General features: G+C 55.6%; 3 protein-coding genes across 3 annotated transcripts; all 3 read left to right on the forward strand.

The window, feature by feature from the left end:
• Window positions 1–22342: 22342 nt before the first annotated feature.
• CSK (C-terminal Src kinase) lies at window positions 22343–39691 on the forward strand. Its single transcript, XM_079700858.1, has 13 exons — window positions 22343–22386; window positions 34689–34768; window positions 35123–35236; window positions 35341–35453; window positions 35803–36022; window positions 36833–36926; window positions 37121–37186; window positions 37270–37369; window positions 37459–37549; window positions 38037–38110; window positions 38193–38388; window positions 38497–38583; window positions 38831–39691. Exons 2-13 carry the CDS (start codon window positions 34754–34756, stop codon window positions 39011–39013), a joined length of 1353 nt encoding a protein of 450 aa, XP_079556984.1. The 5' UTR covers window positions 22343–22386; window positions 34689–34753; the 3' UTR covers window positions 39014–39691.
• Window positions 39692–44954: 5263 nt separating this feature from the next.
• Window positions 44955–56255, forward strand: LMAN1L (lectin, mannose binding 1 like; the record flags this gene model as incomplete). The annotated part of the gene is given in 17 exon segments (XM_079699091.1): window positions 44955–44990; window positions 44993–45134; window positions 47677–47831; window positions 47945–48052; window positions 48144–48202; window positions 49620–49741; window positions 50089–50196; window positions 50765–50820; window positions 51446–51507; window positions 51509–51564; window positions 51873–51934; window positions 51938–52012; window positions 52016–52024; window positions 53132–53199; window positions 54160–54295; window positions 54946–55073; window positions 56123–56255. Coding segments are annotated over 17 exon segments (1515 nt in total).
• Window positions 56256–57326: 1071 nt separating this feature from the next.
• On the forward strand, window positions 57327–60691 carry CPLX3 (complexin 3; the record flags this gene model as incomplete). The annotated part of the gene is made up of 3 exons (XM_079700719.1): window positions 57327–57490; window positions 58665–58752; window positions 60467–60691. The coding sequence occupies 3 exons, from the start codon at window positions 57327–57329 to the stop codon at window positions 60689–60691; spliced, it is 477 nt and encodes a 158-aa protein (XP_079556845.1).
• Between the last annotated feature and the right edge of the window lie 257 nt (window positions 60692–60948).

Below are 60948 nucleotides of genomic sequence, written 5' to 3' on the forward strand. Positions count from 1 at the left end.
CTCACTGTGCTCCCTTCCATAGTGCCAGAGCCCCCTTTGCTGCTCCGAAGCTCCCTAATTTCACCTCCAGTGTTTCCACCTGCAAAATGGAGGCAAAGAGTTGAATTAGTTTACCTCATAAGAGCCCTCGATTCTAAGTGCATAATAAGTTTGCTTTGGTCTTCGCAAAATGAAAGACATGTTCATTATGTTTTATATGCATGAGCAAGGCCCTCCACCACTGAAAAAAATGGATACAGAAAAACAGAGCTTGAGGACGCTGAGATTTGGGCTTTGTCCCTTCCCACACACACCTGAACTGACCACTGCTTCCTTATTACCCCTCCAGCCCAAGGCTCTTTCCAAGGACATACCTTTATGCCTGGAGGGATCAACTGGGTATAGTGTGACTCCACAGTACCCACCCTGCGGGTTGGGGATGAAGGAAGGAAAATGATGGAGGAATTCTCAGGGAGGGTCCTAGAAGGAGATAGAAGAGAATGACACAGAAAGAATGGCTGTGCCTGCACATCTATCCTGATGCCCTGTTTTCTGGAATAGCCTCATCCAGCCACATGGGCAGTAGAGCAGATCTCTGCAAAGTGAATCTTATTTTCCTACTGCCTTTTTTTTTTTTTTTTTTTTTTGCAGTACGTGGGCCTCTCACTGTTGTGACCTCTCCCGTTGCGGCTCACAGGCTCCGGACGCACAGGGTCAGCGGCCATGGCTCACGGGCCCAGCCGCTCCGCGGCATGTGGGATCCTCTCAGACCAGGGCACGAGCCCGCGTCCCCTGCATCGGCAGGCGGACTCTCAACCACTGCGCCACCAGGGAAGCCCTCCTATTGCCTTTTATTACTGCATTAGAGATGTGTTCTGTAGGGAAAATAGCCACTAATAGTTCAAAATGAGAATTTAGTAAGAAGATGGTTCAAATAGTGACCAACCCCTAGCTGTTGTGGTCCTAGGAGTGAGTTTACAGGGTTTTGACCCTGCCAGCACTCCTTTCCAAGTAGCCCATATACACGGCTGCTGGACCTCACTTCCTACCACTTCTGAGCAGTAACCACAAGGACTAATAGGGCTAAGCTGTAATGCCACCCGACCAACAGGAGCTGCTACCTAATATATGCCATCTGCACTCTTGCTGAAGCGTTCCTTCAGTTTGTTCGTTTTTGTTTTTTTAAAGGGAACTTTATTATTTGTTTCTTTTTTTATTTTTGGCTGTGTTGGGTCTTCATTGCTGCACGCAGGCTTTTTTTAGTTGCGGCGAGCGGGGGCTGCTCTTTGCTGTCGTGTGCGGGCTTCTCACTGTGGTGACTTCTCTTGTTGCAGAGCATGGGCTCTAGGCATGCGGGCTCAGTAGCTGTGGCTCACGGGCTCTAGAGCACAGGCTCAGTAGTTGTGATGCACAGGCTTAGTTGCCCTGCGGCATGTGGGATCTTCTGGGACCAGGGCTCGAACCCGTGTCCCCTGCTTTGGCAGGCGGATTCTTAACCACTGTGCCACCAGGGAAGCCCCATCAGTTTGTTTTTGCCTTCTCTATTACTAATCAAGACTCGGCCTTATCTGTCCTACAAATTATGATTTTCTGAAATGAGATGAAAATGAGCCAGACCTCATTTTCAAAGTGTTCATCCAGTGGCAGAATTGCCTCAACATTCTGGAAATAATCATGGCTGTCTGTGGCTTTGAAGAAAATAATAAATTTAAGAATAAAATCAGCCGGATTCTGTGCTAAAATCCTGGAGGGAGGAAGCACCTCACCTGAGCTCCACTTGTCTGTCCTCAAACCCAAAGCAAACTCCTCAAGGAACCCCTTGAGGAAACTCAGCTCACCTGTCAGACAAAGGAGGCTCAGCTCTGCCCTAGGGAACTCCAGTCTGAGGGGGAAGATAGTCCTGTCCTGGGAACCTGAGGGTGAGCAGGACGTGACCCTGTCCTGCACATCACAAGCAGAGGGAGGAGACACAGGCCTACCTGGGGGCTCCAGTCTGAGGGGGAAATGAACCTGCTCTAAAAGTCCCAGTCTGATGACGGAGATGCAGCTCATCCCCCGGAATCTCAGGAAACACGGCCCTGTCTGAGGAAGGAGACAAACCCTTGTTCTGGGAGCTCCAGTCTGTCGGGGACATGGTCCTATCCTTCAGAGCCCCTAACTAGTGGAAAATTCCACTGAAGCACCCTAGTGGCACACATAAAGACCCTCAACAAGCAACAAACAGACATTGCCATACTTCGTCAATCCAAGACTCAGCAGAGGCCCAGCTCCCTGGGGAATTTCAGGCCCAGTGGTCACTCAGGGTCACTGCCCTGTCTGGCTCCCTGTGGTCAGGAACTGGCCTGAGCTTCTCACGCACACCTGGCCAATCTTTAACTCACTTGGGCTGGCTTAGGGCTCCCCTCTGGCCAGAGCGAAAGGAGGAGAAATTGGACATGGAGACTTTGCCCCCCACAGCAGGCTGGAGGTAGACTGCAATGGTTCTGTCCTGGCCCTCCCTGGGCAGGTCCTGGACACACACCATCCCAGGCTGTTCTCACAACAACCCCAGGAGGCAGACACCATTATAACCCCCTTTTTTTTTTTTTTTTTTTTTTTTTTTGCGGTACGTGGGCCTCTCACTCTCCCGTCGTGGAGCGCAGGCTCCGGACACACAGGCTCAGCGGCCATGGCTCACGGGCCCAGCCGCTCCGCGGCATGTGGGATCCTCTCAGACCAGGGCACGAACCTGCGTCCCCTGCATCATCAGGCGGACTCTCAACCGCTGCGCCACCAGGGAAGCCCCATTATAGCCCCTTTTGAGATAAGGAGCACAAGGCTTGGAAAGCCTGAGCTGGGAAATGGTTGGGGCAGGACTCAGGGCTGTGTCTCTTACACCCTGTGCAGAGTCTCTTCCCCTGCCTCACCCACGTAGCCAGGACTGTTCAGATAGAACAGGGCAGCTCAGAAAGGCAACACGATCATTGAACCGTGTGCAGAGTTGGAAAGAACACTGGGCTGGAGGATTAGGAACCCTAAGCTCAGGTGTTACCTGTGGGTGACCTTGGGCAAGTCCCTCCCCCTCTCTGGGTCTCAGATCCCCCATCTTCAGCCACCTCTGAGGTCTTCTCCAGCACCATAAACCTGAAGATCAGGCCACTGGCAATGACCCCTGGTCTGCCAGCCTCACTTAAGGCTGTGGGAGAAATCCCATGAGAATCTGGCAAACTGTGGGGTGCAGTGCACTGGGGAGGGGTGATTTGGTTAAGATGAAATGATGGGAAAAGCCCTGGGTTGGGAGTCCCATGAAATGGTGGGAAAAGCCCTGGGCTGAGAATCCCACGTCAGCCTCAGAGGGAAAATTAAGTGATTTCCCTAAGTCTTCCAGCTTGTTCAGTTCAGTCTCTCAACTCCTTTTATCTCAAGCATCCACCACTAACCAGCTCTTTGCTTTACTTAACTCAGTTCAGGTTCTTGAGAAATGAGTTTGATTGAACCAGGCCATGTGTCAGTCAGTGTTGAGTCCCCTTGGAGCAACATCTGTCTCTGGTCCAAGTAGTCACAGCACACATGCCACCTTGGCAGGTGGACCCTGCACACCAGGCCCAGGAAAGACAGTGGCACAGGAGAAAGCTTACAGAGCCACACAAAAGACTCCATTTGTTATTTTCTCCTGCCCTGCCCACCCCTCCCCACCTTCAGTACAAAGCAATCTTGCCCTCACTCTCAGTCCTCCCTGAGACTCCAAAAGGTTAGGTTTCTTGACAAATTACCGAGAAAAACATCACTATTCTTATTTTGGCCCAGCTCATCCTTTTTCTGATAGGGACTGTGACACTGGGGTAGGTGGTCCTGCCTGGCTCCTTTTTTCCTCAGGGTGACCTCCTCCCAGGATCCCCTTGGTCCCTATGCAAATGAACCCAGTCACTGGGGACACCCCCCAGATCTGCCCAGATAAGTCTTAGTCCAAAGGCAACTTGCTCCCTAAGGAAGGATTTTCCAAGTGACAAAGGACTCTGAGGAGGGAGCGGACTTCTGAAAGAAGGGTGGTGAGTGCACCATCTGGGTGGGGGAAACCAGAGGCTGGATTTTCCTAGTCCAAAGTTTATATGGTGCAAATACGCAATCCATGAGTCAGCCCTCCACCTTATCCCTGTCATTGGCTCCTGTCCCTGAGGGGGGGCTGCCACCAGAGGTCATCACACCCTGAGCCAAGTTCCCCATCCCTTAATGATCCCCTCTCTCAAAATTTGCCCCCCAAGATCCTGCACTCTGGTTACCCCTGTACCACGACATAACACCAGGTTTGCAGGATGCCCCTTGAATTGGGGCCGTGATTCAAGGTTGTGCAACTGTAGCAGCAGCTCTCAGGTTGTGCAGGGGAGGGGGAATTTTTGGATAGGGAGCCTACCCAACAGCCCTCAACCTGCACTGATGAGGGAGGCAGCCTCTGGTCTCCACTGAGGCCACCTGTGCTCTCCCTGCCAGCCCTGTGTGCCAGCAGATGTTTCTAGTATTAGAAGGACGACATGGTGATACTTGATATGCTTCCCCAAACCACCCCCTCACCTGTGCACCCTCTGTGCTATCCTGGGCCAGTAATTAATGATAAGAGTCTAATCCCCAGCAGGGCCTGGGAAAGGGAAAAGGGATAAGGTAGGAGGCTGGCTCACAAAGAGAGGTCTAAATCCCAGCTCGCCCACTAACGCTGGGCCAGTTGCATAGCCTTCCTGAGTCTAGATTTTCTCAGCTTGCAACTGGGGATGATAATCCTCACCCACAGGGTTGGGGAGGGCCTAATGAGATGGAGTGTGTAAAGTGTCAGGTATTAAATCAATGCTACATACACACACACACACACACACATACACATGCACGCACACCAGGAATGCTGGGAAAGGTGGTCTGGGGGCAGGACTGAACCCGGGACATGGGCATGGCATGTGCAGCTGTGCATATACCAGGTCCATGTGTGTGAGCCAGCATTCCCGGGACCCCACACCCTCTCACTGGGGTCTTGCCAGGGCCTGGGCTCAGCCTACTTCCTTCCACTGCTCCCCCCACCCAGCAACTGGGGAGGGCTGGGGGTGCTGGCGTGACAGGGAACAATGGGCCCCCAACCCCTTCCGGCCCATTGCGTGAGAAGGAGCTGCCGGAAGGAAACTCACCTCCCAGTGGGACAGGCCACCGCCCCCCTGATGACTGCCCCAGGGAAGACTGGAGACCCCCCATGCTGCTCAAGGGGAGGGCCTGTGCACTCTAGGACTCTCATTCTTGGTACATTCTGTCCTTGAACCTAGACTGGCCTCCCCCACCTCCTTTCAGAGGCATCCCTGACCCCCTCCCCAGGGGCTGGGCTGGGTCCTCCTGCAAGAGTCCAGGGCCCTGTTCTCATTCACCTCTGTGGCCCCAGAGTGGCCTGGCTAGAGCAGTCCCAATTGATGAGTGTTGACCAACTGAGTCAGTAACTGAGTGCAAGAAGCCAGTCCAGGGATGGTCAGGGCCCAGGGGCTGAGCCAGAAAAGATGAGAGAGAGGGAAGCATCCATCTCAGGGCTCAGCCAAAACTCCTACATTGCAGATAGGGATGAGGTCAGAGCCCCAGAAATCCCCCCAGAGAGCACAAGGCACACTGCTGGGGGACAAAGGATGTTCTCCCCCCCAGAAGTCCTTCCGGTACTCAGGGTTTCACTTATGTAGCAGCATCTTCACCTACACCCCCAACTTCCTCTCTCATGCACAATCACCCTCACTCCAGGTGGGTCCAGCGCCTCCACCCTCAGACAGGGAGCCCTCTGATGTGGGGGGAGGGGGCTCTTCCACTGTGCCTGTCCACACCCAGCAGGATGTCTCGGAGGGTTCACCCCTGGTGGGCTGCTGACCAGAGGCTCTGGACAAGATGCACCCTGTCTGGGCCTCAGTTTCCCCACGTGGCAGCCTATGTGGGGAGTGGACTGGGTGGGAACATCCACGTAGCTGGGCCCGACCATCCACGTAGCTGGGCCCTCCTGGCCTGGCTGCCCAGCGCACAGCTCTGTCTGATCTGCATCTCTCTCCACTACTCTTTTTCAACACCACAACCCCCCAAAGCTCTGGGCAGGGTCTCGGCTCGCCCTGTCCAGGCAGATGGTGTCAACAGGTCCAGGTCTCCAGGCTCCCAGGCGTGACCATCGTCAGCGAGAGGGAGGAGCAGAAACATGCTCCGCAAACCTGACTGGTTATCCCACCGGCCGCCTCCCCACCTCCACCCCCACCTCGGAGGACGTGCTAACCTGGGGCCTGAGAGATTCCTCAATTCCCACGGCAAGAAGGACTCTCAGGCACGCGAGCAAGCAGCTCCCGTGGCCCTGAGGGCACAGGAGACAGCAGGCACACCTGCAAACACACGCCTGGCTGCAAGCACGCACATACCTGGCTGGCATGCTGATGCACCTGAATGCACACCTGGCAGGCTCACGCACAGGTATACACCTGACCACACCAGGCTCGTGCTTGCCCATGTGCACGCACACACAGAGAGAGGGTGCCCCACATCTGCGGGCTTATCCACTCCCCAGGACTAGCCTTGACATGCATGCCCACCCCCACCCCACTCCCCACCAGCCCACTGGTACTCTTGGCTGGGCCACCCCGCAGGAACGGCACCTTCCTTTTTTTAAAACTTTTATTTATCTATTTATTTTATTATTATTTTTTTTTATGGCTGCGTTGGGTCTTCATTGCTGCACGCGGGCTTTCTCTAGTTGCGGCGAGTGGGAGCTACTCTTCGATGTCGTGCACAGGCTTCTCATCGCGGTGGCTTCTCTTGTTGCGGAGCACGGGCCCTAGGCACGCAGGCTTCGGTAGTTGTGGCTCACGGGCTCTAGAGCGCAGGTTCAGTAGTTGTGGCGCACGGGCTCAGCTGCTCCGCGGCATGTGGGATCTTCCCAGACCAGAGCTCGAACCCGTGTCCCCTGCATTAGCAGGCAGATTCTTAACCACTGCGCCACCAGGGAAGCCCTCCATCTTCTTATGGACCCACACCATGTCCACTTTGGCAGTTCAGAGGATACTAGGGGTATGGCAGGGCTTTGGACATGAACCCCAGGCAGGGCCCACGGGTAACAATGGGGTCTAGTGCTGTGTAACAAATGATACAGCAGTGAGTTTTTGTGCCCAGAAATTCTACCGATTCATTCATTCATTCATTCATATAAGTTTTTACTAAAAGGTAACATTTCAAATCAATGGGGCAAAGATATGTTACTGAATAAATCATGTTAAAAAAATTGAAAAGATCGATCCTACTAAATAAAAGTAAATCATTTCTACATTTAAAAGAATCGTAAAGTCAAAAGACATACAACAAATGTGTGCTGGATCTCTTCCATTTTGCCCCTCCAGATACCCTCTCTACCCTTGTCTACCCTGCTCTCTGTCTTGTGAAGCTGGCCTGCAGGGGCCTCAGCCACAGGCACCCTTGCCCTCTGGTTTCTAGTTGGTTTCCTGGAACCAAATCTCTAATGGGAGATGGGAAAAGTGACCTCTCAGGCATCCCTCCGCGTGCAGCTCTTTCCCTGGGGGTCTAGTAACAGCTCCCTCTAGTGGCATCCTTCAGGCAACTGAACTACCCCGAGAGCCCCCACTATTCCCTGCCTATGTACCCTTGTAAATAATCCCTTATTAACGCTTCCCCAAATTAACCTGAATTGAGAATTCCATCTGTTTCCTGCTGGAACGCTGCGTGATACACAGATAAAAGAATAATGTCCTTAATATGCAAAGAGGTCCAACCAAAAAACAGCAATCCAATAAAAACGCACAAAAACATGATTAACAGAAGAGTAAAATACAAATAAATTTTAAACTATAAAGAGATACTTATACAATATTGTACATCAACTATACCTTAACAAAAAACAAGAGAGATGCTTGACCTCGCTTATAATAAAAGAAATGTAAACAATATACAATTTTTCACCAATCAGATCAGCAAAGATGAAATGTCTGCTAACACACTGTGCTGGAAAGGGTGTTGAAAACAGGCACTCATATTCTGGTGAAGGTGCATTTAAGTTAAAAAGTAAACCTCTAAAAAATGAATCTGACAGTATTCATCAAAATTTTCAAAGTACATACTCTGACCCAGCAATTCCACTTCTAGAAATTGATCCTTCAGTTAAGCTTACACAAATGACAATAATATGTTCAAGTATCTTTGCTGCAGCATTCCATTATTTCCAATAATCTGGAAATGATTAAGTAAATTATGATAGATCCATACAAAATAATATGCATGATATGGAAGATTCTCCAGAACAAAGTATCTAGTTTTGTTACCATTTATGTTTTTAAACACACTATACTAATACATGCAGAGAAGATCCTGCAAGGATGTATAAGAAAAAGTAAAAGTCTCTAAAGAAAGTAACGGATGTCCAGAGGACACGTGTTTGAGAGAGATTTTATCCTTTTGTAACTTTTGAATTTTGTATCATGTGTATAGATTTCCTATGCCAAAAAAGGAATTTACATCATATTGATTGAATATCTACTATGTACGAGGTTCTGTGCTGGCTGGTGGAGACATAGCTGTGAATAAGATTAGCATATGGTTATTTCTGCTCTCATAGAGCTTAAAGTCTAGTGAAGAAACAGACTAAAAAAAGTAAACATACAAGTAAATACCCAATTACAAATTGTAATGAGATTTCTGAAGAAGAAGCAAGTGTAATAAAGAGACAAACAAGGACGATGGCTTTAGATGGGTGGATCAAGGCAGGCTTCTCGCAGGAGGTAGAATTAAATAAGAAGGGAAGAGGATAAAAGAGTTCTGGGCAGAGGGAGCAATATGTGCAAAGGTCCTGAGGCAGGAAGGGGCTTACTGTGTGCCCAGGGCAAATCACCACCCTTCTCAGGGAAGGCACAGCCTCACAAGTGAAATAACTCCATTTAAGAGATGGACAGACAGAGCCTCAGACAGGGAAGACGGCTTCCCCAGGAAAGTTGACGAGGCAGGACCAACACCTGTATCTTTTGAGTCCATGAACTCAGAGCTATTTTCAGTTCATTTGGGGACTTTTTTGCAGGATCACAGAGACCAGGAGCAGAGGTAAAGAGGGGAAAAGTTGGCCATTCCCCTGGCTCTTTCCACCATCTCAGGGCCTGAGGGAGGGGGAAATCAGAGAGACTTCGTGCACCTGCAAGTGTATACACACACACCATGAGCACCAACCACACACCAGACAGCTGAGCTGCTAACCTACCATGGTCATCTCAGGCCTGAAGTCAGATACCCCCTCTACTTTGCCCCAGACTTTGAAATGTGTCTCTTTAAAAAAATTTTTTTTAAATATTTATTTATTTATTTGGCTATGCTGGGTCTTAGTTGCAGCACATGGGATCTTTTTTAGTTGCGGCATGCAGGATCTTTAGCTGCAGCACGCAGACTCTTAGTTGCAGCATGTGGGATCTAGTTCTCTGACCAGGGATCGAACCCGGGCCCCCTGCATTGGGAGCACGGAGTCTTAGCCACTGGCCCACCAGGGAAGTCTCAAAAGGTGCCTCTTTTAGAATGCTGCTTCTTTTGTGTACAGACCTCAGGGCACGCAAGTATGTGTGTCCTTGTGTATCTGCAAGCTTATGTGTGAGTATTCTCAGTGTGTTTACACTGAGCGCTCCCAAAGAACAGCATCCAGTTCCCATTTTCCTCGTTGTGTAATAAAAATTTAATCAACAATCCTTGGGGCACACACTATTATTCACCCCTTTTTACAGATGAGGAAACTGAAGCCCAGATCATCACATAAGTTGTCCAAGCAAGTAAGTGGCAAAGACTCAGACCCAGGGGTGTGGGATGGCAAAGCCCCTGCCGGGCTTCCCTGGTGGCGCAGTGGTTGAGAGTCCGCCTGCCGATGCAGGGGACATGGGTTCGTGCCCCGGTCCGGGAAGATCCCACATGCCGTGGAGCGGCTGGGCCTGTGAGCCATGGCCGCTGGGCCTGCACGTCCGGAGCCTGTGCCCCGCAATGGGAGAGGCCACAACAGTGAGAGGCCCGCGTACCACACACACACACAAAAAAAGCCCCTGCCCTTACCTCAACACTAGATAAACATGCAATGAATAAATGAATAAGTGAGCCTCGTGGCATAGATGGGGAAACTGAGATCTAGATAGGCACCTAGCAAGCTGATGTAGGCAAGGCTAAAACCCTAGCCTTCATTCTTCCCAGGCGGGCCCCCTCCCAGGAGCCACCCTCCTCAGGACTACAAGATCCTGTCCTCCTCCTGCCAGGCTCCCACACAGCTGGGCAGGCAGGCAGTAGATAGGAACGGGCAGGATATCCTCTTTGCCATCCTGGGATGTAGCTGAACTCTCTGGCCCCTGCCCTGTACCCCCAACTTGCAGCCCGAGAGAGTCCTGGCCTTCTCTGCCCTGCACCCCCAAGGATGCACCAGATGATGAGTGTGACAAGGGGCTGCCTTCTCCCTAGGCTACTCCCTCACCCTACCTCCTCACCCAGAGAGGGCCCCAGGCCCCACTCTGAGGGCAGGTGGAAGTCCTTTGCTTACCCACAGCTGTGCCTGTGCTAAGCCCATGCAGAGCCCAGGGGAGCAGCTGACCTGGGAGGAAGCCAGGAGCTCTGAAATGAGCATACTCATTACACACAGGCCTGCTCCCTCCCACATCAGAGCCCCCCTTTAGCCTCCTTTCCCTGCAAGGTCTGTTTCCCTGGAGGGGTGTGCAAGCCCAGGATACTGGAAAGCCTGCACCACGGTCTGCCCTCCCAGGGGACGATGAGAGGTACTCCAGGAAGGGCTATAGCCCACAGCTCGCCACCCGCCATGCCTCCCACCTGGGGTCAGCACTGCCCTCCGGGCTCCTCTCCTCCCGTGCTTTAGTCCCCCTCCTCCCTCCTCTCAGCAGCCATATGCTTACATTCTCCTTGCCCCAGAGGAGGGAGAATCTGTCCCTAGAGTGCCCCGCCCCTGCAGCTGTTCAATTCTGTGCCCCTCTTCCTGCCCCCAGATCTCAGATCAGGATCTGCCCCCATCCTCCTTCCTCCTGCTTGGAGCTGGAGCAGCGATAATGCAGTCTGGGCTGCCCCCTGGTGACCACTCAGAGAAGCACATGCTTCCCGAAGCCACTGACCCATCACCTGCAGCCCTGGGAACCCCATGCCAAATAAACAGACAATCTAAGGAAAAGTGAGTTTATTTCGCAAATGCAGCTTCAAGACAACTCTCAAGTCCTTCCTTCCCAGAAATTGTGGAGAAGCCACCAAGAATGGTCAGAGGACTCTCTTCCCAAACCCTTCCCCATCACTCCTTGGCCTGGTCTTCAGAGACACACCTAAAGTAGAAATTCCCTGTCCAGCTTCCTGATAGGCGTTCACTTCCATTCTCTCACTTCCAGAGACAGGGAACTCGCCCAAGGGTGACCCATCATCTTTTCTGTTCTGGGGCACCAGGAACACTGACAATGTAGACCCACCCCTGATGTCCTAGGACTCACACTGCTCAGGTAAGCAAACAAGGGTCTCAGGTGCACTGATCAGCACAGAGATGGGCGTGGCCAGTGCTACAAGGACCTACACATTCACCTACCTCTTCTCAGGCGTCTTTTTGGGTTTTTTTTGGCTGCGTTGGGTCTTCGTTGCTGCGCACGGGCTTTCTCTAGTTGCAGCGAGCGGGGGCTACTCTTCGTTGTGGTGCTCGGGCTTCTCATTCCAGTGGCTTCTCTTGCAGCGGAGCACGGGCTCCAGGCACGCAGGCTTCAGCAGTTGTGGCGTGCAGGTTCAGTAGTTGTGGCTCACGGGGGCCTAGCCGCTCCGCGCCATGTGGGATCCTCCCGGACCAGGGCTCAAACCCGTGTCCCCTGCATTGGCAGGCGGATTCTTAACCACTACGCCACCAGGGAAGCCCTTCTCAGGGGTCTTGTAGTCAAAGGAATTTAGCCCTGGAATCTTGAAGATATCTGGAGGCTGACTGCCCCGTTAATTCTGCTTGAGAATCAGCCACAGTCCCCTGAGCACTTGCTCTCTGCCAGGTCCCTCCTGGTACTTTGCCCCACTTAGTCCTCACAACACTGTGAGGGCAGTGCACTCGTGTCTGCTGGGCAGATGGGGATGGGGTGCAGAGTGGGAGGTCACCCACCCAGGATGTCATGGCTAGTCATTTGCAGAGTTGGACTTGACCTCAGCCTTGCTGGTGGCTCCTGCGGCTCATGCAGACTACCCTGCCCCAACGCATGACATCTGGGCCCAAGCCAGACCTGCTGAGAAGGCTCAGGGTGGACTCTGAAGCCAGAAGTTTGATCCCAGCCTGCCCCCTCATGCCCCTCCCTTCCAGCTCTGCCTCCACCAGTGCCCCCACCTTGAGGCCCAGGGCCATTCCAACCAGACCCTCCTGCCCTGCACCAGCAGCTCCTCTATACCTCGAGGGAGGACTGGCAGGCGGGATGTAAACATCCTCCCCACAGCTCACTGCCCCTTCACTGCCAAGCAAACCTATGGCCTGGGGACTCTGGAACTGCCGTCTGAGACCAACCTCATGGGGCAGGAGAGAGAGCCCAGGCTTCGAGGTGGTTCTGCAAATCACCTTCTGTGGGCCTCACTGGCCATACAGGTAAGATCTAGATGCTACTGTTTTCCTTGAAGGATAGTGATCAAATGAAATCCAATGTACAAACACCCAGCACACAGTAGGTGTTCAACAAAGCATGCCTTCCTTCTCGACCTTGCCTTGTCTTGTTATTCAGAAGAATACCAGGAGCATCAGCAATGCTCAGGCCAGTCCAGGCACCTGGGACCAGTGTGGTAATGGCCTTGGAATCAGAGAACAGTCCAAGGTGGGGGACCCTGGGGAATTCTGACAGCCAGGACAGATCTGGCTGTCCCCCACCAGCATCCCATGTGGAAAAGCCCTTCCAGAGCCAGACAACAGCCACTGGGGGTGGTTTCTGGAACAGCTGGATTCTGCCCCTCTGTGAAGGGATGACCAACCCACCCATGCTTTCCAGAAGTGGTCTTATCTCCTCCCCTTCTAGCTGCCCTGGGTTCTCTGTCCTCACCTACCCTGGCCAGCCCTGCTCAGAACCCGCCCTGTGGCACTCTCAGTTGGTGAGGGTCAGCTCTGGCTCTGGCCCTCGTTGAGCCCTGGACAGGGTCGTGCCCAGGCTTCTAGAAGCCAACTTTTTCAGAGCAGACACCTGCTCTACAGGTGAGGCCCTGGGGCTGCTGGCCAGGACCTTGAGACTGCCTTGCTTCCAGCCCCATCACTTTCCCTTCCCCTTGGGATCTGCACTCTGGCCACCAGGAGGCGCTGTTCCCCCTCAGACCCGATGAGACCACAGGCCTCATCGTTAAATGAGACCAAACTCTTAAGAGACAGCAAAAGGCAAGTCATAGCGGAGACTGCAAGGGGAAGACAATGGCCTTTGTCTGATGCTGCTATGAATCTGGCACTTCCCACACAGGACCGTACCTCATCCTCCAGCCGCCACAATGGGGGTGGGGTCGGGGGCACGGGGTGGGGTTCTGAGTCACGAACAACAGAAACCGACCTCTGGCTAACAAGCAAAAAATAAACGTGCTGTTCACCAAAACAACAGAAAAGATAGTCACTCAAAGAAGACAGCCAACATCAGGCCTCCAGTGCGGTTTGAACAGGATGCTGCTCCCAGCTGCAACTGAAAATAATCAAGGGTCCCTAGAGTTCGTGGCACTGCTTTCCTCTGTTACACACCCTCACCCTCGCGGACTTGAAGCTTCATGTTCCCTTTGCACCACGAGCTCAGGGAAGCAACCAGCTCCTCCCAAGTTTTGGTCCTATCACCCCAACCTTCATCCTTCACTCACTCATATCAACACCAGGCACCTAGGACCCAGTCTCCCAGACTCAGGCAGGCCCGCCTTTCCTCTGAGGCTGCCGCCCTCACTGTTGACTGGCCACACGGTTGAGGGCCAGGGGGAAGGGGGGAAGGCCGGCTGCACTAGGTGTACCTGAAACTGGAGTTGCTTGGCCCCAGGGATGGGGGGGGCGGGCCTTTGGAGATAAGAGGACCACCTCTACAACCAGAACTGGCTTTGGCTGGAGAGAGGTGTGACCTGGACCTCTATGTCAGGAGAGCACTCCTGGAGACCCAGCAGTTAAGAGCAGGGGTCTAAGAAGATGGGCTGGGGGGAAGGACAACAGGGAGGCAGGCAAGGCCCTTTTCCTTGGGATGGGAGCCCTGAGACCTATGGCAAGAATGGCAGCCAGAGACCCCAAGGAGAATTCGGTTGCTCACTTATTCACTCAATACACATTTACTGCTACAGGCTCTGTTTGCCCCATGGAGAGACAGTCCCTCTCCTCTCCACCCAGGTACCCGCTCTTCAGAGCTAAACTCTGAGGGCCTTAAAAACATGTCCCTCCAGGTGCCCATCCCTGTCTCAGGCAGCTTCTAAAACTTCCTCAGCTCACGGAGGACCTCCTCCCTGCACAGTTTCACCCCACTCTTCCAAAAGCTCCCCTGATCTCAGACACAGACACACAAGTTTATTCACAGGTACAACACCTGGGCAAGAGGATTTGCATGTGATTTGCAAAAGCTTGGCCTGAGGCTCAGCAGCACCCAGCTGTTCTCCCTTTGCAGCCCAAGCCAGGCAAACCTCCTGCTTCTTCTCCTTGCCCACCCCCATCCTAGGCCAAGTTTCCAACTTTTGTACCGTGAAGAACCCAGAACCCCTTTTCGGCTTTCCCCCAAACAGTTCCCATGAGAAAGGCAGAACAACACCAACTGGGTTTCCAATCTGTGCAGTTGAGCCTGGGGACTTCTGGGTGGAGGCTTGTCCTGCTCAAAAATGACACGCGGCAGGAGAAGGTCTCCAGGCAGCCTCGAGGGGGAAGCATCAACCTTTCAGAAGCTTTCTGAGCCCAGGACTCCGGGTACCAAGAACCAAGGAAGCTCTGGCCCTGCCTGACCCCAGGGGCTCTAGTGCCTGGGTAGTAGTACACATGCCCTCAATATTTGGGGAATGGATGGAGGAGGGTTACTGTTCACAAGCCATTGTGAAACTGTAGGCTCAGGAACAGACAAAAGCCTCAGGAAGCTGGACTTAGAGGACAGCAGGGGAGAGCCAGTACTACACAGCCTGTTTCAGGAGTCAGAGAAAAAATATTCATCTCACTGCCAGTGAGTGCAAGTGTGCCTGGGGCCAAAGCACTGTGCTAAGTGATTAGCTTTTCTTCTTCTCTGTTTAGCAACACAAGTGAGGTGAGCCTCTCATTTCAGAGGTCAGGAAACTGAGGCTTAGAAAGTTATATGACTTTTACTTAAGGTCACACAGCTGGGCAGGAGTGAGGCCAGGACTCTAAACCAGAAGCTTTTAAATTAAATTGGGTGAGAATGATACAATGGCATCCTGAATCCTTCCTCTCCTACGCAGGGTCTGGTGGCTGAGTTCCCTCATGGAATCCCCTTCAGTTCCTTTTCTGCAAAATGGAGAGAATAATGATACATACCTTGGAAATATATTACAAGGATTAAATGACACTTAAGACATGTAAAATGCTTAGGACAGTGTCTGGCATATGGTAAAGCCTATATCAGTGTTAACTATTGTTATTATTATTATTAATTAAAATCCACATCATTCAGTCATTCAACCAACATCCTGAGCACCATGTTTCAGCCTCCAGTGGCAGACCAGGAAACTTGCACAAAGCAGGTAGTCAATGCTACAAAGCTGAGAAGAGGGCCCACTGAGGGGCACAGCAGAGGGGAGTGATCTAGCCTGGGGATTTGGGAAAGGCCATTGCAGCTTCCTGGAGGACAAAAAGCCAGTCAATTCTCCATCAACAGGAAGAAGTGATCTTTTAAAAATGCAAACACAGGGACTTCCATGGTGGCGCAGTGGTTAAGAATCTGCCTGCCAACGCAGGGGACACAGGTTTGATCCCTGGTCCGGGAAGATTCCACATGCACAGAGCAACTAAACCCGTGCACCACAGCTACTGAGCCTGCGCTCTAGAGCCCACAAGCCGCAACTACTGAGCCTGTGCGCCACAACTACTGATGCCCGTGCACCTTGAGCCTGTGCTCCACAACAAGAGAAGCCACTGCAACGCAAAGCCTGTGCACCGCAATGAAGAGTAGCCCCTGCTCGCCGCCAACTAGAGAAGGCCTGCGTGCAGCAGCGAAGACCCATCGCAGCCAAAAAATAAAATAAATGATTTTTTAAAAATGCAAACACACAGCTGAGGCATTGGCGAAACCCTCAAAGAGCAGGGTTCCTCTGCCCTGAGGTGGACACAGGAGGCCCTGCAGGCTCTGGCCACTGACCTCTCCTCCCAAGACTGCCCCCCATGCCCGGCACCTCAGCCCATCCTGGCCTCTTTCTGTTTCTCCCAAAGCTCAACCCCTTCCAGCTCCAGGGCCTCTGCTCCTATTATCCCAGGCATCTCTCCTCCTGCAGGGTCTCAGCACTCAGGTGAGGAGGGCTCCTCTGCTGTGCACCTGCATCACACCTGCACATCTCTCCTAGTAACTCTCATCATGCTGTTTAACATCTGTGCCCCACCAGACAGAACATTCCAAAACCAAGGACCAAGGAGGAAAGAAATATGTGCCATGAGGAAGGCACCAGATAGTTTGCAGGGATCCCAGATTCCTTGACCAATACATGTCATGAACTTGGCTCTGCATCTGCCTGCTCCAGAGAGATTCTGAATTGGGAAGCCCAGACCCATGACCTTCAAGGTCAGGAGACCAGCCAATTAACCCCTGTGGTGTGGTCGAGGAAGCCCTACGTACCAGCTGCCTCAAGCCACAAGAGTGAGGTCCTCCAGCTCTCAATGGCCTCTCAGTTGGGTCACCACCACTGCTAACACCACAAAAGCCAAAAAGCCACCAAGCCATCAGCACCAAAACTTCTGCCACCATCATGGCGGAAACAAACAAACAAGCTTCCTTAGAAATCCCCTTAGAGCAAACTGTTGCGGTAAAGAGAAGAGACTTTAATCTCACATTAAAAATGTTTGTGCAGGGCTTCCCTGGTGGCGCAGTGGTTGAGAGTCCACCTGCCGATGCAGGGGACACAGGTTCGTGCCGCGGTCTGGGAGGATCCCACATGCCGTGGAGCGGCTGGGCCCGTGAGCCATGGCCACTGAGCCTGCACGTCCAGAGCCTGTGCTCCGCAATGGGAGAGGCCACAACAGTGAGAGGCCCGTATACCGCAAAAAAAAAAAAATGTTTGTGCATAGTAAGTGTCCAGTAAATATCAGTATCATCATCAATAATAATAATAAAGTATCAGGCACATAGCAGGTGCTCAGTAAATGGTAGTTCCCTGGTCCCAGGGGGACAGAAGTTAGAGTCCGTTGGCAGCTGCCCACCCTCCCCATGCCCAGGGCCTCCACCTGTGCACAAGGAGTCAGAGCTGCAGGAGATCACCAGATGCAACCCTTCAGGACACAGGAGGGGAAACTGAGGCCTGGATGGGGAGGACTTGCCCAAAATCAGAAGCCAGTCTGTCCCTAGAACCTGGGTCTCCCAGGCCAATGCCTTGTCCTCGTGATAAACTCAGCCAGCCCAAGGAGGGAGGTTTTCAATGAGTGATGCCTCTGGATGCAGGTGGGCAATGCTTACTCCCAAGGACAGCTTTGTGAGGGTGGGGTCTCAGGCCCCTTGAGGAGAGCACAGGGTTTATCTGGAAGGTCAAGTCTTTGCCTCTGCATGAAGCAGGCATAGCTTCTTGCCTTGACGGAGCCCATGGAAGCCAGCTCTCCTGCGGGTCAGGAAGGGAAAGAGGTCACAGGGGAGGCCCATGCTGGCTCCTGGTTCCCTGAGCCTTTAGCAGCTGTGGCTATCAGCTTGGCCACCCTGCCGAGTGGTCCCTGATGTTGAGATGGCCACTGTGGCCACTTGCTTTCTCCTGCTTCTGCCCTTCCCTAGGCCTCTCAGGCCCCAGCATTGGTCCAGTCTCCCCGGCTACCCTCCCTGAAGCCCCCCTTTGCATTGCTTCGACCCACTCCCACAGGTCAGTGAGACCCTACAGCAAGAAGTGGCATTCACACCAGGCCTGAATGATCCCAAAGCCCATGCCCTCTCCGTCTGGTCTCACTGCCTCCTAGGTGTCCCCAGGTGCTGTTTCCCGTTGGTGCCTCCTTCCACCTTCCACAGCCTCTTTCTGGAGAAGGCTCATTCCCCCAAGGGCCTGGCAGGAGCTTCCTGTGGGGGTGGTGATGACGAGGTTGAAGAACAGCTCCTAAAGCAGGAGAGCCGGCCTCTGCAGAGCCACCCAGAGGTGCTGTCAGCGAGGGAAGCTGCCCACAGTCAGCTCAGCCTGAGCACCTGCTCTGCAGGAAGTAGAAGGGGACTTTGCTGGAAATCTGCCTTTAATCTTGGCTTCCTGTTTTCTGCCCTGAGAGACTGCCCAGACATCTGAGTTTCAAACTATTTCACACCAGTTTCTCTAAACTGTCATTTCAGAGCAAAGAGGCTGGGGGAGAGGAGGAGGCAGCGTGGCAGGAAGTCCTTTCCTTCCCAGGGGACCCTGGGATCAGAGCTCAGTCCACCCATAAAGGTGCTTAAGCTCTGGACTTCTGGCTACCAACCCAACTTTGCATCGAGCTACTGCGGTGGCATTGTGTCATCAAATGCAGCCAGAAGTCCTAAGCCCTGTTCCCACATTCAGGGGTCTCAAGCCTCCCCTCTTTTCTCCATTCCCCCAAGGTGGGGACAACAGCTCAGCCTGGGAAAGCTAGCACTTGAGCCTACCTGGCAGGGAAGGGCTCCTCTTAAATTTCCTCCCCTATCCTAGAACCCGAAGACCCTCCTCTGAAAGGAAAGTTCCTTTCCTAGGGTCTGCTGAGAGGGGAGGCTGTTTGGTGCCCCAGGCTTTGGAGGTCTCAGATTGGAACCCCAATTCTGGGAGTGGGACTCTGGGAAAGTTCTGAGTTCTTCAAGCCTCAGTGGCCTTGTCCGTAAAACGTGGCTCCAAACGCCATCTTGACATCTCCCTGTCTCACGGGTGTCTTAACCTTAGCTTGTCCAAAGTACAGCTCCTGAGCGCTACCCCCAGCCTGCCCCTCTCCCAGGTCCTCCCTACCTCAGCAAAAAGCACCAGCATTTCCCCATGTTCCAGCTGTACCTGAGGATCAGGCCCCCTTTCTCCTGGGGCCTCACTCCCCCAAACAGCCCATCACCCAGAGCTGCCACGTGGCTCCCCTTTGTCCACTGGGGTCCATGCCCATCATCACTGGCTGTAATATGCAAAGTCTGCTCACTGGTCTCTTGACCTCTGCTCAATCGTGTCACTCCCCTGCTTAAAAATCCTTCAGCGGCTCCCCATCACTCATGTAATAAAATCCAAACTCACGTAATAAAACCCCCGCCCCATAACACCCTACCAGATCCAGCCCCTTCCTCTCATACTACTCCCCTTCGCTTGCTGGTCTTGTCACCTTGGCCTTCTGGCTGTCCCTTAAGCTGCTGGGCCCTCTGTGTCTGTTTCCCTGCCCCGTGCTCTCCTCCATCAAGCATTCATTGCCCTCATGCCACAGTGTCTGATTGTCCTGCTTATTTATTTATCCCATGAGGCAACAACCACGGTGGTCTTTCTCGCCCCTTCAACTCCTGCATCCAGGATAGTGCCAGGCACCTAGTAGGTGCTCAGTAAGTATTTGAGTGAGGGAATGAATGAATGAATGAATGAATGGTGGTGAGGTTGGAAGTTCATTGGCTCTTCCACTGGAGGATAGCTCTGTGGGGCAGGACCCTTTATTGATTTGTCCCCTGTGCCTGGCGTTCAGGGAAGTTAAAAAATTTATTGCATTCTACAGTGAAGAGGTGGAACCAGGATGCATATACAAGTCTATTTGACTCCAAAGTTCACACTTAGGCCACAGCAAACCCAGGGGAAAATGTCAAACATGTTTGGGGGTAAAGGAAAATGGATTGGTGAAAAACTGGGACAGGGATTAGAGCATTTTCCACATATCCCCACAGCCCTTTCCCATTTTGCCAGCTGATTCAGTCAGGGGAGGGGAGATATCAATTTGGCCCTTCCAGAAGCCTTCGCAGAGCTGCTGAAGTGCTTTCCTTTAGGCTGATAGGTGGCCCCATCCGGTCCCACTTTATCATTCCATCTTGACCTCAGAGGAAAGAAAGGGAAACCAGCCAAGCTGAGCACCCTCCCCACCTCCCCCACCCCTAGGCCATTATCTTGCTGCATCTGCACCATCTCTTGTGAGAGAGTTGCCTTTTGAACTTGATCTTACAGAGGAGGAAACTGAGCTCAGAGATGTTAAGTAACTAGCCCAAGATCACACAACTAGGAAGTGGCCCAGCTGAAATTTAACTTTACAATTTGAACCCCAAATCCATGTTTTTTCCTGTTACACCGTAGCTATCTCTGAGCTTACTGGATGTCTCCTCAAAGGGCAGTGGTGTGACTACCACTTCCCTCCTTGAAGGGCTGGCTCCTTTCTGGAAACTGGCCAAGGGGTGCATTGGGTCAGAGGGCCATCCTGCAGTTTGTCTGGGGAGGCACACCCAACTCCTGCTCTTTGCAATGCACAGCCACACTGCCTTCCCAACTCACTCTCCTCCAGGACCCTAGTCCCTCACTTATTTTGAATTTCAACACTTTGCCTGTACACCTCATTTTCCCCACCACAGAATGCCCCTCCCCTCTGCCCCGCCAATCCTGACCCTTCCTTCAGGGCCCAGTCCCTAGGGAGTAGCCTGCCTCCTTGTACCCACACTGGAGTCTCTGGTCTCTCCTCCATCATTGCCCCCGCCCCCAACTCTATGCTCCCCGACCCCCCCACACACACACGCTGTCTGCTCCTGAGCTCAGAGCAGATCACGCCCTGTTCCTCGTTAACAGTAATATATAATAACAGACGATACTTAGCTAAGGGCTGACCATGTGGCAGCCACTGCACGCTAAGCACTTTAAGCGTATTAACTCATTTCCTCCCCACAAAACCTTAAGAAGTTGGTGCTATTACTTTCCCCAGTTGGTAAACTAGAGCACAGAGAGGTTAAGTAACTTTCCCAAAATCACATAGCTACTGACAACTTCCTCACTGCTGCCAGGCTGAAAACAAAGTCCAGGAAAGTTCCATAAGGCCCTTTGGATCTCTCTTGCCTCTGGGGCTTGCAGGGACCCCATCTCCCACTACTTTCCTGGACCCACACTGCAAACTGCAGCCGTACTGAGCTATTTACAGTTCCCAGAGCCATCAAGTGCTCTCACCTCTCCCTACCTTTGTCCATGCTGTTCCTTCTGCCTAAGGTCCCAGCTCTGTGAAGTCTCATTAGGCCTTCCCTCTTTTCTGCTTCCTGTGGACCTTGTACACCACTTCTTCACTTTTATCAGTTATTTCTTAGCGCTTGTCTGTTGGCCTGTCAGTACTGGGAACTCCTGGACGGTAACGAAGCGGTCCTACTAGTAGACTCCTGAATAGTCACATTGTCAGCGCCAGGAAATGCTTGTGAATCTATGAATGCTGCTGTGAGTGAGGCCCACTCTCCACAGCCAGATCCGAGGAGAGGGGACCAGGCCTGGCCTCAATCGCTTCTACATCGGGGGAGCTGCGCCCGGGGAAGGCTTGGAGGTTGCTCCAAGGCGGGCTGGTCGGCCCTCGGTGAGGGACCTTCAGGATCCTTCAGCGCCAGTGGGCAGGTGGGGGCAGGGCGTGGGTGCGGACACACCCCCCCGCAGCGCCCCCGGCGCCCGGCAGGGGGCGCCGCCCCGCCGGCCCACGCCCCGCGGCGCGCCGGGCCGGCTCCCTCGCGCAGGCGCGCTGCCGCGGGCGGAGGATCCGGGCCGCGCTTCCTCTCGCCAGGCCTGCGAGCTTCCTCCCAGCGGAGCCCAGGGCGAGCCGAGCTTGGCCGCCGCCACTGGGACCGCCGTCGCCCTCTCGCTCTCGCCCCACCCCGCACCCTGCCCGTAGGTCTTGCCGGGGTGGGGTCCGAGCGGGGCGATCGCCCTGCCGCGCCGCCGTCGGGGCCGTCCCCCGGCCAGCGGTCCCTCCCGCCCCAGTCAGCCTGTGGCCGCCGGAGCCTCCGGGACGTGGAACGCGGGGACCCCCTGCGGCCCCTATCCAGTGTCCGGGGCAGCCCCGGGCAGCCGGCGCGACTTCCCAAAATCGAACCTCTGTGGCGGCGTTCGGAAGCGGAACTCTACCGGGGCCGCGCCGGCTACATTGTTTCCTCCCCCCTACTCCCTCCCGCCCCCCTTCCCCCGCCTTTCTTCCCTCCCCGACCCGGGCCGCGAGGCCATCCCCCTGCCTGTCTGGCCGTCCCTCCTCCCCCTCCTTTCGCACCCAGACCTCTTTGTACCGCACCACCCGGGGACCCCTGCGCCCCTCCCCTCCCCCCTGGCCGCATGGACTGCCCCGCAGGCCGCTGATGCTGCCCGCAGCGAGGTGGCCCGGACCGCAGTGCCCCGAGAGAGGTGAGTGCCTGGCAGACCTGGAGGAGGTGGGCGTCCGAGTGCTTCCTAGCGGGAGGCGGGTGGAGGTCGCTCGTCCCGCTTCTGTTGCTTCTGTTGCAGCTGCCGTGGCGCCCACACCCATCCCCCACCTCCCTTACCCCCTCCTTCCCGGGTTCGAAATCTCCCGGGAGTCACTGTCAGCCCAGCCCGACTGGGAGGGGAGCGTACGAGGCAGGTACTGCCTTTGGAGCCCCACAGACTTGTCTTAGGCCACCCCGAGTCTGTCCTCCCCCTCTTGTGGGGGCTGGCTGGAACCTGGAGGGAGGGGGTCGGCATGGGCCAGGGCCCACGAGAATGGGCGGTTTGCCATTCCCGGCCCAGGGCCTCCCTGCAGGTTCCTTGGCCTGCCTGGCTCTGACCCCTCCTGCATTCCCCTGCGGAGGCCCTGCCGTCTCCAGGAAGCCCAGGGCCCAGCCACCTCCCTTGAGCCTGCCAGAGGTTGAGCCTGTCACCCTCGGCCTCCCAGAAAACCAGGCCTAAGCCAAGGGACCTCTGACCCTAGGGTGGGGAAATTGGGCAGGGCCTCTGTCCTGGTGGAGGTGACACTGGGCATTAGGACCATGCCCCACCTCCTGGCAGCCTTGTCAGCCCGTTCTCCCAGGCTCCTCAGGGCCCAGCCAGGTGTCAGGAAGGGGCGTGTCCAGCCACTAGATTCTTGGAGCTTAACTAGGGGTTTATCTTCCCTCCTGTTTTGTAGACCAGGGGACTGAGGCTTAAAGGGGGAAGTTGCTATCCCAGGCCTCTGGCAGAGTTAGGCTGTCTGTCCTTTCATCCCCACCCCCCCTCCAGCTCTGCAGAGCTGGACTGCTGTGGGTAGAGAGAAACCAGGCAGGTGCCTTTACCCACCAGGGACATAAGCCCCCAGCCTGGCCCATGGGTCCTTGTGGGGTGAGCACGTGCTCCCCTACAGAGGGCTAGAGAGAAGGGAGAGGGCTTCCGGCCCCGGCTCTGCCTGGGTCTGGGCTCGGGCAGCATTGGCACTGCCCATGGGATTTCCCCCTGGTGCCTGAGGCTGGGTCCCACTGAGGGATGCGGCGTGTGGGGCACCCACGGGGTGCAGCCCTGGTGCTGAACTGAAACAGCCTGGTGGTCATTTCTGACCCCTCCCTCCTATACACCTTTGGCTCAGCTGGTGAATGGGATTGGATGGGGAAGGCGAGAGCCCTGTTTCCCCAGGGAGCACCCTTCAGCCTTGGCATGGGAGCATTGTCAGAGTGGGGACACCCAAAGGGTCTCTTCCAAGCTCCCTACACCCTGGTGTTCCCAGTGTCTTTCTTGGTGGGGCCCTAGCAGGAACAGGGTGAAGGCAGCAGGAAGGAGATTGGGACTGTGGCAGGATCCTTTTGCTGCTGGAAGTGTGGGAGGTTCCCTGGAGGATACTTAGCCATGTCTGGGGCCCCTTGGGGCTGCTGGCAGTTTTGTCCCGCTCAGGCCTCTGCCCTTGATTTAGAGTTGTTTCCGGTTGCCCTGACATGCACAGTGGAGGGGACACAGATGTGTTGGGCCTGTGAGGCTTCCCTCACCCAGCCCTAACTTCCTTGCCAGCCTGAGGGCCTGGGGCTGAAGCCTGACATGGTTGGACGCCTGTGAGCTGTTGGGTGCAGGCTGGGGTCCCAAGACCCTTGTAGAAAGGGGTCTGGCTTCAGGCAAGCACGTGTGCAGGGCTTCGCTTTTTATGTGGCGAGCTTGGTGCCTTCCTCCCTGCTCTTCTCTCTGCCTTGGGTCTGGGACAGAGAAGGACCAGAAGACGGTCCCCAGCACCACTGCAGAGGGCACCAGGCCCCAAGGGGTTGAGCCATCACAGAGCAGACCAGAGTACAGGCAGAGACAGAGGCCCAGGGCTCACAGTGTGACGTGGCCGCCCCGACAAGCCTGATCTGGCAGGACGGCTTGGGTCCAGTTCTGAGCTTGTTCTTTGGGAGGTTTTGAATCTCATTGTCCCCAAAGGTGTTTGGTCTGGGAAAGAGAAGGTAGGGAAGGACCCTCATGTGTCTGAGGGGCTGTCCCAAATCAGAAAGGCCATCCCTTGATGTCCCAGACACCAGGACCAGAGCTGGGTGGCAGGTGGGTCCCCAGGAAGCAAATTTGAGCTCAGAAAACTACGTATGTGGGTAAATAGTATTAGGGTTCTTAATTTACAAAGTAACAGAACAGCACTACAGAAAATTTAGAACACAGAAAATTCACCCACTGTTTCTTCACCGGCACAGTGACTGTTAGTATCTTGGAGCTCCCAGCCAGTCTTTTCCTGATCTTTTTTGCCTTTGTCGCTGTTTTCATTTGGGTGTGCATGCCATCACACCTTTTTTCATTTAATACCATATCTGGGCGTTTTGTCATATTGCTACACAATCTGTGCAACTTTGCCCCTAAAAAGCAACAAAATATTCCCGAAAACTCTGCCACAGCAACCTTACCCCAACCCTCTTACCAAGCTTGTGCATTGTCGTTTCCCATCTGTTGCTGTTGTAATTGTTGTTACTGCAGGCCCCCAAAGCAGCTGAGGGTATTGGGGAGAGTGGGCAGCTTGGCACCCAACCAACGTGATTCCAGGCCCAGCTGTGCCATTTAGGCCAGGGAAGAGGGACCTTGGACAGGTCATCCTTTGAGCCAGAGTTCCTTTATATACACAACAGGGACGCTGATACCTACTTCAAAGGGGAGTGTGTGGACACGGAACTAACTAACCAAGGTACTAGAAGGTGTCTGGCACACCCCCTGGCATCCACTAGGCGCTCTGTGAGAAGGGGTAGGCTTTGTTGAAGGAGTGCCCACTGCAGGCTGCCTCAGCATGTGCAGAAGACACCCGGGCCAGGGCTGGCTGATGGCTCACCTAGCCAAGGGTGGTCTCTGCCCAGGGAGCCCTTCAGAAACCCTGTGTTCAGAGACTGCTCTGGCCAGTATCCTTTCCCCTGCTCTCTGCCTTCCCCCGTCCCCATCACCATGTGGAAGGTGGGCTACTGGTTGGTTTCTGGGGCCTGGCCCTACCCATTCTCCCTCTGTTCTTCCAGCATCAGAGCTGAATGGACGAGGCCTTTTCTCTGAGAGCCTGGCTGCCTCCTGTCCCCCAGTTTCAGCTACTTCCTAGGCCAGCCCCACATTTCCCCAGTGGAGATAAAGGAGGCCCACTTTCCTTGGGAAAACTGAGTCTTAGCAAGGAACCCAGGCATCCGGAGCCCCAAGCCAGGGACAGCCATGCCAGCCTCATCCTCCCGCCCAGCGGCTGGGGAAGGGAAGAAAGTTGGGGTCAGAAGGCAGAGGTTCTAGAGCCTCCCAGCTGGGAGTTGAAGGGGAACATAGATGGTTCACAAATCACTAGGGAAGTCTTGTATGTTAGTGTCCTTCTCTTCAGCAGGTGCTCCCCAGGTCTAATCTGAGCGTGTACTGCTGTGACATCGCTTGCTTCCTCTTGTTCCACGTCTGTGGAGATCAGAGAACTGGGAGTGCCCTGCTAGGGTCAGCCCATGGACAGTATGAGGAAAACAGTCTCAGCTTGGCACTCCCAGGGCCTAGGAGACCATAGCCCCAGATGACCCTGGTATGTCTCACGACTAACCTAGGTAGAGGGTCCTCCCCAAGGTGGCCCATTCATTGCAGAGGGCTCCCAGGCGCATGACCTCGGACTCCGGCCGCCAGACTTTTGCCTTTGGAGTGTCCCCCTCGTCCCTGGTCTTGGTGCAGGGGAGGCGGGCATTACAACTGCCCTCCTGTCCCACAGCTTGGGCTGGGATGAGGTCACAGGGTGCGGTCCTCTCCAAGATGCTGGCCTGGCTGGGGTGAGCACTTTGGGAGTTTCTCAGTGCCCCCCCTCCTTGGTTGGGGACAGGATGGGTGGAGGAGGCAGGCCACCCTCCACACCAGGCAGGGAGCACTGCCTCCCCTCCTCCTCTCCTCTGGGTCCCTTCATCCAAGGGCTGGAAATAGAATCCGCTAAGTAATGATTAAAGTCAAATTCAGACCTAAAAATAAAGAGCTGGTGAGGAAGAGCTAGTGTGCTCCCTGCGTGGCTGAGGGGAGAAGCAAGCAGGGCGAGGCTGGCTTCGGGGGGCCAAGCCCTGCTACCCGGGAGAGGCCAGAGCCTGCTGGGGGACCAGGAGTACTCCACTAACTGGCGGGGGGGTCTCTTGTATCAGGCATGATTCAGCCTGTACCAATCAGGGTCCGACTGGCAGGACCAGGGAGAGAATCCCATTTTTCCCGTGGGGAAACTGAGGCCTGGGAGGGACAAGTGGTTTGTCCAGCAACTGTCCAAAGAGCTCCCCTTGGCAGGCCCCCAGGGACCTGAGGGCCCCATGCAGCCCAGCTCGCCCTTCTGCCGGCTCAGTTTCTCTTCCTGGTTTGGAGGTACTGTGATGAGGGTAGCTTCTCATCACACACCAGCTATGTACGCCTCAGTGGGGCTGGGCCTCCAACCGCAGCTTCCCTCTGCCTCCCCTCCCCTTCCGTGGGCTAGGCCCCTAGAAGCAGGAGAGGCTGCCTGGTGCGCCCCTCCTCCCCGCGGGTCCTGCTCTCTGCACAGTTGGAAGCCTTGTGGGTGGGTGAAAACCTGGGTGTCATCTGATGCCTGCACACCCTAGCTGCTGCTTCCCAGCCCTGCCCAGCCCAGCCGCTGCTCCTCACCCGGGCCGGACATCTGTGGCCCATGCTGTCAGGGAGACTGGAGGGGAGAGGAGAGAAGGAACCCTGAGGCCTCCCTGCCGACCAATAGAGGAGGCCAGAGTCAGAGAGGAGTCAGTCAGTAGGGAGAGGCCTGTGGTTCCAACTTCCTGGCAGGGCTGGGGGGAGCTCAGAAGCTGGGGATCTGCGTAGGCTGGAGACGCCAGGAGGGCTTCCTGGAGAGGAAGGGCCATGAAAATCAAGAAGCATTTGAGAAAGAGACAGGGTAGGGGCAGAGGTCCTTTCTTAGAGCTCCTACACTCTCTAGGGCTGCTGGCTTCTCTAGTTGCTGTGCGAGGTACGGTATGGCACATACTCTGTGCGAGGCACAGATGTAACCCATGCTTCCCAGAGCAGGAGGGCCGAGCTCTGGGTGAACCTCCCCTCAGCTGCCCACTCTCACCTCTCTGTCCAGGGTGTCATCTGTCCTGCCCAAGGAAAGGGTGGAAGGGTTTTCTCCCGACCAAGTTCAGACAAATCTGAGCTGAAATCTTTGCTCTACCCCTTGGAAGCTGGGTGATCCTCCTCAGCCTGGTTACCCCTCTGTCGAACAGATCAGCGGTAAAACCTCATGGGGTTTTTTGGAGAATTAAGTAACTAAGGCAGGATTGAGTCAGTAGGCTCTCACTCTTCGTGCTTTCATTTTTACAGTCCATCCCGTGGGGCAAGGGTGTTGGTAACCCTTCTCCCTACACTGGGTAGCAAGACTGTACGTCCTTTGAGTTGGGCCCCCTCAGCTTTACCTTCTGAGCCATGTGTTCTCAGGGTCCCAGTTCTGAGATGGGGAGACCAGGAATCTGGGGGCCAGCTCACCGGCCTCTGGGCCGCAGTTTCCCCACCTGTAACGTGGCTAGGGGACTTTGGGGTGAGGGACAAGGACACTCTGGTTTTTAAGGGTTCGTTGGAGGTGGTTTTTAAGGGTTCATTGGAGGTCAGTGCTGAGAGGCTGTATGTAAATGTAGGCAAATGAAGATGCAATGACCACAGGCTGTGCTGAGGTGGGTGGCGGAACGGAGGCCTGGAGTCCCCACTGCCCAGTGCATGTAGGTAATTAGGCTCCTGAGCGGTAATTAGAAACCTTTCTGGGCCAGGAGTGTCAGCCTCAAGCTGCAGCGGTGCCTGGGGAAGGAGGCTCCCCTTATTAGCCTCCTCTAGCTCCAGCCCCCACTGAGCCATTGGGGGGAGCAGGAAAAAAGCCAGTGAGTTGCTGTAATTTAGTTTTTAACACTTTGCAGCCATTAAACTCACCCCTCCCCTTAGGGCAGGGGTGCTGGATGCTGAGGGAACCCTGGGGGTGAGGGTGGGGCAGCTCACACTGCAGACAAAGTGGGACTGTCCATCCTTCCAGCCCTCTCCTGACCCCCAGGGAGGTTCAGGCCTCTCCAAGGGTCTTGTGCCCAATTCTGCAGCTGCCCAGCTGAGGGCTCTGGGACCACCCATCTGGCTCAGTGGGAACCAGCCTCCAGCCCATGGCCTGGTGTGTGGCCAGGGGCATCACAGTGCCGTCAGCCTGGGTGCCCTGTGCAGAACCAGAGGTGGGGCTGATTTTACTGCTGCCAAACCAGCCCAGCTGCTGTTGGTGCCCCGCCCTCCTCAGGTGTCTTTCGGAGGGGCGTGCCCAATCAGAAACGCAGAGCTGTGTGCCAGACGCCTGGGCTCAGAGCCTCTGTTGACCCTCACCCTGAGCCTCCTCCAGCCTTAATTAACTCTCTCTGTACCACTGTTTGAAATCCTAATCCTGGCCCGATCTAGCACAGTCGCTTCTACCTGAGATCCTCCCCTCCCCTCCCCCTCTTCCTGGAAGCCTTCCCCAGTGGCCTTTGTCTCTCTCCTCTGCTGAGGCACCAAGCACACCTGGCCATGACTGATCACCTGGTAGCCAGGAGGGCTGGAGCAGGGCTGGGCACAGAGGAGAGATGCTGAGTAGCATTCTTGGGGTCCCAAGGGGAGGACCTCCTGGGCCCTTCCCCCCTCCTGTCCATCCTGGCCACCACACATGGAGCTGGGCTCACAGGGAGCCTCTTGAAACAGTGGCTCAAAGAATAAGGGGGCAAGGTGGACCTGCTTGTTGCCTCTGGGGGCTGCCCTGCCCTGCAGAGGCTCCAGCTGGGTCCTGTGGCAGGACCAGAGTCTCTGGGGGCCATGGCCCCCAGAGTTCCCCCAGATCTCTTGTGCACTTCCCTTTTCAGTGGCTATTTTTAGCTGGGTGTAAACAGTTACTGAAGGCTCCCACGCCCCATTAAGCAGTGGAGTTTTGGTGAGGGGGGCAGGGCAGGAGCCCCTTAACCTACCCTGGCCCTCAGCACGTGCTAGGCTGTGAGGGTCTACAGCTTCCCCAAGGCAGGGAAAGGGCAGTTGCTGGGCTTCCCCCCTCCCTGCCAGCCTGGACTCCCAAGAAAGGCCTGCCTGAGGCTGTGGCCACTGACCTCAGCGCTTGGGCACAATGCCCAGCCTGTTCCCGGGACCCCAGCACAAGAACTCCTGGGAGCAGGGTTTGGGGCAGGAAGTCAGAGTGAAAGTCCCCTGTCCCCCAGCCCTGTGGGGTGGAGTGGCAGCTGCTGTCCCTTTGGAGTTAAGTATAGTCCTGTCGGTTATGGGACCGCAGTGTGGTGCAGCCAGCCTAGTTTCCCCCTGTTGTTTGTTGGTTCATTCATTCATTCAGCACTCATGTGCTGAGCAGCCGCCCTGGGCCAGGCTCTCCTCCTGCAGGGGCTCCCAGGCCAGGGTCAGTGAGCTTCTCGCATGAGAGGCTCTGGAGGCCCGGAGCAGCCACCACAGCTGGGGAGCCACGGAAGGCTCCTGGCACAAGTGGTTTTCAAAAAGTTATTGATTTTCTTACTAATCTTATTTTTGGGGGGGAGGTAATAGATGCATGTGGTTAAAAAAACAAAAGTTAAAAGAACAAAATAGCAAATATACAACGAACAGTAAGCTTCCCTTGAACTTGATACTCACTACTCCTTCCCATTCTCAGAGACGACCTCTGTTATCAGTTTCTTCTATCTTTCAGAGATAATCCGTCCATATCTAAGGTTAGGGGCGAATGGTATGTCCTTTTAAAAAACAACAATTTGTAATATACCATGGGTGATGTCCTGCACCCTGCTTTTTTTTTCGGTCTTTGAGTATTTCAGACCTACCAAAAAGCTGAAATAATGGTATAATGAATACCCATGTATACTTTACCCAGATTCACCAGTTCTTAACATTTTGCCACATTCGCTTTACCTCTTCTTTTATATACATGGACATATGTGTATACGTATTTTTTTTTTTTGCTGATTTGAGTGTTAGTTGCAGGCATCGTACCTTTCTCTCCTAAGTACTTTATCATGTATCTCTTACATAATCACAGTACCATGATCACACCTAAGAAAATTAACATTAATTCCATAACATTATCTAACATTTTCATTTTCCCAGTTGTCCCCAAATGATCTTTATAGCTATTTTTTCCCTCTGATCCAGAATCTGATTCAGAATCACTCATTGAATCTTGCTATCATGTGTCTTTTCTTTTCTTTTTTTCTTTTCCAGCTTTGTTGAGATATAATTGCGATTTAATGTGTAAGTTTAAGGTATACAGTGTGATGATTTGATATATGTGCATATTGTGAAACGATTACCACAGTAAGGTTACTTAACACATCATTCACCTCACGTAATTACCATTTTGTTGTTGTGTCATGTTTCTTTTGTGTCTTGTTTAATCCAGAACATTCCGCAGCCTTTCTCTGTTTGTTTTGTCTTTTATGACATTGACTCTAAGAGTCCAGGCCAGTTATTTGGTCTCTGTCTGCCTACGTCTTCCTGATTGGAGTCAGGTTAAGCCGCTCTGCGGGGCCATCGCACAGAGGATGCTGTGCCCTCCTTAGTGCAGGAGGCACTCAGTGTGCTCCTCTCATTATTGGTGATGCTTAATTTGATCACTCGGTTAACAAGGTATCTGCCACATCTCTCTGTGGTGGAGGTGCTTTTCCCTCTCTCTGATTAATCTGGAGGGTGGTACTTAGATGCCATGTCACTGTCCTATTCCCCCGACAACGTTTCCTTCATGACTTGAGCTGGCTTTTTGCCATTTCTACTTACTCTATCATGAGGAGGTTTCTGTATCAGCACCTAGAGATCCGTCCTGGCCCCATAACAGCTGGAGTTGTGTTGTTGCCTTTTCAGGCTATCTGGTCATATATTTACTTGGTTCTTTATTAACGGACATAAAGGTTGTCTCCCAGTCTCTTGCTACAACAAACAGTACTGCAGGGACTGTCTCACTACATTTTCTTAGGCACATGTGCAACCCCTGAAGGTTGAGTGGAAGTTCCTTGGGTAGAGAAGGGGGAAGGAGTGGAGAGTGAATGCCAAGGCGGGGAGGTGGGTGGGGCACCAGGGTCCTAGGAGCAGCAGGTGAGAAAGGGATCTGGTTCAGGTGCTGGAGAGCCAGTGAGTCCCAGAAGGGTCAAGGGACTTTCCCAAGGTAACACAACAAGTTGGTGGCAGAGCAGGAACAGGACTCAGAGCCCTTGACTCCCTGGACAATGTTCCTGCACTTCTTCCACAAAGTGGCCTGAAACAAGGTTCACATAACCCTGGAAGGGCCCCTCTGTGCCTGATCAAGGCCTGACTAGAGGCCTAGGTTTGCAGTAGCCCCTCCCAGCCACTCTGACTCTTGGCCTCTGACCTGGAGGGGGATAGTCCGGCTGGACCCTCAGAGCCCTAAGGATGGGACCTTCTTGGCCTCATGACTTCGCCAGGGAGGAGCCGTCAGAGAGGGTCTGCAGCTCCTGCTGGCAGGATTTCTGTGGGAAGAAAGCAGGCTTCAGAACAGCCCTGGGAGCTGTAGGGTTGTCACTAGCCCATTGTACAGATGGGGGAACTGAGTCCTGAAGTCATAGCCAGTAGAGCAAAGGGGAGAGGCTAGCTCCTCCCTCTCGTTTCCATATCTGTCAAAACCCAGACCCTCAAGAAAGGCCACCCTGACCCTCCTGGTCTTGCCCCTTCCTCTGAGCACTGCTTGATTCTCCCTCTTCCCTTGCACTCTCTTTTCGAGGCCAGTGTGGTCCCAGCCTGCTGGCAGCCCCCGCATGGTGCATGCACATAAGCAGGAGGCACCAGGGGTGGGGGTCGAACTGGCCTGCTGGCTCAGGCATATGACACCTGCATGGGGCAGGATGCTCACTGGAGGTGCAGCCTCAGGTAAGGCCACTTGCCTCTCAGCCTGGCTCGGCATGCTCATCTGTAAAATGGGGATAATAATAGCCTCTCCCTCTCGGCTGTTAGAGGATTTGATGAGCCATAATGTGCCAAGGACAGGGCGAAGCACAGAATAAGTGCTCAGCAAACAGGACCTATTATTATTTTTGTTATTATCATCTAGTCAGTGGGGAGGCGGCAGCAGCAGCTGCAGGCCTGCAGGGGAGGGAGTGTTTGCAAACTGACAGCTGGGAGGGTGACTAATGGTGCCTCAGCCTCCTCGCCCTCTCGCCCTCGGTGGTGGTGAATCTTGCGAGGGAGGGGGAGGCATGGGGATGTGGAGAGCTGGCAGAGCCCCTATTCAGAAGGTCTTGAAGGTTGGGGACCCAGCTAGCCACAGAGGGACCCCAGTTCAAGTTCCGGACCATCACCCCTAACTAGCTGTGTGACGTAGGGCAAGTTGTTCAAACCTCATGAGCCTCAGTTTCCATTTCTATAAAATGGGGGCAAGAGGAGCTCACGGCTCCCACATGTGGTTCTTGGGAGCCTAGAGGTGCTTCCTATACTCATGGTGGTTCAGTCGTGTCAATGTATGTGTGTGTAGGGGAGTCCAGGCTCATCCTTCTTGTGCCCCAGGCTCCCTGCCCAGATGGCAGAGGTTGATGGGCTGGCCTTGGGACAGGAAGCACTATGTATTCCGGGAGGAAGGGAAGCCTGGAAGTGGGGCCTGGACGCGGTGGTGCTTCTCCCCAGCTCTGTTCTCCCCGGCTCCTTCTGGTCTCCTAGACCACACACTCCCCTGCTGAGGCCCACAGACCCCATGGCCCTCAGAAGCAAACCCTGTTTCCTCACGTCAGTGTTTGAAGCCCCCGCATCCCTGCAAGTTTTGTGCCAGGCGGGCCCAGTACACATGGTCCCCTGCCGCAGACTGACGGGGTGCTCAGACCGTCAGGGTCTGTTTCCCGCCCTCCTCACCATGGGCTTCCAGCCTGGGGTGCCCCTGCCTTTTTTAGCCCTCCAGCCTTCAGGGCTCAGCTCCAGCGCTCCCTCCTCCAGGAAGCCCATGTAAGCTCTGCAGTCCTCACTCACCTCACACCCCTAGGCACTTGCACTCAAATGTCTTCTTCCACCGCCTGGCCTGGGGTAGGTGGTAAAGTCTGTGAGTGTCAACCAGGCCCCAGGCCTTGTGTGTCCTGCAAATGAGCCTGGGAACAAGGCACATGCAGAAGTTTTTCTTCTAACATACTGTGAGCACGGAGTAGTCACTGGCCCTGTCTCAGCCTCAGTTTCCTCATCTGTCAGAAGAGAACAGTAGCCCCATCCCTCTGCTTCCTGGGACAGGTACTCCGGGGCTCTGGGCTGTGTTTGGGAAGATGCTGGTCATAGAGGGAGTGCTGAGCTGGGGCCACAAAGAGTATGTGTGCAAGACGGGGTTGACTTGCTGCTCTTGGGGCGTGGGGTTGGCTGGGGTGACTTTCTTGGGGTAGTCAACTTTACTGAAGTAAACACATACACCAAAACGTATACCAGCCACAAGCGTACAGCTCAGTGAAGTGCTACAGAGTTGAACTTGCCCCCTTCCAGTCACTGCCTCCTCCAAGGGGAGTCGCCATCCTGCACTGGAAAATCCCCTGACTGTGGAGTTTATACAAGTGGAATCACATGGCATGTGTGCTTTCTGTCTGGCGTCTTGGTTAGCATGTTTAGATGCATCAGTGTTGTTTCATAGCTGTAGTTTATTCATGCTTACTGCTGTCCGGTACTCTGTGAATGTACACAGTTTATCCATCTCACTCCTCATGGGCATCTGGGCAGTTCCCAGTGTGAGGTTTGCTACAGACCGCGCTACTGTGTGTGCTCCTGTACCTGTCTCAGCAGTGCCTGCCCTGTTTTCTCTTGGGTGTGTGCTGGGAAGTGGGGTTGCCAGGCCATGGGGTTGGCATACATTTGGCTTCAGAGATACTGCCTGGGCGAGTTTTTATAGGTGACAGAACTAAGAGGCCCACAGAGGACAAGGGACTTTCCCAAGGTGTCAAGCACCTTCCCCAGGTTCACAGCTGCCCTGTGGTCCCCCACAGACCACTTAGCTGATATCCAGCCGTGGGGCTGGTGGGGCAGGCACTACTCACCCCCTACGCTTTGTAGCCTCTGTTGGTCATTCCGAGGGCTGAAAGGCCACAATGGGCTCAGGGTTGACGGCCCTCTGTCCTTGGGGGTCCTCAGCCCTCACCCCCTGCCTCCTCCCCTGCCCCGTGCCCTCAGCCTGCTGAGACTGGAAAGGACAGCCCTTGCCCCAAGTCCCAGCTCTGGAAGCCTCTGGCGTCTGTTCGCATTGCTATGGGGAAGAAATAGGGTCTCAGTGACGGAGGGAACCATCTCCTCTCACAGCCTTCCCGCAATCTTCCCCCTCCCCACAGCTCTCATGGTACCAAGTGACAGGTTGGCCTTCCTGTGACACGGGGACACCAGATCTTCTGAGAAGATGTCGGCAATTCAGGTACTGCAGGGGCAGGGGTCTAGGGCAGTGGAGTATCCCCACCACCACCACGGGGGTGCTGAGAAGAGAGAGAATGAGGATTCAGGTCCATTCAGTCCCCTTTACCCCAGTCCTGGCTTTCAACAAAATGGGATTCCAGGGCCCACTGTCAGATGCAGGGCCCTCAAGATGGGAGCACAGGTCTGGGGGCAGAGGGGAAGTCTCAGCTAGAAGGACACCCAGAGCTCTCCGGGGGAAGGGCACCTCACCCAGACTCAGGGAGGCCAGCCAAGAGGCTGTGACCTTGAGGGCTTGCAAGCAGGTGGGTGGGGGCTGCCCCAGGCTGCACCCGCCCACGTGTCGCCTGCCCTGCAGGCTGCCTGGCCATCCGGTACAGAATGTATTGCCAAGTACAACTTTCATGGCACTGCTGAGCAGGACCTTCCCTTCTGCAAAGGAGACGTGCTCACCATTGTGGCTGTCACCAAGGTAACCAGGGACTTCACATCCCTACCCCCTTCCTACCTCTGGGTTTTGTCTCCCCTGCACGGGAGGGTGAGCCTGAGAGCGTGTCTGGGCTCCTCTCTCCCCAGGACCCCAACTGGTACAAAGCCAAGAACAAGGTGGGCCGTGAGGGCATCATCCCAGCCAACTACGTCCAGAAGCGGGAGGGCGTGAAGGCAGGCACCAAGCTCAGCCTCATGCCGTGAGTACCTCGGAGGAGTGGTTGGGAGTTCCCAGTCTGGGAGGAAGGAGGACGGGGAGCCCTGTTACCCCTGGAAGAGAGTCAGGAAAGCAGGGAGGCGAGAGTGAGGGGCTGGGATGTCCGTGAGGGCCTCTCGAGACGAGGGGAAGGGCATGGGTGCCGGACCTCAAAGGGGAGGACGGAGCTAGGAGGGCTGAAGAAAGAAGGGCAGGAAGCAGAGGATGAGGGCCTCCAGAGCCTGTCTGAGCCCTGAACTGTGGAGAGGTGCCAGCCAGAGGGAGAGCCTTCGGGAAGTGGAGCCTGGCAGTGCCCTTGGGCCACCATGACCCCAGGCCCGGCCTCCCCGCAGCTGGTTCCATGGCAAGATCACGCGGGAGCAGGCAGAGCGGCTCCTGTGCCCACCAGAGACAGGCCTGTTCCTGGTGCGGGAGAGCACCAACTACCCCGGGGACTACACTCTGTGCGTGAGCTGCGACGGCAAGGTGGAGCACTACCGCATCATATACCACGCCAGCAAGCTCAGCATCGACGAGGAGGTGTACTTCGAGAACCTCATGCAGCTGGTGGAGGTGAGCGGAGCGTGCCGGCCCTGATTCCGGCTACAGTCCCACCACTCTAGCTGGGTGACCTTGGGCATGTCCTGCAGCCTCTGCAAGCCCACGTTTCCTCACGCCTCGATAGAGCCCGTGCTGTGTGCCAGCATTGAGCTCTGACCCCACAATGCCTGCACAGGGAGGTGGTACCCCAGTTCATAGGCCAGGAAACAGAGGTTCAGAGCAGTTAAGGGACCTGCCTCTGGTCACACAGCTGTGACTTGGAGGTGCCAGGACTAGCATCTGAGTATTCTGATCCCAGAACTAGCTTCCTTCCAGCCACTCATAGAGCTGTATGCCCAGATGTGTGTATGTAAACATGTCCTCATGAACTTTACCTTGATGGCCCACATGTCCCTGCAGCTCCCAAGGCCATCTCTGCCCCAGGCAGCCTCCAGATGCCTCCTGTACTCACTCTCAGCACCTTCCCCCTGTTGGCCTGGCTTGCCCTATGGCAGGGGAGGGTCCTGTGCACACCTGGCTGGAGGCTGGTATTAGACTGAGCCAGGGCTTGTCCTCTGCTTTGGGATGCTGGTGAGGCCCAGAGTGATCACAACAACCCGGTATCTGTCCAGCACCTGGGTGTGGGGTGGCATGGGAGATGGACCATGTGTCTGGGGCCTCCCTAAGCCCTGCTAGACACGGAGAGCCCTCCTGACCCAAACCAACTCTGGGCTGGGTAGGACTGGCCTCTGCTGCCTCCTGGTGGTCAGACCCGGGCAGTGCACGGGAGCCACGGGTGGTGCACCGGGGGCTGGCCCTGATCGCCTGCCCTGCCCTCTACAGCACTACACCTCAGACGCAGATGGGCTCTGTACCCGCCTCATCAAGCCAAAGGTCATGGAGGGCACCGTGGCGGCCCAGGATGAGTTCTTCCGCAGTGAGTGCCACCCCCCCACGCCCACTCCTCACTTGCCTACCCGCCTCCTCCCACCCGGGCTTCCTGGAACTACGCCATCCTGGTGGCTCTGGAGACGTCCAAGGAGCCCCACATAAGTCACAGTCCAGTCTGCCTCTGCTGTGACCCCCGCTCGGACTTCAGCACCCCTCACTCACCACCCACTCCCCCCGCAGGTGGCTGGGCGCTGAACATTAAGGACCTGAAGCTGCTGCAGACCATTGGGAAGGGGGAGTTTGGAGGTGAGCCAGAGAGGGTGGGAGCCCTAGGAGAGGCTGCTGACTGGGGGGAGTCCAGGAAACGACCCCCAACTCTCTTGCCCCAGACGTGATGCTAGGCGACTACCGAGGGAACAAAGTCGCCGTCAAGTGCATTAAGAACGACGCCACTGCCCAGGCCTTCCTGGCTGAAGCCTCGGTCATGACGTGAGTTGGGGCAGGGGGTGGGGAGGTCACCCGGGGCCAAGAGGTGATGGGGAGGCTGGGCAGGCTCTGACCACCCCGTCCTGCCCCAGGCAACTTCGGCATAGCAACCTGGTACAGCTTCTGGGCGTGATCGTAGAGGAGAAAGGTGGGCTCTACATCGTCACCGAGTACATGGCCAAGGTGTGTGCCTGCCCCGTGATCCAACTGCCAGCCTGGAGCTGAACACTGGGGCTCAGGCCTTCCAGCTGCCCCAAGCCCCCCACCATACCCTTGGGCCCCTGTTCCCTCAGTCCCTTCTCTCCACCTGGTCTTTGAAGGCACCAGGGCTTGGCTCTTGTCTTGGCTCATCATTTATTCACTACGACCTTGGAAAAGTTGTGTCACCCCTCCAAACCTCAGGTCCTCATCTGTGAATGGAGATAGTAACAAAGTTTACCTCAGAGATTTATGAAGGTTGAGATAATGCATGATCATTGCTGAGCACAGCGTCCAGCGTCCAGACTCATATTCCTTCAGTAGTGACGTCCTGACCTCTCCCCTGCCCCTCCCCTCTCCTGACACCTTCCTTGAGTGTCACCATTTACCCAGCCCCAGGCCCACTGTTCCCAGGGTCTAGAGGGCAAGTCTGACCTATAGGGCCTGTTGGTCTGTCTTGTCCTGCCCCCAGGGGAGCCTGGTGGACTACCTGCGGTCTCGGGGTCGGTCGGTGCTGGGCGGAGACTGTCTCCTCAAGTTCTCACTGTGAGTGAAGCAATGCCTGATTGGGAGGGGGGGCTGCTATGGGATCCCTGTCTAAGGGGACATGTGGCTGGCTCGCCCCCAGAGATGTCTGCGAGGCCATGGAATACCTGGAGGGCAACAACTTCGTGCACCGGGACCTGGCAGCCCGCAACGTGCTGGTGTCTGAGGACAACGTGGCCAAGGTCAGCGACTTCGGCCTCACCAAGGAGGCTTCCAGCACCCAGGACACGGGCAAGCTGCCAGTCAAGTGGACAGCCCCCGAGGCCCTGAGAGAGAAGGTGGGCACGCCTCTCCTCAGGGCCTGAGCAGTGGTGGATGGGGTTCCCGGGTCACCCGCATCCCCCAGTTCCCAGGACCTGACACTGCCTCTCCCATCCACGTGGCAGAAATTCTCCACCAAGTCTGACGTGTGGAGTTTCGGGATCCTCCTCTGGGAAATCTACTCTTTCGGGCGAGTGCCTTATCCGAGAATTGTGAGTGTGGGCGCTGGGGCTGGGTGGGGCTTGGAGCAAGGGAGGGGGTGATGGGGAGGGGGACTGGCTGGGCCCCGCCTCCCCGGCCTGAGGCCTAGAAGCTGCAGGCCTGCCCTCGGGACCTTCCAGGCCATTCCCCGGACCGGGGCTGAGGCGGAACTAGGGGGGTCCTTGGAGAGCAACGCTGAGTGGGGGTCCCCTCGGGGGTCAGGCCTTACACTGATGCGTACCACCCACCTGCCCGCAGCCCCTGAAGGACGTTGTCCCGCGGGTGGAGAAGGGCTACAAGATGGACGCCCCCGATGGCTGCCCACCTGCAGTCTACGAGGTCATGAAGAACTGCTGGCACCTGGACGCCGCCATGCGGCCCTCCTTCCTGCAGCTCCGTGAGCAGCTGGAGCACATCAAAACCCACGAGCTGCACCTGTGACTGCTGGCCTCCACCTAGGTCGGGGGCCTGTGGGGACTGAACCCGGAGAGATTGCGGACCTGGTGCCCCACTCGCTGGGCCCAAACCCGAACTGAGCCCAGCAGGACTGTGGGCCTCTTTTCTCTGTTGCAGCCTGCGCCCCTTCTGGCCCCCGGAGACCCTGCCTAGGCCTGGCACCTTCTCTCATGGGCCCACCTGTGGGGCTTTGGGAACCCCGCCCAAGGGCCAAGAAGGGAGGAGGCTGAGGAGCCCTACTGGGGTCAGGCTCCCCGTGGCCTCCCATATCTCGCCTTCTTAGAGTTTTATCCCTTTCCTTTTTTGAGATTTTTTTCCGTGTGTTTATTTTTTATTATTTTTCAAGATAAGGAGAAAGAAAGTACCCAGCAAATGGGCATTTTACAAGAAGTACGAATCTTATTTTTCCTGTCCTGCCCACAAGGGTTGGGGAGACCAGGCCCCTCTCTAGGGACCCATCGCCCCAGCCTCGTTCCCCACCCCGTGTTCCTTGTCCATGTTGCCTCGGTCGCCCCGTGTCTGCGCTTGACCATGTTGCACTGTTTGCATGCGCCCGAGGCAGACGTCTGTCAGGGGCTTGGAGTCCGTGTGCCGCTGCCGCCCGCCCACCCACCTGCCTTGTGAGATGGAATCGTAATAAACCACTCCATGAGGACCCCGCCACCCAGTCTCGGCGCTTCCTCCGCCGAGCCTGCCTGTCCCACCCGGCCTCCCATCCCCGTGCCATCTTGTCCATCCCCCTGTCTCTGTGAGTGAGGCTGTGCTTGCCCTGTGAGTGGGGCGGGGTGGGGAGCACCGCGGGGAGATGTAGCCACCGCCTTATGTCAGCTGCACGAGCGAGTGTCCTGTGTCTGCCATGGGAGAGCTCTCACTACCCGCCTCTCTCAGTGTCCTCCTGCTGGGCAGCTTGTCCCTGAGACCGTCCCGGGCTTGGGTCCCGTCCACAGGGTGATGCCTGGGCATCCCGGCCGCCTCTCCTGCCGTGTTGTTCAGGCCCTCAGCACGAGGAGGGCTGGAGCCACGGACGGGGGAGAAAGCCAGGCCTGACCAGCTGGAGATGGGCTCCCCTTGGTAGGAGGCAGGATAAACATCTCGTGCTTCAGAGGAGATGGTGATCTGGAGTGGGAGGGGGAAGGGGAGACCTAGATACGCTGGTGGTTCTCACAGTCTGCCTAAGATGTAGCACTGCCGCCCCGTCCCCAGCCCTATGTGTGCCCAGCCCCATGCCTGAGGATGCAAAGGTGGTGGGTGTCTTCCCCACCCCACCTTGTGGGGCACAGATGGAGAACGCGGACCAGCCATGGGATTTTCTCCCCTGGGGTTCCCCAGGGCCAGTGGTCAGTGCGGAGCCTCTGAGGGCTGTGGGGAGGCTCACCTCATTCACTGAGACAGGCAGTGGGGGTGGGGTTCCCCTTGTTGTTGGCACTCCGCGGCCGCCTTTCCTAGCCAGCAAGCCCTGAAATCCAGGCAGTTCTGACTTGGCAGTACTCCTCACGTCTGCAGGTCCTCGGCCCACTGTGGTCCAGCGCCGTCACCTCCCACAGCCCAGTGCTGCCACTCCTCACCTCCCCGAATCCGTTCTCTCCGCACACAGCCAGACTCATTCTTCTAAAACTAGACTGTTCATTCAACAACAAATACTTGGATACCTGCTGTGTGTAGGACTGGGGTTCAGCAGTGAGCAAAATGGGCCCCGTGGAGTTCACAGCTGGGAAGACAAATAATCGCATAGACAATTACAAACTGCTAAGTGCCGTGAAAGAAACGTATATCATGGGAATCGGGCCTTGACTAGATCAGGGAGGGCTTCCCAGAAGAGGCAGCATGTAAGCTGAGGTCAGAAGGATGAACGGCAGGGTAAGGGAGTGGGTAGCAGCATACTGAGAGGGAGGAGCCAGCTGGTCCCTGCTTCCCAGAAATCACGGGAGAGGGGAACGGAGCCTGCCATAGGTGTTGGTCACAAGGAGGTTGCTGGTGACTTCAGCAAGACCTTAGTTTGCTGGGGGTGGATTCCAGATCACAATGGCTAGAGGAGGTGCGAGGAATGCGGGGAGGTAGACAATCTTTGGAGGAACCTAGCTGTAATGAAGAGGAGAGGGGGGTGGGCTTCCCTGGTGGCGCAGTGGTTGAGAGTCCACCTGCCGATGCAGGGGACGCAGGTTCGTGCCCCGGTCTGGGAAGATCCCACATGCCGCGGAGCGGCTGGGCCCGTGAGCCATGGCCGCTGAGCCTGCGCGTCCGGAGCCTGTGCTCCGCAACGGGAGAGGCCACAACAGTGGGAGGCCTCCCCCCAAAAAAAGAGGAGAGGGGGTGAGAGGATATTTAAGGCAGCAGAGGCTTGAGCAAATCTGACTGCCAAAGGGAAGGACGTTTACCTTGGGATAGTGTCCACATACTGAGAGGGAGGCGGAAAATATAGAGGGGAGGTCATGGTAGTGATTGAAGGTGGAACCTTCCCTAGAGCAAGGTCGGGCAGCTGGAATCCAGACTGTGAGGGGCAGTGGGTCTGCGATGGGAGAGGGACTGTCCTGGTGAGACTGCCGAGGAGAGGGAATCACGCGGTGGCGCACTGGTAAATGTCTGACACTCAGGTCTAGGGCAGGTGTGGGGGAAGGGAGCTCTGATGTATAGTGTCCATGGTGTACCCTCTGCCAGGGTAGATTTCATGCTACCAACATGACTTCACTGAAAGCAGGGATCAGGGTGGACTTCGACAATTGGCTCTCACTAGCTGGTCCAGAAGCCAGTTCAGGTTCAGAAACATGCAAAGATGCCTGCGGCCATGAGGCCACAAGAGGGGCCAGGCAGGCGTGATAATGGAGAATTGCACCAAGTGTGACAAGCAAGAATAAAGGGGCAAGATCCGGCTGATGGGGCGCTGCAGGAATGCAGGCGCACGTAACGGGATGTTCCTTCTACCTGGTGGCGTGTGAGCCCCCCTCCTGCCCCCATTCCTTCATCACTTCTCCCCTCTCTCCCCTGATTTATGGTTTTTTATTTTCCCCCTCTTTCTTCTCTCTCATCCTTCCCTTGTGCTCTACTGGCAACTACTGGCAACTGGCATGTCATAGATGAGCGAGACAGAGTTCTCACCTAAGGAGCTTACAGACCTGGGGGAATCCGCTCAGGACTCAGCTCGGTGCCCAGAAATCTGGTGGATGTTGCCCACCGCCAGCACTGAGCCCGTGAGGCAGAGGACGGGGGCGTGGGGCCGCTTCTCAGACGTGTGGAGAACAGTCAGGGACGGGGTGCGGCGATCCTGGCAAGGGAAGGGCACTGACTGGGCAAAGGCGGTGAGGTGCTTAAGTGGGGCCAGGCTAAGGTGCCAAGGGGTGTAGTTTGGGAGCAAGTGAGGCTGAGGAGAAAGCAGGGCCCAGACCCCACCTGGCTTTGCAGGCCCCTCAAGGAGTTTAACTTTATGCAAAGATGACCAAGAGCAATTGAAGGATTTAGGGCAGAATGACATAGATCTGCATTTTAGAAAGATCATTCTGGCTGCAGTCTGGCTGGAGGAGGTTGTTGCCAAGATCTTGGCTCTCTGCACCGCTGCCGAACGGAAATACAGAGACAGAGTTACAGAGGAGAAAAAAAGAGTGGCTTTATTTCTTTGCCAGGCAAAGAGGGAACACAGTAGTCTAGCGCCTCAAGAACTATGAGTCGCTCTTTCTCCTCCATAACTCTGTCTCCGTATTTCTGTTCGGCATCGGTGCACAGATAGCCAAGATTTTGGCAACAGGGTGGTGGTGTCTGGAGTGGAGACAGGGAGATGGTGGGGAGGCTGAGAGGCCAGACAGGAGGTGACTGATGGTGGCCTGGACTGGGGAAGCTGGTAGGAAGTGGAGAGGAAGATGAACACAGTTGGTGTTTTACTGAGCTGAGTTCTGTCACGCCTTGTTCTAATGGATGTAGTACCTCACGTAACCCTCCAAACAACTCTTGGAGATATACGCTATTATCTCCATTTTACAGATAAGGAAAGTGAGGCTTGGAGAGATTAAAGCATCAGGTAACAGTATGAGAGTGGCAGGAGCAAATTGAAGAGCTTGCTGATGGCTGATGCGAGGATGAGGCAGAGGAAGGGATCTGGGGGGATTCCAGTCTCCAGCTTGTTAAGGTGGGTGGTGCCACCCATTTCCCCTCAGCCTGGGAGGAGGATGTGCTGGGGGTTGGAGAAGAGGAGTTTGGTTTGGACATGTTGTCTGGGGGCCTTTGAGACATCCAAGCAGAGAGGTCCACTCCAGGGTTAGACATTCATTCGGGGCTGTGGCTCCAGGAGAAGCCAGGCTGAAAGTAGAGATTTGGGGATCATGGGCACAGCAATGGTGCTTGAAGCCATGGACGTGGACGAGCTTGGCCAGGTAGCACGTGGAGCCTGAGGAGAGACATGACCCGTAAGGGGCCAGGGAGGGAGAACAGTGACCAAGAAGCAGCTCCTGGGATGGCCCAGGGCAGCAGAGAGGCAGGTGAGCCCTGGGGCAGGGGTTCTTAGAGCAGGGTGAAGAGAGGGGGGTGTCCACAGCATTTCACGTTGCAGAGACCGTGTTGAGAATTGTCTGCTAGGCACAGAGAACGGGCATTATCAGGCCTTGCTGGAGCAGTTTTCCTGGGAGGCGGAGGTGGGGAGGGCAGGAGCTGGAAGGACTTGGGGGGAGGCAAGGAAGCAGGGCTGGAGGGGAGCCCATCTTTCCACAGCTTGGCTGTGAAGGTGAAGGGGGAGAGCAGGTGGAGGTAGCTGAGGGCTTAGTGTAGAGAAATGAAGTTCTTCTTTTAGCGTGTCCTAAAATGTTCCATTTACAGCCTTGGTTTTAATTACTTTGTGGAGCTTCAGAATCTTAATCCTACTGGGAGTTTACAAAGTACAGTAAAACTTCAGCTACCCAGAAATCTTGGCAAATGAGCTACTCCAGAAAACGAAAATGTATTTGGATGAAGAGATTTGAAACATAGGGTTTCTGACTTTTTAAAAACTTTTTTTATTATGGAACTTATCAAACAGATAAAAGTAGAGAGAAGAATATAAGGAAGCCTCACGTCCCCACTACCCAACTTTATCAGTTATCAGCTCAAGGTCAATCCTGTGCCATCCGCACTCTGTTCCCCTCAAGCTCTGGGATATTTGGAAGCAAATCCTAGATGTTACGTCAATTCATCCATAAAGTTTTAGTATGTTTCTCCAGAAGACATAAGAAAAAAAACAACAACACTACCATAATACCATTATTACTCCAAAAAATTCTAACAAGAATTCCTTAATTTAATCAAATAGCCATTGTTCAAATTCCCCCAATTGTCTCATTTTTCCCCCATTTAGTTGGTTAAAATCAGGCTCCAAACAAGGTCTATGCATTGCATTTATTTACTCTATCTCTTAAGACTCCCTTTCTATTTTCATATACTTTATTTGTTGAGGAAACCAGGTTGCTTGGAGGCATGAGCGTTTGGGAATACGGCAGAGAGCCGAGTATCGCAGCAGGGAGAGCAGGATAGGGAAGGATGGGGTGGGTAGGTAATGGCCAGACAGTGGGGACATCCATCTGTGGGAAGGAGGCAGGATGTAGGGGCCCATCCCAGGCAGGGAGGAAAGTCAGAGCTGCGGAGGGTGGCCCGTCCCAGTGACCCCTGAAGCCCTGCAGCCGCTGGGGCAGAAGGGAGGTAGAAGGATGGCCTGAGCTGAGGAGCAGGGGCAGAGCTCAGGTTGGCAAGAGGTCAGGCTGCCCGTCAGGCTGGAGGTGAAGTGATGGGTGGGGCCTGAGGTCAGGCCTGGAAGGAACAGGATGTCTGTGCTGGGCAGGTGGGGAGAGGACAGTGCCAAAACCCAGCTCCTGGCCCATCCCAGCTCCTCCCCACATGGCCCCATCCCAGGAGGCCCTCCCTGGCCTCCCAGCTGCAAATCCACCCTTGGGCCCGGATACCAGATCCTTTCACAATGCTGGTGGTCCGTGGCCTGGACCCCTTGCTCTGCCTCTCCTCCTCCTCTTACTCCTGGACCCTCACAGCCCTGAGTGGGGCCACCCCCCTCAGAGAAGGTTTGAGTACAAGCTCAGCTTCAAAGGACCAAGGCTGGCATTGCTTGGGGCTGGAATACCCTTCTGGAGCCATCACGGAGGTAAGGGGGCCAGCCATGCCCAGGGTGGAACACTGGAGGGGCTGACTAGCTCTGGATGGCTGTGACTTGGTGGGGAGCAGGCCTGCCAGTACCAGCCACTGCCCAAGATGGGGCCAGGCCTGGGCAGCCAGTGCCAGGGGCCCAGGACCCCTCCCAGACCTGTCTGCTGCTCCACGACAGCCCCACCCCCACCCAGCAGCCTCAGTTTCTCCTCTCTGCTTCTCCTCTTCTTTGCCCTGGGGCTTCTTTCTTCTCTCTCTTTTTTTTGCGGTACGCGGGCCTCTCATGGTTGTGGCCTCTCCCGTTGCAGAGCACAGGCTCCGGACGCACAGGCTCAGTGGCCATGGCTCATGGACCCAGCCGCTCCGCGGCATGTGGGATCTTCCCGGACCGGGGCACGAACCCGTGTCCCCTGCATCGGCAGGCGGACACTCAACCACTGCGCCACCAGGGAAGCCCTCTCTTCGCTTTTTACCCCTCCTTAGAGGACCCCTCACCCTGCCTCTTGGACCTGTGAACATACACACACACACACACACACACACACACACACGTTCATAGGCTGAGTCCCAGACACACAGACACCAGGCAACTTGGACCAGCACCAACCTACACTTTGGCTCCACGCTGTTGGGTCTGTGGCTGTCCAAGAGAACTAGGGGGCTGCCTGGAGGGAGGCATCCCCATGGCCAGCTGTTTTGCCAGAGAGGGACCCAGCACTGCCCTGTATGTTTGTTGGGTGGAAGCAAGCATGAGAGCATCTTAGCCCATACTTTGTATCCAGGGCCTTCCAAATCCGGACCTACAAAGAATCTCTCTTCTGCTTGGTCTTGTTCTAAAAAGATTCTGGAGGACTTATAAGGACCTATGCAAAAGAGAGTAGTTTAAATTAGGAGTGAGCAAGAAGAATAAGACTTAGGGTTGAGGCCTGAAATGAGTCCAAAAATGTGGCTTCTTGCCAAAACATATGCTGTGAAGTCTGCCCACCCTTCAGAGTTGGGCCATGGATCTGATTCAGAGCCTCCTAGCAGACAAACCAAAGAGAGAAAGCAGATCCATTGTGTATTTCCGTGTCTGTGAGATGAAGTTTCTGAAAAACAGCATGATTCCTAACTGAGACCAGAATAAATATCCCTTTAAGAAGACGGGCCCTCTCGGCAGGGTTTTGGGCCCAGTCCTCCCTCACAGAGACACAGGAGGTAAGCAAAGGAGGGGGCTGTTCCTCATAGCCCCGAGCCAGGCCCTGCCTCAGGGCCAGGATGCCTGAGGGCCAGGATGGCAAGGCCCATGCCACACTCACTGCCCTGGGCCATGCCAAGTCTGGGGTGTGCCAGGCCATATAGGGGAGCAGAGGTATATTCTTCAAGGTCACCCAGTGATATGCTCACTGTCCATTCATTCATTCCTCCTTTTATCAGACTCACCCCATGCCCTGTGTGCCCAGCCCAGAGACACAGGGCTGAGTCTGGTTCAAGGAGCCCATAGTCTAGGGGGAGGTCCCATGAACAATCCACATGAGGCAGAGCACAGAAGGGTGGCAGGTGTGGGCAACCTCTGCCTCCTGCCTGCCACTCCAGAGGCAGTGGTGGCTCCCAAGGGCTCCAGCACTCCTGGCCTTGCAGCCTCTGAGCCTCCCTGCCCCCAGCTCTGGCCTTTGCCAAGCAAACAGGCTGGATTATCAGTCTCTAGAACGGCCGGCAGGGACTGGGCCCTGGGCCAGGTTCCAGGCTGGCAGGCCGCAGGGGAGGGGAGCCAGCAGGGGCGGGCCCTCTGATCGCCCTTCTCCTTTTCCTGCCAAGCCTGCCTCAGTTTCTCACCCCTTTCTTCCCTCCTCCCCCACCCCGCCCGCACCAGTGGTAATTCTCACACTCACTCCATCCCTCACCCTTTCCTCAGTCCTGCAGAACAGTTCCCACCCCTGCTTTCATACTTTCCCTACCTTGAGATGTCCCCTAGGTGCCCCCATCAGGAAGGCCCAGCCGCGTCTGGACACACCCAAGTGTCTGTTCAGGGTCTAGCGTCCTGACCCTCCACGTGGTTATTCTCTCCAGGTGATCCACTGCGTTCTGTGGTCTCAGGCATGTCCTTTCCCTCATAGGGCCTCTGTTTCCTCATCTGAGAAACACAAAGGGTTGGACACAAATATCTCTCGTGGCAGAAAAAGCTTGTACTTTGGAGTCAGACGGAGCTGAGTTCCAATTCACTTAGTTCCTTAACTTTTCTGAGCCTCAGCTTCCTCATCTATAAAAGGGGGTCTTATAAAAGCAGGCCACACAGACCTGTGGCGAGGCTTACATGAGAATGCGGGGAAAGTGCTCTGTGTGGGTTTGGCCTCCGTTGCCCTCCCCTGGCAAAGGCCCATCCAGCCGTGCTGGGGTCCCACTTCTTCGGTGGATTCCTGTGTCAGACTAGCCAGCCTGTTATCTAATGGCTGTGATGTTACCTCCTTCCTCCTCCTGGAGCCCAGCCTTGTCCAATGAGAGAGAATGATGGGGGAACTGGGGCTGGTGGGGCCCAGGCCCTGAGCTGCCCTGGTCCGCAGATGCCATCCCAGGCCTGGAGGAGGTACGGCTGGCCCCAGCCATGCGGAACCGGAATGGCGCCATGTGGAGCAGGACCCCTGTCCTCTTCTCTGCCTGGGAGGTGGAAACGCAGATGAGGGTGACTGGGCCAGGGCGCCGGGGAGCCCAGGGCATGGTGAGTGGCCCCAACAAGGTCCAGTAGAGGGGGTGAGTCAGGGGGGCTGGTGGTGAGCCCAGGGTTCCAGTGTCCTGCAGGGACCCTTGAGCTGACCAGCTGGGGACCCGCAGGCCCTGTGGTACACCTGGGGCAGGGGCCAAGTAGGCTCTGTCCTGGGGGCGCTGGACTCGGGGGACGGCATTGGGATCCTCTTCGACTCCTCGGCTGAGGATACCCAGGTGAGTCATGGTCTCCTGCCCGCCATCCCGCTCACACCCTCACCCTCCTCCCTGTGCCCGTGGCTCAGACTGCTTGTCACCTCCCACACAGAACAGCCCTGCCATCCGTGTGCTGGCCAGCGATGGGCACACCCCCTGCAAGGCGCTTGGGTAAGGCCCCGCCTGGCCTGCCCTGCACCCCACTCCTGCGCTGCGAAGGGCTTGGCGGTTACCCGCTCTGCCCACCACGCCCCTGCCCTGGCCTCTGGCGGGGAGCCCCCCCTCCTAGGGCGTTGCCCTCCTTTCTGGTCTCTCATCTAAGCTGATGGCACTGCCCTGGGACTCCCTCCCACTAGGTCCCAGCAGTGCCTCCTCCTCCAGGGGCCTGGGACCAGAGTTTGCTTGCTGTTCCTGGGAACCACCCACTGAGTCCTCAACTCATTCAACCCAATAGCCCCAGGCAGTGGGAGCAGAGAAATGATGCGGGGTGGGGCCCATGCTCAGTGTTTTCACTCACGTCATCTCATATTGACACTCTTGAGAAGTGGGGATTATTAGTGCCCAGTTACAGGTGAGGACACTGAGGCCCAGAGAGGGGAGGTGATTTGCCCCAAGTCACACAGTTGTGCACAGAGCTGAGATACGAGGGCAGACTTGCCCATGGAGTGTCCACGCCTTTCCCACACCAGCAGCCTGCCTGCCTGCCTGCCTGCACCGTCTCTTTCTCTCAGATGACGTGGCTGCCCGTCCCTCCTCAGCCAGGCTGCCTCCTTAGTAGTTGGGCCAGTTCATCATTGTCTTCGGCAGACATCCCTTAGCTCGTAACAATTAGAATAATTGCTAACGTTTATGACCTGAGCTTACTGTATGCCAGGCACAGCGCCAAGTACTTCACATTCATTACTTGGTTGACCCTCATAACAATGTTATGAGAGAATCTCAATTATTATCTTCATTTTAAAGGTGGGGAAACTCGCGTTTGGAAAGGTGAAGTAACTTGCCCCAGGTCACATGGCTCTTCCCCTGCCCCGTGCCGCCTCCCTCTTGGCTGAAGGCAGTGGTGACAGGCTGTCTGGTGTGAGAGCTTCTGAGAGACTCAGGACGTCTCGGGCTCAACACTCCTCTAACAAACACCCAGAGCTAGCGGCACCGCCCCTCGCGGGGAGGCAGGCTGGTCATACTGTCCTTGGCTGCTAGGATGAGTCTCATGTTGTCTGTCCTGCTGCAGGCCAAGCTTGGCAGAAGGGAGAGGAAAGAGAAGCCGTACCCAGAGGGAAGCCTGTGGGACGAGGCCCGGGGGACTGGGGGTGGAAACCCCACTCTTGGTCCAGGCTCTGCCCCCTAGGGAGGAGTCCCAGGGAGGGCCAAGTCCCAGCATTCCGCCAGGCAAGGCCTGCTTTCCCGCTCCCCTCTCTTCTGCTACGGGAGCAGAAGAGAGCAAGGGAGGCTCGAGCTAGACAGCAAGGACAGGTCCTGCACCAGTGGGGGTGGGTGGCATTGCAGGCCCGGGCAGAACGGCCTCTGGGACCACCCCTGCTGGTTAGGCCTTGGGTCCTGTGCGGCCTGGCTGGATTCCAAGCGCCCAAAGGGATGGAGCCAGCCAGGTGCTGGGCTTCTGCCACCAGGACTTCCGGAACCGGCCTTACCCCTTCAGAGCACGGATCACCTACTGGGGGCAGAGGCTGCGTGTGAGTCGCCCCTCCTGCTTTTGTGGGTCCACCAGGCAGGGAGTGCAGATGACAGGGCTCGGAGCTTTATGAATGCCCATGACCCTGCAGACACACCTGTGACCCCACACAGGGTCCCTGGCACATGCAGGCAACACCCCAGGGATCCTCCTCCCTACACAGACTCCTAACTGGCCCTGAGCACATGCTTGGGAGGGCTGGCGTGAGACCGGGTGTGCGAGACCCTCTGCACCACTCTGACACCAAGCTGCTGCCCGCCTTCCGGGCCAGGGGAGCCAGTGAGTCAGGTGGGGACGATCCCCTTGCCAGGGGTCAGGGGAGAGGAGTGGGCTTCCTCTGCAAGGGGCTCATGCCCTCTGTGCCCCTCAGGTGTCCTCACTCCCAGCGACATGGATGAGATCTGTGTCGATGTGGGGTCCCTGCTTTTGGCCCGTGGAGGTTTCTTTGGGGTCTCAGCAGCCACCAGCACCCTGGCAGGTGAGGGCCCCTAGCTGGGAGCTGTGTGGCAAGAGGAAGAGGGACAGCCACAATGGACATTTAGAGAAATGGAGCAAAGGGATGTGATATAACAGAGAACCCATAGAGGAACTCAGCTGGAAAGCAGGGAGCAACCAGAGGTGGGAGTCCTGGAATGACAGGGCTTGGGTGCTGGGGAGCCATGGAAGGTTTCTGAGGAGGACAGTGACATGGTCAGAGCCATGCGGAGGAGGTGGCCTCTGTGTGGTGGCTCCTGCCAGCAGCAGCCAGGCTCTGGGCCTGAGGGTGCTGCTCGGCCTGTGGTCACGGCTCTAGGCCAGGACTGTCCAGTTTTCTCACTCACTGGGGGTCCCCCTCTGGCTCTGTGTGTGGGTCAACCCTCACAGCCCACCCATCTGCTAGTCTGATCCTCACGCCTTTCCCATGAAGTGAACAAGACAAGGGTCAGAGCTGCCCAAAGTCACCCAGATCTCTTGCCTGCCAGGAACATAATGGAGGCTGGGGAGAGAGGGCTGAGTGAGTGAGTTGCCGGGTGGGAGCTACCTTCCCTCTCTACCCCCCTTTCCAGATGACCATGATGTCCTGTCCTTCCTGACCTTCAGTCTGCGTGAGCTGGGTGCAGAGGTAACGCTGGCCCTGGGCCTTCCCTGGGGGTAGGGCTGGGGGAGAGGCAGCCCAGGGATCCCTCCCCTCCCCGGATGCTCTGCTTATGTCCAGCTACCAGACCTGTCATTCCAACCCTTATCTCTACCTGCTCATGGAGCTCTGCTCAGGCCAAGTCTTGTGCTAGGCAGTGCTGGGGACCAGAGGTGACCCAGAGCCAGGCCCTGTCTGTCCTCAAGGACCTCCCAGCCTGATTAGGAGCTATGGGAGCACAGAGGGGTCCTAACCAGCCAGGAGAGCAGGGAAGACCTCATGGCAAAGATGAGCTTGAAAGAACACAGGGAGTGGCATGGACAAAAGCCTGAGGCCTGAGAGAGCTGCTGGGGTCTGGGCTTCAGCAGGAGAGAAGGGTGTGAGGGTCGGCAGTGCAGTGGGGCTGGGAGGACTGGAAAGTTCTGGGCCTAGTGGCGGAAGGAGAACCAGCTGTATGGGAAGGAGAACCAGCGTCGCGGGGGTGTCTTCCCATGCTGGGGTGAATGTTTGGTCAGGGAGGGGGAGTGGGCTTGTGGGAGGCCCTGTGAGGAGACTCCCCGGCCCCCAGATCTTCCATGGGTTTGGGGCCTAAGTTTTCATCTTCTTCCTGCAGCCTCCCCCGCAGCCCTTCCTGGAGACAGAGCAGCTCTGCCTGGCAAGGCAGCTGGAAGGGCTGCCTGGGCACCAAGGAGAACATGATTCCAAAGCCGAACTGTGAAGTCCAGGAAAAGGGTAGGGACTCAGGGAACGGGCAGGTGGGGCAAGGGCCCGATTGAGGGTCACAGGATCCTCTTCCCTTTGAACCAGGAGTCCTTTAACCAGTGGGGACATGGAGGCCTGAGGAGGCCATATGTAAGCAGGCTCTGGGGCCCAGGTGATGTGTCCTGTCCCTGCCCCACCACCAAAACACCTCTTTCCAGGGGAGAGTCTTGGAGGCAGAAGCCACACCTTTCTGGCCCTCCAAGAAGCCTTCGAAAGATAGGATCTGTTGCCCCACCCCAGCTGCCGGCTGCCTGTCCCAGCTCTGCCCCAGTCCCCAGGGGAAAGAAGCTTTGACCTGGAGGAGACACTGCACAGACACAGCCAGATCCTGCAGGCTCTCTAGGGTCTCTCCAAGCACTTGGCACAGGCTGAGAGGCAATGGAAGAAGCAGCTGGTGTCCCCAGGCCAGGCCAGGCCGTAGGGAGCCTGGGTGAGTGGCCCCTCAGGCATCCAAGGGTCTGCCTGCAGGCCTGGAGAAGCCGAGCCCCATAGGCACTGGGTCTGATGGCACCAGTGCGCTCCCTCTGTCCAGAAAGAGGAGCAAGCACCGTACTTGGAAACTAGTCTCCCCCAAGGTCTGGAGGGAAAGGAGGGCAGCGGTGAAATGCTGCAGGTCACAGGATGGGGTGGACCTGCCAGGCAGGGGAATGGGCAGGAGGGTGGCTCTGCACAAGCAAAAGCTCACAGAGCCCCACGGCTGGGGCTGGGGAAAGGAGTTGCCACGTATTTAGATGTGGGTCTCCAGACAAGTGACAGAAATAGACCGGGTGTTTATTTGCATGTAGCTCCACGTGTGATTTGATTCACATACGCTTGCTTAATGCTCAGAGGCACCAGAATCCTCATTTCCCCTCCACTGCCATCCTGGCTTCTCCCCTGGGGAGTCATGTCCCATGGCAGACCCAGCCTGGGGCCTGAGTGCTGAGCTCAGTCAAGATGTTAGATGCTGGGCAGAAGAGGTCAGTGGCTCCTGTGAGCTTTGCTGGGCTCTGGCAGCTCTAGGTTTGAATCATGTCCTCAGGACAGAGCAGCTGAGGCTGGGCTGCTGGAGTGGGGCAGAGGGGAGGGAGGCCACACTCCAAGGCCAGGTCTCCCTGATCCTACTGCCAGGCCCAGGACTCCCCCTGCCAGGTTCTACCCACCCCTGAGAGAAGTGGCCAACTCTCCAGGTCACTCGTTAAGACAAGGGCCCAAGCACGGGGAGCTGACTGTGCCCTGGGGCAAGTGGGGAGGAGAGGACTGGCCTCCTTTGGGGGCAGAACCACTTCTGGAAAGGGGAGGGACTTTGAGAAAGCTCTCAATTGGCCACTGTCAAGGGGGAAACCACCATCCTCAAGGAGAGGCTTTGAGAGGAGGGGGTAGTCAGAAGCCCAGGTGGAGAGGGTCAGATAAACCTAATGTATCCCAAATGAGGAGGGCCCAGGTAATGCGGTAAGGCATCTAGAAGGAAGAGGGCTGCAAATCCCTGGGGAAGGTGAACTCTGAGAAGAGAGGGGCTGTGCCCTGGGCCCTCGAGAAGGGGCTGGCACTCCTGCAGGACTCAGCTAAGGTCAGTGCCCTGCTCCGTGGACAGCGGACTCTGATCCAAGACCTGCAAGAGATGAGGTAAGGGCACAGGGAGATGAGGATCCTGGGGGAGAGGGAGAAGTCCCCATCCACCAACTTGGCTTCTCTGCCTGAAGACCCCCCCCCATTAGTCCTTTATTCCTTTCATCATTTCCTGAGCACCCAGCACAAAGTCTGGAGCATAGCGAGGGGCTAGGGGCCGAGTTAGGTTTGTTGAACTGACCTGAAATTAACTGAATCAAGTTAAAATTTTGAAACTCCTAGTTTAAGCACAACTCCCTAAGACATTCTCACCCCAGGAGGGTTAGTAAATTTGAGCCTTCCTTCAGTGATAGCTTCTGGAAGGAGGGAACTTTTTTTTGGGCCACTCCACGCGGCATGTGGGATTGAACCCACACCCATTGCACTGGCAGCACGGAGTCTTAACCACTGGAATGCCAGGGAAGTCCCAGCAGGGAACATTTTGATGGGGTTCTTGGAGGGAGCACAACCAAAATCAGGCCCAGTTGGGGGGTGGGCAGTCCATGACTTCATTTTACCCTCCTCCGGCCTCCCAGCATCCCTCTCTAGGTCAGGCCTCTGGCGTTACCCATGGAGCCCTGGGGGCAGGGGGTCGCCTTGATGCCATGGGAGGAGGATGGCTTCAGGTTGTATGCTGTGGCTGCGCCCCAACCCCAGCCCTCCTCCCTACATCTAGATGCCTGGGGGAGGGAAGATGGGATGAGGAAGAGGATCTAAATCCCTGAGGGCCAGAGACTGAAGGCAGAGCCCAGGGAGCCTGGGGTTGAGACAGACAGCTTTAGGGAGATGCTTCTCTGAGCTAAAGCTGTCTTGAGGAGAAGCTCTGGGTAAAAAGACCAGTTCCCAAAAGGAGCCATATGGATGGTGTCTGTTTCTCCCCCAGGTGCTGCCTTTGGGGATTATGAGAAATGGTTAGGCAGTTTGGGTGCAATCAGAGGGGATAATGAGCTCTTTCCCTTGGTTTCCACCCTGCACCAGGGATGCAGCTGCTCACATGGCCTCAAGAGCCCAGGTCTTCTATCTGCCTGTGGGCACCAAGCATCATTTCTTAGAGCTGGCCCAGATCCTGAGCCTTCTGCAGAAGGACCTGCAGGGTCCAGTGGTGAGGGGCAAGGAAGGGAGGGCTGTGGGGCTCAGCCCCCTTCTTCCAGCACTTCTGCAGCCCCAGGCCCCTCCTGCCTTTGCCTTCCCCTCCTGGGACTCCTGTCAGGCACACCTGTGTCTGTGTCTGTGTGTGCATGCACACAGGCATGCAGGCACACAGATCTCATCTTCTCTCTGCCTTCTCTGCTCTCTGGAGAGTCCCACAGACTCTCAGTACTAGCAGGGCCCTGGAGACCACTTGGCCCAACTTCCACAATGACCAGAAGATAGATGGGAATGGGCTGTGCCCAAGATCATTCAAAGCTTCTTCGTGGTGAAGTCCACCCCTCCTTGTGTCCCGCCCCATCTTGCTCTTTTCCTTGCCCTCTCTATCACGCTGCCTTTTGCGCTCTACTTCTCTCTCTTGCTTATCTCTAGAGACTTCGGCCCCCTGGAGATCCCAGGCCCCAGGCCCTCCCAGCTGTTCCCACAGATGGAGCCATGGGATCTGGGGTGGGGAGGCAGCTTTGTACTCTGCCCTCTCTCCAAGTTCCCTGGATGAGAGTCAGGGTACTCCAACACTGGGAGAGGGAAACAAAGCCAACAGTGGCCCAGATTCTAGGTCCCCTCCCTCCTTCTGGGTAAGAAGCTGATCCAGGATCTTAGAACATCTCCTTTCAGAAAGCGGCAGCCAAGGACTCCTGCCCACCTGGTCGGCCCCCAGGGGTTTCCTCGTGCCTGCAGCCTGGCATCTTCCTGTTCTTCCTCCTCATCCAGACTGCAGGCTTCTTCTGCTATGTACACTTCAGGTGGGCCTTCCCATGGCAGGACTTCCCACACCTACCTAGCATCTCTTGGGTCTGGACCATAGCCATTCAATTTGAGAGAGGGGATACTGAGGCCCAGCGGGGGACCTGCATGGTCCACCAGCTGGCAGCACCCAAGTTAGGACCCATTTTTTTCAATAGAGACTGCTATCTGCTCATCTGCTGGTCCCATCTAGGTCCTACCCTCACAGAACTCACTCTCTAATGTGAGAAACTGACAAGTAACTGACAGTCACATCCTTTGTGGTCAATGCCATGATGGCAGGAAGCTCAGGGGCTATAAGAGTGCAGGAAAAAGTACTTGAGCCAGCTTGGGGAGATCAGGGAATCACCTGGAAGGGACATTTGATATGGGTCCTCAAGGCCACTAGGAGATTTCCAGCCTGACAAGATAAGTAAAGGCATTGATATAGAGGAAAAAGCATGAGAAAAGGCATGGAAGCATGAAAATATATATATTTTGGAGAAAAAGTGGCAAGTTCAATACTGTAGAGCAAAGGGTGGGACCAGTTTGTGAAACTGGGCAAAGAGAATTTAAAAGGCTGGGGGGAGGTCACTGTTTCTGCTTAATGAGTGTTTGTAAATGAATGAAACACTTAGAGATGCAAGGTGTGCTAAGGAGCTTAGAAACGGGACAGTCTTTGTTGGTGGTATTTCAAGACAAGGATCAGTGTGCACAGGGATGGTCCTGGAGGAGGAGTGAAGTGTGCTGAGCTTTAAAAGCACAGTGGGAGATGGGATGGCCGGCAGATGTGGAGAACAGCAAAGGTATGAGGCAGAAATGATGACAGGCTTATGTGTTATATATGAGTGCAATGGTGGCCATAAGGCTGGAACCACCTGGACAGTCCTTGAATGCCAGGAGGAAAGTGTGGTACTGATGGAGCAGGCCAAGGGAGCCATAGAAGGCCCCAGAGCAGCGGGTGCTATGGTGCAGTGAGTGTAGGGAGGTGGGTGTAGTAAATATAAGGAGCCTGGTCTCAAGAGCCCAGAAGGGAGAAGCCCAAGTAAACTTCTTCTCTCCCTGGCAGCAAGCAGGAGCTGGACAAGAACCTTCAGGACTATTTGTCCACAGGCAGCCTTCCTTTGAGTACTGCACCACAAGTCCCTAGGACCCTGGGGGCTCTGAGGAGGCAGCCCCTCTCCCCCAGCATACATGAGTGACCTCCCTCAACGCCCTGAAGAAATGTCCACTTCTCATCACTAGGAAGTCACTCTATGTCTGGGAGGTGGAGAGCTTGGCCAGTGTCCTCTGCCTCTGGGTACCCAGCTCTTACCCACACCTTAGCTTTTGGGGAGCCCCAACCTTATTAAAGGTGATTTCTCTCTCCTCATGCTTTGATATGCTCATTTACCTTCCAGCTTCACCTTAATCTCTCTGAAGGCAACCTCTTCTAGATGGTAGCTGAGAGTGGGCTCCAAGCAGGCAAGGAGGCCAAGGACTGGCTTGACTGACAAAAGACCAGATACCCCACAGGCCTTGAACCCTGGGCTATGGTGGGAGATGGAGTCACAGCTGTGTATAATTCTGTCCCCAGATTCAGCCAGAACAAGGAGTGGTGCCTCCTGGTCCAGCCCAGGCAGCATCACCGTGAACAACTCTCTCCTGATGCTCCCTGTAGCTCCAGGGATCAGCAGGGCAGGCGCGTGACCCAGAACTCTGAGAGGCAACCCATGGAGCCATAATTGGGATTCCCTGCTCTCTGATCTCCCTCCCTTTCCCAGTGTCAAGCTCTGGGCAGCTGCTGGGGCAGTGGGTTGGAAAGAAGGTTGGGGAGGGCCCAGGGCTACTCGCATTCCCAGCTGAAATCCTGGCTACCCGGGGGAGGAGGAAGTGGGCGGGAGAATAGGGAGCTGTGTACTGGGCACGTAACAGCACAGCTCGTTCCCCTGGGGAGAGACCCCCTCCCCAAACCCCTCGCGGCCGGCCCCAATCTGTTGGCAACAGTGCCCAGAGGAGCTTGGCATTGAAGGAGGTACGTGGGGGAGGCGGGAGTGAGGAGCGGGCACGTGGTCCCGCGTCCTCAGCCCCGTGCATGCCACCCGCCCCCTGTGAGGAGGGGTTTGGGGAGGTGGAGGCGGGCCCGGACAGGGGCGGGCGGTGGGCGGTGCAGAGCGTGGGGCTGCTGCCGCAGGCAGGAGCTGTCCGTAAGCCCTAGTGCTGAAGTAGGCGCGGACGTGCCTGGGTGCCCGCCGCGTGGTACCCGGCGCCCGGTGCCCGAGCCAGCGAAGACCATGGCGTTCATGGTGAAGACCATGGTGGGCGGCCAGCTGAAGAACCTCACTGGGAGCCTGGGGGGCGGCGAGGACAAGGGGGACGGGGACAAGTCGGCCGCCGAAGCGCAGGGCATGAGCCGAGAGGAGTATGAGGAGTACCAGAAGCAACTGGTGGAAGAGAAGTGAGTGGGATCCCTTCCTGGCTCCAGCAGCCCTCCCCACCCCGCAAGGGCCGCGCGGCCCACCCTTAGGGCAGTCTCAGACCCCGAGCCCCTCACCTACTTTTCTAGACGAGGTGAGAGGCTGGGACGCGCCCTCTAGGCTGCCCTCAGAGCCATCCCATCTCAAACCCAGAACCCCGCTCCACATTCGGGCCCAGAGGGAGTGGGGGACGGGGAGATAGGGGCCTGGGACAAGGTGAGGGCACGTGCATTTCTGACGAAACAAGTAATCCCTTAATCCGATCTGGTCCCAGCCTTCTGTGTCTTCCAGCTGGAGCTCCTCTGAGCCTGAGGCTCTGAGAAAAGCGGTGCAGCTGAGGCGGAATCAGTCATGGAGACAGATCCTGAGATGGGGGCACTCATAGATAATTGAGGCTACTTGTGTGAGGACGACGCTGGGACAGAGAGGGAGGTGGAGTGGCGTTAGGGGCTGAACTCCACAGCTAGGCTGTTTGGGTCAGATCCTGGCTTCGTTTCTTTTTATCTGGGTGACCCTAGGCAAGTTACTTAACCTTTCTGTGCCTCGGTTTCTTCTTCTGTAAAATGGCAATGGTAATAAAACATGCCATATATATTTATGAGGGTTAAATTACTTAATGCACATAAACTGCTTAGCGGAGCGCCTGGAACATGGCAAATCATTAAATGTTAGCTATTATTTCACTTAATCGTGATAACAGTTTTGTGAGTTGCAAAGTCTTATCTCCATTTTACAAAAGAGGAAGGTAAGTGACTTACTCAAAGACATAAAGTGGTAGTGGATCCAGGACGCGAACCCATGTCTGTCCTGAATACTTCGCCCTACACGACACAACCTGTCAGGAAAGGAAAAGACTGAGTCGGAGACCGCGAGGGACATATGTTAGGGTCTGCAGAGACAGCCAGACAGACACCCACGCCCCGATAGCTCCCGTCGAGCGACAGGTATGGAGGCGATAAAGGGCTCTGTGATAGCTGGGAGAGGCAGTAAAGATTAATCCCGGCTGGTCAGAGCACCGAGCACCCAACATACAGGCCCGTGGGCAGGAGGGGTGCAAACTGCGGCCAGGACCCAGAGACCCTTCCCGCCCCTTCCTCACAGACACCGCCCATTTTCTCAGCCCGGGCAGTGATTCCGACCTCGGTGCCCCCACAGGATGGAGCGGGACGCCCAATTCACGCAGAGGAAGGCAGAGCGGGCCACGCTGCGAAGCCACTTCCGAGACAAATACCGGCTGCCCAAGGTAAGCTTAGGAGCCCGGGCTGTAAGGCACCACCGGGACCCCTGAGCTCTGGGCTCCGGACTCTTTGCCCTGCTCCCGGCACCACAGTTCTCAGGGAGTGTTTGATTAACTCATGGGTTCTCTCACTCGTTCATTCATTCACTGTTAACTGGAGCCCGCCAAGGTCCAGGGCTTGGCGCTGAGGGGTAGTCGAGTCCTCGGGGGACTGATAGGTTTGTGTTTCTGGAGCCAGTCCAGGCCCCTTCTCTCCTCCAACCCTCACTCACCCAACCCAGAGTCAGGCCTAGGCAGATGGAGAGTTGGAAGGCAGTAGATTTTACCGCAGGTAAAATCTCTTGGGGCTTCTGAACACCCAGGGAGGGAGGTGGGTGGAAAGAAGGCAGCACCTTCTGTGGGCCAGGCACTTGACCTTCACACCCTTACCTAACCCCTCAGTAACTCTGCCAGGTAGCTACTACCCACACCTACAAATAAGGAAACTGAGGCTCAGAGAGATTAAGGGACTTGGCTAAGGCCATACAGCCAGCGAGTGATGGAACTGGGATCAGAGATCAAGCCTCTGCAAGCTGAGCCTGCACTTGCTCCCGGACCCCTTGCTGCCTTCCAGAGTATGAAGTCTGTCTGCAGAGAGCAAAGGAAGCCCTTTGGTTGGCCAAGCAGTCAGGAGGATGTCTCCCCTAGGTACTGCAGCATCAGATGACCATATAAGTGTTTTACTCCTGTTGCCTAAGGAGGGAACTGAGGCACAAGCCACTCCCAGTGCCCAGAATTGGGCTAGACTCTGAAGAGAAACAGAAGCACAGGCTACGGTACACCTGACCTTGATCTTCCACTTGAATTGGAAGATCAGATATGTGAATGTCACATTCACTCACTCATCAAATGTTTACTGAGCCCCTGGCTGCCTCTGACTCCCCACAGCACACTAGTCTTTTGAAAGTCTCTCAAAGGGAGAGTTAAACTCAGCTAGGAATGGAGTCATTCCTCCGATGCTCGCATTAAGCATATAACAGACACAACTCTGCCATCAGGGAACACTGAGTCCAGTAGGAGAGAGAAGACTTAGCTGTAACTGAGTAGGACATAAAGTGGAAAGCCCCAGGGCCCCCAAAGGGACAGGGAAGTGCAATGACAATCAGTAGGCAGGTGCTGTGCAAGGAGAGCACAGATGTTGGAATCAGGGACATAGGTTTAAATCTAGCTCCCTCATTTCCTACTGGTGTGACCTTGGGCAAGTTACTTAAGTTATCTGAGCCTCAATTTCCTTTTTTGTAAAATGGAGAAAACAATACCTTCCTCACAGGGTTGTTGTGAGAATTAAAAGCACTCCGCTCAGTGTCAGCCACAGGATAGGTGTTTGGTGAATGGAACCCATCACTGTGATTGGTAACATCCTTCAGTGTAGTTAACGATAGTCAACACACGACTTAGCTGACTCAGTCTGACTCTGAAGGATTTTCATGTTGTCATTACTCACTATGCTAGTGTCTTACCTTCAGCATCTCAGAGTGAAGTAAGATGTAAAAGGGCAAGGTCTCCATATCCAAGCGTCAAAAGCTTGATCCTGGGATGGGGGAGGGGGACTGAGCTCACTGGAACATGGAGCTCCAGAATCTTGGGGCCTGGAACCCAGTCCAGGCCTCCTCCCTGCCACTCAACTCTGGGTTCTCACAGACCTCCAACCCCACCCCACCCCTTTTCCTCTTCCCTTCAGAACGAGACAGATGAGAGCCAGATCCAGATGGCAGGTGGAGACGTGGAGCTGCCCCGGGAGCTGGCCAAGATGATTGAGGAGGACACAGAGGAGGAGGAGGAAAGGGCCTCGGTCCTTGGGCAGCTGGCCAGTCTCCCTGGCTTGGACCTTGGCTCACTTAAGGACAAGGCCCAGACCACACTGGGGGACCTCAAGCAATCAGCTGAGAAGTGCCACATCATGTGACTACTTCCTCTGGGGTTGCCCACTGGGGTGACCAGAGGGCTGGCCCCACATAAGTGCTAACAGCATGCCTCAAATTCCAGGGACCCCTATCCTATCTTGGCTTTGTTTCCCTGCCCCAGGCCAGCCCCAGGACCCTTCTCATCCATGGCTCCAATCTGCCTTCTGCTTTCTCCCTCTCCACTGGGAGCAAAGTCCCCATTCCTCACCCTACCCCTCAGGACCCACCCTTCCTACTCAGCCTGGGAAGGCCTCCCAAG

The sequence above is a fragment of the Hyperoodon ampullatus genome (assembly GCF_949752795.1).
Source record: "Hyperoodon ampullatus genome assembly, chromosome: 3".
Lineage (NCBI taxonomy): Eukaryota > Metazoa > Chordata > Mammalia > Artiodactyla > Ziphiidae > Hyperoodon > Hyperoodon ampullatus.

Excerpts from the sequence above, each read along its gene's own strand:
- CSK (XM_079700858.1), top strand. Across the intron at positions 37,370-37,458 it reads GCTGAAGCCTCGGTCATGAC|GCAACTTCGGCATAGCAACC; the intron begins GTGAGTTGGGGC and ends GTCCTGCCCCAG. Across the intron at positions 38,389-38,496 it reads CCGAGGCCCTGAGAGAGAAG|AAATTCTCCACCAAGTCTGA; the intron begins GTGGGCACGCCT and ends TCCACGTGGCAG.